This window comes from Malus domestica, chromosome 04, assembly GCF_042453785.1.
Source record: "Malus domestica chromosome 04, GDT2T_hap1".
In the NCBI taxonomy this organism is placed as follows: Eukaryota; Viridiplantae; Streptophyta; class Magnoliopsida; order Rosales; family Rosaceae; genus Malus; species Malus domestica.
Genome location: NC_091664.1, coordinates 19,130,464 through 19,202,552, shown reverse-complemented (window position 1 = coordinate 19,202,552; position 72,089 = coordinate 19,130,464). Strand labels below are relative to the sequence as shown.

The window sequence follows — 72,089 nt, the reverse complement described above, 5'->3', positions numbered from 1 at the left end:
AGTTGCAAACTGAATGTTAGTTACCTTTTTTCGGAAGCATCTCTCTTTTCTTTTCTGACGGAACTTGGTCAAGGCAGCTTCTCTCTGCTTGAACATGTTTTCATCTACTCTATTTCCACTCTGGTTTCCGCTACCGTCACCACTTCCACTTTTCCCAGCAACTCCATAATCACTTTCTAGCTTTGTACCTCCAACATTATGTCCACCGCTGCCTCCGTTTTGCCCATTGCTCCCATGGTTACTACCTGAACCACTCCCATTGATGCTATAATTTCCAGGGTTACCTTCAACAGGCCCAGTTAGGGCATTCGATGATCCACAATGTGGGGCAGCTGCAGCCAATTTCTTCAAAGATAAATCATTATTGTCACGCAGCTGTGGCTCTTGCATATTGTGGACAACATGGTGATGGACCCGATGCTGATCATAATCATGATGGCGGTTCTGGATTTGGTGTTGCTTCTGGGTGTCTCTTGATTGAACCCGTACTGTTGTTTCCACATTGCTAGAATTATCTTTTATAACATGTTCGGTAGCACTCTTAAGGTCCTTCACAGGATGGAAAGCAGATGATGGATGCAAAAGTTGGACCGTGGATGCTGCTTCTGACTTGTTTGCAACTTGAGATTTCGGAAGGGCATTATTAGTAGTGGATCCCATATCATTGATATTGCTGCCTCCTTTCAAGCATTGATTGGGAGGGTTATCTCTTGAATGAGATCGAATGCCGCGAAAGAATTCCTTTTTCGTAACTTCTCCACTATTATCATGTGGAGAGTTGCTTCCAACATGCCCAGAAGGACCCTTGTTAGCATTTGAGGCTGTGTTATACCTGCACAGGAAGTAATATGCTAAAGGAAAATATAGAAAGTTCACGTGAACGTAGATTCAAACTTCCACAGATAATAATAACTTCTAGGTCCTCCTGGTCCTAATACCTTGAAAAGGCTGAAGAGTCTGACCGTCTCAAGACATTGCGGTCATCTTGTACTGTTGTCTCAGTGCCTTTAACTCCTCTAAGCCTTTTCAAACTGAGCTCCACGGATGAAATTTCATGAACATTACTATGCGCCTTATTGTTAACGTCTAAGGCGTAATAATGTCTGTTAGAAGCTTCAAATTGTGTGTTGTCCATCTGGGAATCAGTGGGATTAGTTACAACACCTGTTATTGTAGCACCATCATACTTCAGCATGCTGGAAGGACTCTCACGTTTCAAGTTCAGCTTTCCCTTATCAATTTTCTCGTCAAGTTTACTGGAACCTGTCTCAAGCAGATTATTCTGTCTTGCTCCTGCTAGTTTTGTTGAAAAATCATTACACTGCCCATGCTGTAATTCTTCAATATTGGTCAGGCCTGTCTCCAGATCTTTTCCCATTGCAAAGTTGTCTGAAAATAGAAAATACAGCCTAATCATGAAGAAAGTAAAACAAGTACATATGCACGTACATACACTTAGGCACGCCGAGTGCATACACATCAATATATAACGAAATTGCATAATAACATTTAAATTTAGCACACACGGAACCACACAGGTTCAAATAATTCCAGGAATACCATTTTGTTCCTTCTGTTGCTGGCACTCCCTTGTCGCAGCTGCAGGAACCAATTTGTTACCAAGTGATTCAGCATTTGAGTGAACTACTTGGGCACAAGTACTATCAGGATGGGGCCATGAATACGCATGTCGCGGACTGTCAACTTCTACAGCTCTTTTTGTCCAAGAACTCTACAAAATGAAACACACTGACACAGTGAGACTGCTGCGTACATATCTATGAGTCCAGGTCATTCTTTGAATTTACTGTTTAATCTTTCTTTAAGGAGATGATCATAAAATTGATACTGAGATTGTGCAACAAAAAAATGTATTAATGTAGCCCCTTTAACTTGTCCACACACACACACCCCCCCCCCCCCCAAAAAAAAAAAAAAGAACTTGTATCCCAAGCGTTATATCCTTAGGCATATCTGCAAATTTGTGGATTGTCCTTAATGTCTGCAACACTCTTTTAATAGGTATGTACCATCAAGATATTTAGTATCCAATAACTAACATACCTGAGTGCCACTCCCATTGTCACTACCATCTCCAACATTCAAATCAGTATCTTCCTCATCCTTGCTTCCGCTATTGTTCTCAGACTTTTCAACACTTTTTGATCTTATAGACCTTTGGGTTTGATTGCCACTTTCACTTCCCGTTCCACTACCACTAGACTGAAAAAACAAAGCTTAGATACTAGTCATACAAAAAAAGTTAGGGACATAATATAAACTGCAATGTGAAACAACCATAACCGTTTGGCAAACATATTAAATATCATCATATAATTATGAAGCTCTTCTCATTAACATTAGTGCTGCTCAATGCCAATCTGAAGAGAAAATATTACTTTCTTTAAATTTCAGGAGAAATTTATATATCAGGTAGGGGAAGTGGAAAAATAAATGCAAAAAAAATCAAGAAATGAACAGAATTATACACACTTGTGGGCAAACATTCAAATACCAAAACAAAAAGTCTTAAGGACTCACACTATGGCATCTCCTCCAAATGTGCTGCCAGAGGTTCTTAAGCTCATTCTTTCGAATAGGCTTCACTAAAAAGTCAACAGCACCCTTTGACAAACACTTAAAGACGAGGCCCATTGAATCATGAGATGACATCACTGCATACACATATCAACAGAAGGCATAATCAAACGTCTGCTTTCTAAGCTGCATCAAACCTCATAACGGAGATCACTGCTCAATACAGTTGTTAATGAGATGGTCAAGGGGAAAAGAACTTACTGATCACAGGAACATTTTTCCGTGTCTTATGGCTCATAATCTTGCTTAAAAGGCTAACGCCTGATACACACGGCATGACTACCTCAGTTAAGACTAGATCAACATGATTAGTCAAATCTTCAAGAATCTTCCATGCTTGCACTCCATTTGCTACTGGAATCACTGAAATTATGAAGATTTAAGTATCACATCCTCAGATTAAAAAAAATAAAATATATAAAGAAGATGTGATTAATGCACAAAGTAGTATTGTCTGCTGACAATGACAGTGTACGAGTTTGTGTTAAATTGGAAGCGATATATCATGTATTTGCAATGACAAATGATTCTACTAACAACACTGATTTCAAATGCACCAATATACACATTTATGCTATTCAGTAACCAAAAACATATAATAGCATATCCGATGATAGCCTCCGCATTATTTGTGAAGAAAAAACAAAGGCTCATACATGCGAACCCTGAGAAGTCAAGTTAACAAGAAAATCAACAACCCCCATAAAGTTGATAATGCATCCGTTCAATCTTTCCATAAACAGCAGTTCCTAGACATTGTCATGCATAATGAAGCATTAGGACTCTCGGAAGTCCAGTTACTAACCTTCATAACTGCAATTGCGAAGCAGTGCGGTGACAACATGGCGAGTAGAATCATCATATTCCACCAGCAAAACTTTAAGAGATCTTACATGTAGAAACCTCTCCCAGCAAACCGTCGACCCTTGAGGCTGTTGAGTAACAGTCTGGGTTTGAACAGCCCCACCTAGCCGGCCTTTTACATCTCCAGCTCTTCCATTACTTTTCGACTCATCTTCCTCGACTAACCTCCTTTCCTCATCCTCCACTCCATTGTTACCCCTCTCCCCCTCGCCCTCCCATGAGCGGTGGTTTAGTTCCGACAGTTGTCTGTCCTCGTCACTATTAACATTCATCAGGACACTCCCTGTCAGTCACACAAAACACTAGCAGTAAACACGGCCCAAGTTCAGAACGAAAAAAATATCTTCTTGAATCCGGAAAAAGAATAGCGGACAGCGCTGATTTCAAAAATAAACATCTGCAATTACAGACCCTTGTAAATCTAACACAAAGTGTGTTGACCGATTACAGAGTGATGCCGACAGCAAATCCATAACCGAATATATACACAATGGATGCGAAACAAACGCCAAACGTTGTTAGCTGCCTAAAAACGGCTTGAAACCCAACAAATTGCTTTCACCCTGTAAGACCAGAACATCATATCAGTCAAAAAACCCACCACAAAACATTACCAACATGATTTGTTCTTAAAGAAAACATACACTTCTTCAGAAACGACAATTACCAGTATGAAATTAAAAAAAATTAAAAAAATCTCAATAAAGAGAAAATTTGCTACTCCAAGAACTTGAAACTGTATAATTATCAGATTAATCAACAAATATTCCAAATATGCATAAAATCAATAGAAAATTCTGATTTTAGATTACTAAACATTTAAATTAACAATTCTTCAATGACTAAAAATAATAAATTAACTTGGAAGAACTTCCAATCAATTAATACAAAGTAGCTAAAAAACAATAAATAAATAAGTAAACAAACGGAGAATTAGAAGATCAAAGAAGCAAAACATGGCAGAAATCACCTGCAAAGCTTCATTAATCGCCATAAGTGACCTAGATCCGAACTCAAATTACCAAGAAAATCATTGTAACTAAAACTTAATAACAACGTCAGAGAATAATCCTGAAAATCTAAGTTTGGATCTCCAAAAATGTCTTAGTTCGGATATTTTTCAGATTTTGTGTTTCCGACAACCTTGACCGGACCAAGAAACGTAAGACTGTGTAAACAGTTACAGAGAGAGAGAGAGAGAGATCCTTTCGTCAGGGAAAGAGAAGAGAGAGAAGACAGAGGAGAGAGAGAGAGAGAGCGGAGAGAGAGAAGAGGAAAACATAGAGCTCCGAGATGAGCTGAAGGACTGCTGACGTGGACAAAACAAGGGCTGGAGATGCAGTAGAAGTAGAACGTTCGAGAACGCCACGCCGGAAGGAAGATATTTCCAGCTTGGCGGAAATTGGGGCCGAGGGGATGCTGCGGTGGACGAAATCTAAAGCAGTGAGCGCAAGGACTCGCTTGTCGGGTATGAAGATATCTGGGATCGGATGTCTGACACGTGTGTGTACTGGATGGCGAGTACAGGGGCGGGGAAACGTCGTTATCGCTGGGACCGCCTACTTTTGGTTTCGGGTCAATTATTTGTAAGTTGACAAAAATATCCCCCCACCCAAACCCAAAGTGCTTTCATGCTGTGTCAATTTTTGGGTCTGAATTTTAGCAGGTCATATGAGTAAATATGTCCTAAAATATCCTAAATTAGGGTCTGCAACTTGAAAGGATTGCATGATGAATAATACATTTTTTCATTTTAGGAATGAATTTATTTTCTCACTTACAAATAACGTTTTTTTATTGTAGAAATTTCATTTTCACAAAGAAAAAAGTCATCTGAATTGTAGATATTTCCACGTGGTATGTTTTTATTAGTGAGTGGCAACATGTTAAAATTAGTGATGAAAATACTAATTTACTCTCAATTCTAACTGCTGTATAAATGAAATTAGATGGTAAGAGGTCAATTGGTTAATTTCAAAAAGTTTAAATTCTTAATTTACTAAAAAAAAGTTCATGGTTGAAATATTATCCTGGTTAATTTTGAAATTTGTAATAATACTGTCTTGTTAACAATGGTGGGTAGGCCCCTCATGAAATATATCATTGTATACTTTTGGATAAATGACAAGCCCTACCCATTGACTAGTGCACCTTGATAGGCAACAGGCTCCATAGTGCTTTACCTTTTAATAGAAATACATTTTTAGCAAACCTCACGTATCTTCTTGTGGTAGATTTTAGGGGCCTGCTACTGCCTCCCAAATCCCAATCTTATCCAACAATGGAGATTTTTATTATATTTTTATAACAACCGGTATTATCTATCATAAGGGGGAGAGTGTGAGCTTAATTTCGCAATAGGCTAACAATAATGTAGTTCAAATTCGTCTTTGGCGAGAATCGAACTAAGAAACAAGTGAAGCAAAACAACACTAAACCGAAGTATTAAGTGGCATCCAACAATGAAACCCTACATAGATAAAAGAAGATGCAAAATTATGTGGACGCAGAAAAAATGTGGTTTCAAAGAGCTTGCTCGTATTCCAGAGGAGATGCTTATTAGCGCCAAAGTAGGTAGTTGCGATTCCATGGATGTACAAAATCCTCCTCCAAAGAGGCCACAAAATTGCAGTGCATAAACTAGGAGGAGGAATATTCATAATCTGCGAAAGAGAATTCAGGATTTTGATACACCGGCGGGCCCTAATGGTCTAAAACGAAAAACGTCGAGCGTCTATACTTTAACCTAGAGTTATACCGTTTTACATGTTTTGATTTCGATCGATACCACCACCCTGGAGTTTCTATATGGTTGAGGCGTTTCACAGTCTTCATCGTCCCTAAACCAACCTCAGCGATTGTCGGCAAGGAGGAGTAGAGGTGGGTAGAGCAAACCAGAACTGAAGTTATTGGGTGGATTTGAGATGATAAGCAACACATAAGATTACTGAAAACATAATCATAGTTAGCCCTGATATTTAAACTGAAACTATCTGATCGGTGATCACCGAGGTAGGCAATGGTTTGGCACCGAAACGGACGTTGTGTGAAGAATTTTTAGCTGTAGCCATATAAAGCAAGACTTCCATGCGGTATACAAATAAATCTCAAGTCCTAATACGAGGGAGGGAGCCTGGAAAACATTTGGAATGAGAGGAACAAAGACAACCTAATATCCTAATCTAGTAAAAAGTTTAAAGATTCGCAATGTTCAACAACAACAAAGTGCATGCAGCGAAACTATCAACGTGTCGGCCGGCCATAACCAAAAAAACCACCAAGAATCGAACATGGATCCTCTCTACAATCTGATTTTCCTCTTCAAAGTTTCAGCTGTGATTGAAAGAGACAAAGTATAACCCACTAAATAGTTCAGAAACACAATCATTCATAATGCATAAGAACCCCATAAAGTCTAAGCACTGGGATTATAACTACCATCTAATTGCAAAGCAAGTGTGAAAAGATTTACTTCAAATGTACGGCACATTCTATCTTGAAACCGCTTAAACTTATGCAGTCAAGAGCTGGTATTGTGCCGAGATTCAATATCTGCAACTGATTACTTGATGATTGGCAGAACTAGTGCCAATCAACTCGGCCAGTGCAAGAAAAATCTGGAAACAAACAAGGTTGAACGAAATATCAAGTCGCAGAGGACAAAATGAGCATGTATCATAACATCGGATATCTTAGCATGACTCGTTCATCTGATACTATAACTACAGTACTGTGTGTGTCACTTTTCAAAGGAAAAAAAAAAAGAAGATAAGAACGAAAAATCATAGGAACAGGTTTCAGTTGAGAATCAAAACCAATTATTGAGCCCCACAGGACGCAATTTGCTATATATTAATCAATTATACGCTACAAGAATACAGTATGCCCAGCCTCCTTTACAGGGGCTTATTGCTGCCAAAATTGTAGGTAAATAAATCATCCGCTCAACTAAACAATAGTAATGGAAAGACTCGCTCCCGATGCAATATAACTGAATTCTCTCCATGAAAAAACAACCTTCCAAAAAATTCAAATTATCCAAAACCCTAGTTCGCACCTTATGCGTCAAGAGAATGGCGTGTTCACCTTTTCAAGGTGCAATATAATAAATTATGCAGCAGCAGACTGCTTCTCCTTGTAATCATCAAGATTAAGAACTTCAAGCAACTTGGGCCAAGACTCCGGGATACCTCCTGGCAAATCAAACTCCAACAGTTTCCCCCGACTACGGTAAAACTCCTCTACAGGCCGACTCTGCGAGAACCATTGAGAATAAAATTGATCAAAGTTGAATAATTGAAGATAACATGGAAATGAACTATTTTCTCTCTTCTGCCCTCATCAACCTTTTGTATTTAAACATGTTATTCAAATATGCCCCTGATCACATGATAGGAAAATAAAGCAATACCTTCTCATTGTACACGTGAATCCGATGTTTAATCACTTCTTCAGTGTCATCTGCTCGAGTAACAAGCTTTGACATACAATGTGCAGGGGGAAGAAGCGGAGCCATGCTAATTGCAGGATGACCATTTGAACCCGTGACATTAATGGATGCCACATTAAAATTTCCACCGCACTGACTACAAGTTCTCCTCCCAAGGCATTTCTCGAGCAGCACATCTTCCCGGAGCTTCAGATTGAGCACCAAGTCAACCTCCGTCACCCCTTCCAATATTTCCTAATACGACATAATTACACTCAATCAATCCTCAAGCACATTTTCACCAATTCAATACAATGTAGCATTCATAATTCCAAGATATCAGCTTTCAATCAGTCAATTACTCATTTAGATCAATCAAATTCGTTTAATCGGATCGCAGAGAACCCACGTACATTTCTAAATCAAAGATCTTTCATACTACTTTGAATCACATTATTCCAGCGAAAACACTTACAGCTTGTCTAATCGTTCGAGGAAAACCATCGAGAATAAAACCCAGTTCCCCTTTAGCTCCCCCAGCCTCCAATCTCTTCGACAACAAGTTTATTATGATCTCATCAGACACCAACTTCCCCCGGTTCACGATCTCTGATAACTACAATACCATAAAACAATCGAAGACAATCAAAACCCAACAAAATGCAGATCTGACAGAAAGAAATAAAAAAAGCAATCAGAAGATTCAAAAACCTCTTGAGAGAGGGGGCCGGATGAAGCGAGCTCTTCGCGGACGAGATCTCCGGTGGCGATGTGAGGAACGCCGAGGAGATTCGAGAGCCGGCTGGCGTATGTGCCTTTTCCGACGCCCGGCGAGCCCAGGAAGACCCACTGCACGCTGCGGTCCTTGGGATCCTTGACGGCGAGATTGGACGTGGGCCCCAAGCGCGGGCTGTAAGGCGAGGCGCCGTGAGAGGTGGTCTCAGGGGCGGCGCCTGAGTACAGGCACCGGCTTATGCGGTAGACGGAGGAGAAGGAGGGTTTTGATAGGCGGGTTAGGGCCGCCATTTAAACCGCGAAGTTTGCAGGCGTGAATGGGAGAGAGTGGAAGTTTGTGGGATGTAGGAGAGTGTTTGGTTTTACGCCCGCGCAACCCTAATGAATAATGTCGTTTTTGGGGGGAATTGGCTCGTGCCTGACACGGTGACCCCAAACTTTTAATGACTAATGTCGTTTTTTAGGCTAAATGGCGCGTGCCTGACACGGTAATACATCCTTAGGTCTCATTGAACTGAACTGGACTGCTATTAATGAGACTAAGTCGGACTCGTTTCAACTAACCGTATCGCTAAAAGTCGTTATCTAATCCGGAGCTGCAAGGCCTAGCCAAATTGAGGAGGTAGAGAAATGTATGGAAGCCCGGGTGACATCTGAGGATAATCTTGCTTTGACGGCATCGGTGACAAATGGTGAAATTAAAGAGGTGCTTTTCAAATCCCCTCTACGAGAGCTCCAGGTCTTGACGGGTTCTTTGGGTGTTTTTACCAGGACCATTAGGAGACTATGGGGGAGGATGTGGTGAATATTGTCAAAGCCTTCTGGCACTCAGGTACGCTATTGTGGAAACTAAACCATACAAACTTGGTGCTCATCCCAAAGGTGAAATGCCTGAAGAACATGACGCAATACAGGCCCATTGCGTTATGCAATGTAATCTATAAGATCATTGCCAAGGTACTGACTAATCGATTAAAGAAAGTGATGCCGAAGGTGATTAGCGACAATCAATCTACCTTTGTCGCTAGGAAGCAAACCAGGAGAATATTCTAGTGGTGCATGAAATTATGCATTCCCTACTTCACCAAAAAAAGGAAGATCGGACAGGTATGGCTATAAAGATGGACATGGCTACGGCTTATGATCGTGTGGAATACGAGTTACTCTTATCTGTGATGGTGAAAATGGGCTTTGCGCCGTTGTTCTACGGGTGGATTAAGGAATGCATCTCTACTTCTTCTTTCAGTATTCTAGTTAATGGATCCACGACGGGGTGCATTATGCCAAAAAGGGGGCTGAGACAGGGAGACCCTTTATCTCCCTACTTGTTTCTTCTCTGTACCGAAGGGTTCTCCATGTTGATTAGGGAAGGTGTGGAGTGAGGTGCTCTCCACAATTTTAAGGTGACGCCAAACGGAGTTCCGATAACACACCTATTTTTTGCAGATGATTCTGTGTTGTTTGGTAATGCTACGGTGGAGGAGGCCCAAGGGGTTGTAGACGTACTAAAGATTTATGCACGATGATCTGGTCAAGAAATTAATATGTCTAAAGCTCGATTTTCTTTAGCTCAAAGGCTATGAAATGAACCAAGAAGAATATTGAAAAAAACTTTAAATATTCAATGTAAGGAGGGATTCGGGAAGTTAGGGCTGCAAGCAGATTTTTAGCACTCCAAAAAAGCTGTCGTTGAGGAGGTCCGAGATAAGATCGAAACTCGTATGGCGGGTTAGGCGGAGCAGTTCTTGTCCCAAACGGAGAAGGAAGTCCTTGTCAAGACGGTGACCATGGCTTTGTTGAACTATGCCATGAGCTGTTTCAAGCTTCCCCTTGGGGTGTGCAGGGACATTGAGAAAGCAATTCGAAACTATCGGTGGAGAGGTAACGAGCAGCGGAAGGGTGTCCATTGGATTTCTTAGGAACGGCTAATGAAACAAAAAAGGTCTAGAGGCTTGGGATTCAAGGATGTTCAATGCTTCAATTTGGCTTTCCTGGCCAAGATTGGGTAGCGCCTAACCCAAAAATCGTTGTCTTTTTTAGCAACGATTTTGAGAGATAAATACTTTCCTGGGAAAACCTTTAGGGAAGCTGGTAGGGGAAGGAATAAGTCATGGGGTTGGAAAGGCATTTTTGAAGCACACAAGGTGCTACTGCAAGGCTTAAAGTGGCGGGTGGGAGACGGAACTTGTATCAATATAAGAAAGTACCCATGGTTGCCTAGACCCACTACGTTCAAAGTTAGACTGCGAGAATGCTTGCAATGGACTATGGTGAGTGACTTAATTGACCTGGACTCAAAATCTTGGAATGCCAATGTGATTTCAGCAGGCTTTAATCGGGATGATGTGGGCCCAATTTTAAGCATCCCTCTAAGCAAAACTGGTTGTTGCGGTAGACTGGTGTGGCACAACACTGTGAATGGGGATTACTCAGTCAGATTCGGGTATGGGGTGGCTGTGAGTCTCATGGAAAACGGTGCACTAGGAAGGAAGGAACGGGGAGCACCTAGTGAGAATAGAAAGCATAACTAGGTGTGGAATAAGATTTGGAGTCTGCAGGTCCCTAACAAAATAAAAAATTTCATCTGGCGGTGTTGTAACAATGCTTTGGCTGTTAGACGTAATCTCTAAAGATGCCACATGAGGGTTAATAATGTTTGCTGGTTGTGCAATACGGTAAATGAGTCTAAAAACCACTTATTTTTCCGCTGCAAGCTCAGTCACTTATTTTGGTTTTGTTCTCCGCTCCAGTTGAACTCCCTTGACTTGGTTTGTGCTGATTTTTTAGTGAGTTGGGAAAATTTCTACAATTGGGTTAAGGATAGGGACAAGGCTGATGAGATCTTACAGGAATTTGCCTTTAGCCTGTGGAGACTCTAGAAAAATAGGAACGAGGTTGTGTTCAAAGGTGTGTACCGGTAGCCGCTGGAAGTCTTGAAGGCTTGGAGGAGGAGCATCTCTGATTTTATAGATGTTATGTCCAGGAAGCTAACGGGTGAGAGCCCAAAGAAAGAGTTATCAACAACAACAGTGCCTCGTACAGTTGCACAATGGCTGAAACCAGAGTATGGCTTTATTAAGATCAATACTGATGCGGCTTGGTGTAAGAACATTTTGCATGCAAGCGTGGGCTAGGTTGGCCGTGACTTTGCTGGACTGCTTCAAGTTGCGGGTGGCTTGGGCAACATATTTTATCACTCTGCAGTAGCTGCTGAAGCGTGTGCGATTCGTGATGCCATGATGACTTGCATTGACAATGGGTTTGTTAATGTGATTATCAAATCTGATGCTAAGGTAATTATCCAAATGCTCAGGAAGGAATTGCCTCAGTCTTCAATGTATTCTTGGGGAAATCGAGCTTTTAGCGTGAAGGCTGATGTCAGTGACATTCGCGTTTGTGTCTAGGGAGAACAACCATGTTGCTCACTCGGTGGCTAAGTTTGTTTTTAAAGAGGGTCAAGCTTTTGTTTGCGGAGTTTTTGTTCAACATTTTAGCTCAGGATGTAAACATTTTTATTTGTCTTTAATATATTTCTATCTTCAGAAAAAAAAAATCAGGAGCTACAACACGGTATTAGCTAGGATTATCTTCCTTCTTCTGTTTGCCGTACTTTCCGTAAACTCTTCCTCCTGAAACAATGTCCTCTCTTTCTCCTTCTCCCTATTGTCCTTCTTGACTGGGTTTGGTCTTTTTCTTTTCGAGTCGTCAATTGATTTCTGGGTTGGTTTTTCGAGTCGTTGTTCAAAGACGGGAATGGCGCAGATGTCATACAAATTGAAGAAATTAAATTGCAATAATGAAAGAAATCATAAATTTAAGAAGAAAATCCAACTTAATTAGGTGTGATCTGGAGAGAGAACAAAAAAATTGTCTAGATTGGCTTTGTGTAGTTGGAGTGGTGGTGAGGAAAGTAGACGTGAGGAGCGTAATTTGTCTAGGTTTTGCAAACAACAATATGTTTTCTCCTTTTCAATTTTTTTTTGGTCTTTCACATTTATAAATTCTGAAAAAAGAAAGGATTTTCCATTACAGTTTTTTTTTATAGAGTGCATCTTAGCCTTTTAGACAAGAAAGTGGAAGTTTTCATAATTTTTTTTGAACAAATCTCAGGTTTTGGACCACTCAACGGAATCCAACAATCTCGGGTTTCGGACCACTCAACGGAACTAAAATACCAAGCTGCTTCTCATAATCTACCCAGACCTACGTCAAGGAGATGTCACACTAGGCAAATCAGACACTCGGATAAGCTGTAAAGCTTGGGTGAGTGACAATAATACAAGTATATAATATCCAGTAAAAACAGGTCATCAATCACAATCTATAAACATCAAATATAGAATCATGCTTTATGAAATCATAATCATGTCACTGAAAACTCCAAATGAGTCACCCAGACATCCAACGATTTTTCTAATTCAAACCATAAGATTCCAAAAAAAAAAATAAAAAATCGTCGTTCATATGTACATTAAAAACTAGGGCTAGAGGGACGCAGTTTGGCTGAAGCCTACATAAGTAACCAAACACAAAGTGGCCCCCCCAAAACAGATTAATCAAGCAGAGCCACTCCTGAGAAAGTAACCAAGTAGACAGTGACCCCTCAATGCGGATTAACCAAGAAAAATCACTCATATAGCTGTTAGGAAGTGATCACCCAATGCGAATTAATCAAGCATGATCGCTCTTAAGCATACATGGCCATAAGTATCGCCCAACGTGGATTAACCAAGCGCAATCCACATTTAGTATGGTCCCCCAATGCAGATTAACCAAGAATGACCACTAGTGACCCCCCAAATGCGGATTAACCAAGCATGGTTAAGATAATCAGGTAGGTAGTGACCCCCCCAACGCCGATTAACCAAGCAGAGTCACACCTACAGAACTGTTAGGCAGTGATCATCCAACGTGGATTAACTAGGCATGATCACCCCTAAGTACAAATGGTCATAAGGATCGCCTAACGCTGATTAACCAAGCACAATCCACATATAGTATGGTCCCCCAATGCGGATTAACCAAGCAAGACCATCTATGTACCATTGCTACATAGTGCAGGAAATTCAACACAACTTACCCACAACTCAACTCCTATGGGTTGCAACGTAACCATTACATCATCAACTTCTCATGGCCACCAACTAATACATCACACAATCATATAAATTCTACAGAATACTTCTAATAGGATTCTATGATCACATAGTCATAGCATTTATCATACTTATCATTCACATTGCTAAAATGAGATAATTAAACACACATATATTACAATCATCAATACACAAGCCAAATCATGTTTAATAAACGTAGGTCTATGGCTAAATATATATAATAAAAAATCACATTTCAAAAGAAATTACATTTATAAAAACAAGTCATATTCACAAATGATTTTAATATAAGAAATTAAGGAAATAACCATATCACATATATTCAAATCACTCTCTAACCAATGTGGGTCCACTAGACTTCACTTAGTCTCCCGTAGTACCAATTTTAGTATCCAGAACATTTTGGGACATGTTGACCAAAAGTCAACTCTTGGTCAACGGTAAGGTTCTCAACTCCACAAAATTCAATCCGAAAGATCCACCCATTGGATTTTGGATCCGTAACTTCTTAAGGTCCTCATTATTCTCATAGAACAACATACTAAAATTCATCCCGATCCAACGGTCGGATCTCCGCCAATTGCTAGAATTAGGTGGCGTTTAACAATTAATTTTACTAACTTAGAAATCTAATTCAGGAAGATCCGTACGTCGGATTCCCGATCTGTCAGTTCCAGCTATCCTCAAATATTACATCCTATAACATATTAAAGTTTGGTGGCGATCCAACGGTCAGATCATCGATTCAAATATTAATCAAGGGGTGTATTATAATGAAAATAGGTTCAAACAATCAAACCACATCATACGGATATCAATTATGAAATTAGGGCATCTAATTTAACTTAGAAAGACATCGTCAGCCCACTGGCCATGCGCCGCCGTACGTGCCGCCGCGGATGGCGGTCAGCCGCTCCAACTCGCCGGAAAATTCAACTATCTTTAAAATTTACCAAAAATTACAGAAATGAAGATCTCAAAGAGTAGAGCAAACTTTATATATGTGGCCAAGTCCAATTTGGCTGGGAAAAACTGTTGGAAATGTGCCCTAAAGCCAATCATGTGATGATACTTTACGGACATTTCACATGTTAAACTAATCTAGTTTAACATATAAAAGGGCATAGATTATTGTTTGAGCCGTCTCATATAAATGTTATATGCTTAAACAATAAAGTCCAAGGAATTTGTGATTGGGAGAATGTAATCTAATGAAGTTAGATTCTTGAGACCATTCTTTCGTAGACACATCCTAAACGTTCCTGATCATAGGATTGCCAATTGGGCATTGACAGTCCGTCAAGATCGGTACGTACTATGTCTTCTCTCAGGGAGAGTGATTAGTCTCTAGTCATTGGTGTATGTGACATCAAGACAAGTACGGTAGGTGCTCAATAGAGAATGAGTTCACTGAACGCGATCAACGAAGAGTTCTCATATTCCATGTCACATGAGAACTCATGGTTGGGATAATGCAAAGTAGTCCTTTGACCTGAGGCATCATAGTTGTCTTGTGGTTAAGACCTTGATCTTTGATTATGTCAAAGTCATCCCACCAGGAGGGTGTCCACGGCATCGTTGGGGTCAAGCCGCTTAGCTATGGAGACAAGTGAATGCGCAACAAGGGATCTCTAACCTTCAAACCGTTTGAGGGAGAATACTCTCTGATATGATTTGAATCTCTGGCCAGAGTATGAATGAGATTTGGGAATGCGTTCCTAATCACATTCAAGGTAATCATATAAGCACAAGACACACATTGGATAGTAGACATGAGAAAATAAACTATCAAACCAAACAATGTGGTCAAGAGTATTAGATTAGAGAAGGACCGTATTGCATTTGTAATCTCGAACTGAATAGGTTCTCTAACCTCTTCTGATTAGCTTGGGTAACCATGATATGCTGCTAGGTGTCACTCATGGTTTGTGGAAGCCCTAGACGTGTATAATCACTAAAGGGAGAATTGAAAATAGTTTCAATTCACAATCGATGTAAAATGGTTTTAATCGCCCACTGCCTCGCTAAAAGGAACCTAATGGATCGCACACCGTGAAAGGTGGAGATTGGAGATTAAACGGAAATGAGTAAGAATGATTAAATGGTTTAATCATTTATTTATGGCAAGGATTAATTAATATGTTAATTAATCAAACGAATAAGTTCGTTAAAGACTTCGGGATAGTTTTGGACCTTAAGGCCCAATGGGCTTCGAACGTCAAGCCCATTAACTTAAGTTGTATGACAATTTAATGAATAAAGATTCATTAAAGCCCAAAAGCCCAAAATCCCTTAAATGGATGGCCATGATGAAATGAATTAGGGTTTTGGTTGTTTAGGTCACTTAAAGAAGTGACTATATAAATGACTTTATAACTAAATATTCATTAAGTGAATTAAGGGTTTATTTTTGGGGGAAATAGGTGAGAATTGTCTCTCCATTTTCTCTCTAAAGAGGCCAACACCTTGGAGGGTACATCTAGCAATCCTACTACTCCAAGGTCACTCATTTCTTCTACAATCGAACCTTGGTGTCGAGAATTAGAGGTTCTCAATTTTGGGAACTTGGAGAACCTATTCTTCCATCCAAATCCATGGATCTAAGAAGCAAGGAATGAAGGCCCTTATCTCTTTGGGTGATTAGCCTTTGCTTATGCAAAGAGGAATCTACAAAGGTATTAATTTCAACTCACTTATGTTTTGAGTTGATTATTGGTTCACCAATCTACTAGGCTTTGAATTTCATGGTCATGTTTTGTTTTTGAGTACATACAAGCATGATTCCGCCTTTAATTGTTAATTGCATGCTATATGATGTTGCTTAAATGAACATGTTTTACAAAATAATTCCTTCAAGTGGTATCAGAGCCTAGGTCTAGTAGTTGGTGAATCCTTTTGTGTTTTGTAGTTCATAAGTTTGTGATCTAAAAGTTGTAATTGTTACAAGCTTTATTCTTGCTTCTTTGAAAGTAAATTTTGTTGGAAAATTTTCTATCTCAAATGTTGTAGATGTTGTTCATATGAGCATGAATATTGGAGCTAAAATTTGGTGCCATGCTTTTGGGAAAATTCGGCCAAAATCAAAGGGTGAATTTTTGGGTTCTTGTTTGACTTGTTAAAAGTGTTTTAATGTGTTCTTTGGAACCCCTAAGTACCCTAGTTTGGTTAGATGTTATTTCCCTTAAGTAAGAATGGTTTTGGAATGTTTTTGGGTGGAAAAAGTTCATGGAAAAATTTGGGTTTTTCATGGATGTTCTTCATTGTTCTTGATGTTCTTGCCAAGAACAAAAAGGTTTGGTGTTTTGATTCAAAGTTTTGAATTATTTCATAAAGTATATGTGATATGTTTTTAAATGATTTATTATGTATTTAAAGTGTTAAATATTTGTATAAATGATGATTGAAATAATTGTGTTTGAATTATTTCAAAAACATATCTTATCTTACATACACTTGCATGTTTTTGACAAAACTCACAAATCAACACACACACCAACCTTATCCCTCCCTAAAACCAGCCACTCCCTCAAAGGGAGTACTTTTGGGGCTTTTATGCAATTACATAAAGTTTTGATACTTTTGTGTATTTGCACTTTGGCCCAAAAGTTTACGTTTTTACGTTTAGGTCCAAAAACGCTAAAGGACAAATTGTTTTGTTCCTTTAATGATGTTTTTGCATTATTAAAAGTTTGGGTTCTAGTTGTATTTACATGAAGTTGTGACTTTTGTGTATTATACAAAGTGACCCCAAATGTTTTTGTATTTGCAATATGGCCCAAAAGTTGAGGTTAATTGCAAGATGGCCCAAATAGGATGAGAACAAAATTGTTTTGTCTCTTTAAATGAGAATTGGATTTTCATTTTGTTTAGCTCCATTTAAATCAATTTTATGGATACAAAAACCAAATGAAAATGTTGCATTCAATTAATTAGTTAAAGTGTTAATTAATTAAAGGGTGATTATGAACCTAAGCCTAATATAATTGAGCTATGTGAAAGGCGTTTCAAATTTGTTTGAACCATGGAATGTGTAGATTAAATTTTGGTTGTAATTTGATTTGATCAAATGTTGTAAAAGGGCTTAAGCTCTTCTTTACTTTAAAGTAATTTGTTATATGCAAATGTTGTAATGAGCATAAGCTCACCTTTACTTTGAAGTACTTCTTTCTTGCTTTATACGATATGCATGAAAATGAAGTAGTTGGGTCCAACGCCCATAAGACAACACGCCTTAATGTGATTAAACGCGTAACTAAAATCAATCACCATTCCTAGACCGAGATTCAACACAAGGCTCGTGTTGAATCTAAACAAAGGTTCATAATCATCCTTAGGCCCTAAGGCAACTATGTAGTCCATCAAATGAATGCAAAGTTTATGTTAGTAGTATCATATACTCTTGCTTTAAAAATCGTTTTAAAAGCATAGTGGGAGTATTATGTACAACTAAAACAAAGGGATGGACCAATAGTTGTAATAGGACCAAAATAGTTTTAATAGAGATTAAAATGTATGTTTATATGTGATGAGACACAAAACCCTCAACCAAACCAATATTAAGTTGATAAGCGAGAGATGTTTAGAATATCTCTTCGTGGCCTTCCACCGTGGTGGGATCCAATCGTTTATGACTTGTACACCGGCTTCACCCTATCATGGGGGAGTACACAGTGCATGCTTATACTCAGGAGGAATCCATATACATATGATGAGGTGAGTGTAGGCAACGAGGATAGCTATATATCGTATCATCGTGAGGCTATTCTTGAACCCCTTCACACACTAAGCATGGTGGGAAGAACTTAACTAAGTGCAATGGAACCAATATCATATCATTGTGAGGTTACATTCTCTAGAGGCCAAATAAGATGGGTACTTGCATGAGTTGCAAATGAGTAAGCGTACTCTCTCATTATTATTGTTGCTAGCCATATATCGTATCATCGTGAGGTGGGCTTGGTAATAGTGAGCCTCCCATAACCTACTAGGAGTTTCATCCAAAACTCTCGAATTCCTATGAGGGATATGGAATTTGCCAAAAATAGTGGGTGGTGCTATTTGATTTAAAGACCCAAATCAAATGGCTTAAAATCAATCAATTTATATTCGTTATGTATTTGATTACCAATATATTTGCAAACGCTATCCAACACTTGACAAAACCGAACGTTTAGTTTACGGACTTGGTACTACAATCCCAAAGAATGTCTTAAATGGATTGTATATGTATCTAAGTAGTCTCTTCCTCACAATCTTCCTATTGATAATGTATCATTAGAAGAATATGTTAGAAAAGGTCTATCATAAAGAGGACAACACTTTTAATGTCATAATTCTTCAATTACAAAATGTTGTATGAAGAAATAGGAGTTGCTTTGAACAACTCTTAGTCAATGCAAACACTTAGTGCTTGTTTCTTTGTTAAATGAACAAAGAACTTGAGAAGAAAGCACAAAGGCATGAACACTTAATGTGCCATGATTCTTCATTTACAATTGTTATATGAAGAAATGAGAGTTGCCTTGTACAACTCTTGAAGGTTTGTAATTATGTTTCGAACATAATGGTTGGTTGACAAAAATAGTCCATTAACATGGACTTATGATGATTTTGAATCATTGAATGTTGAAGTGATAAACCACTTAACGAGACGGAAACTAGGCAAGGACTTCACCTTTGTTTCTCTATCCTAATCGTTCACTAAGTTTATTGTAAACTATGTAGTGAACAATAAACCACATGCTCTCCAAAATTGTTTGATGTGTATAACACAATTGAAAAAGGTTTCAAGAGAGATAGTGGGAGTTTAGGGACCATGACTAATGTAGTCAAAGGTGAAAGTCAAAGAAAGAAGATAAATAACTCCAAGGGAACAAACTTTCTTTATGAAAGGATGGACATTGGAAGGGGTATTTGCAAGAAATGTCTTGCAAGTGTCAAGAACACATCTTTCGAAGGTGTTGTAAATTGTTCTTGAAAAGTTCAAAACAGTTGGTTCTTCTACTTGAATGCATGATTCCGTATTAGTGACTATGTTTTTACAATCGTTGTAAAAGTGTGGCTAATAAGAAGTAGAAGATTAATGAGAGAAGAGAAAGTACTTCACATTCGAAGCGTGAATCAAATGTAGATCTCTGCGAAAGCAGATGGTACTTATTTCCTCATATGAACTACCAAAGAAATTGGAAAAACATAGATTGTCTTTGTATTCCAATTTTAAGGAACTAAATTCCGTCACTATGTGAAATGGATAAATGTTTTGTTTGACAAAACAATGTTCTTTATTAATCAATGATTGGATTATGGTAATCTAATTAATTATCTCTATAGTAGAGATAATATGGTGGTGTTAACTGTTTAGAAAATAATGATGCTTAAAACCCAAAAGGTTGCAAGATAGTGACTAATCCCAACTAAAGTTGTGATACCTCTAAAACATAAATTACGAGTTGGTCATAGATGGATGCTTTGGATCGTTAGATCCGGATCCAATACCTTCTTGTTAAAATTGTACAAAGGCGAAATGTTCTAATCTTTATTCTTTTGGAAAGAAGAAAGAATCACAAAGTTGTTGAGGTTAATTCACTTAAATGTTAGTGGCACTTGTCCACAAACATAATATTACTCATGTTGAATAACATTCACCGAAGATCACTCTCGGTTGGACTATAGTTTATTTTGAATAAACACAAGTCCGAATACTTTGCAAAATGTTTCAAAGAATTCAAGTAATGTATGTTGATGAGTAAGACGTCTAAAGTAATTACCTACTTAGATTTGATCCAAGATAAGGTAACACTTTAGATGAGTTTCCTTGAAAGATATCAAGGAAAATAGCATCATAAGATAATGTATTTCTCCATTAGGAGAAGAACGAACTTGAATAAGATTTAGTTCGTTAGATGTTATCTATTACCCATATATAGGATATATACTTCTAAAACAATATGATTGTCAATGAGAAGATCTTCCAATATTTTCATGACTCCATAAGATGTAGTTGGAAAAGAAAGACAAATCTTAAGCATGTTAAAGATTTGGGGTTGTGTGCTAACAAGCAATATTTGTTTGATAACAATCTTGTAGGATATCCTTAAAAATAACTTTTGGATATCGCTTCTATAAACCAACTAACAAATGTTGTTTTGTTGGGTAGTTCATTGTAATTCTACAATGTGATTTGCCTAAAAGCAAATGAACGAGAGATAGAACTCAAAGAATGGGTTCTTTGAGAGACAAGAAAGTAATCAACAAATATAACAACCTAGTTCCTATACCACAAGCTCCAAGGTAGTCGATAAGGATTTATAAACCGTCTCAGTTGAATGGTTTTGAACTTTATGACTATGTCATAGAGTTGCACCTCTTAATTCGAAAGAAATAAGAATGAAAATCCTTATGACTACATTGAGTGCATATACGATATATACTCAAGGAAATGGTAAAGTACCATTTGACTCGAAATAATGAAACCTTGAAAGCTAATTGGTAGCTTAAGGTGACTACAATCAAATAGAATGGTTGACTTTAAAGGAACCATTTTTGACGTAGTCTTAGTTTCAATAAATTCGAAGATTGCTAGCTACAACTAAATGGTGATTCAATGTTTGGACATAATATGGGTTTTCGAAACCATTATTAAGATAGTCTTGATAATATATGTCTAAAACTATGAATCACAAAACATGAAAGTTGTAGAGATCCATCCATCATGGATCTTAGCAAGTTAGTGGGAGCTATTTGCATTTTATGAGAAAATGATCAAATCGTTTGATTTCTCATAAAGATGTAAATGAAACTTTTGTTTACTAGTTTTACAAAAGATTAGTGGGAGTTAATCATGTTCCTAAAAATTTAAATATATATGATATATTAATTTTGGAAATGAAAAGAATACTTCTTCGTTAAAGTTATGACTTTAATACATTATATGAAGATAGAATGTATATGGGAGATATAGTCTATATAAATGGGATGGAAATCTATAATGATATATTTCATGATATAATTGGATTATATCATTCCCTAATAATAGACAATGGATGCTAGGAAGTTTCTCATATGATGATAAACTTCAATAAGAAGGACGATTCTAGTGAGACTAGCAAGTTGCCCTTCTCAAAGGGAAAGTGCCCCTTTGACTCCCAAAGAAATAATGCGTAAATAGAATCCTTTATGCATACGCACAAAGGTGATTTATGTATTTCATATTGTATGAAAAACATTGATATGAGTTGTACCTAGAACGGTACAAGACGATATCAGTGCAAGCCCAGGATCAGAACCATGGCAACTGTCAAGTGAGTCCTTAAGTATTTAAGAAATACTAAAGGATAAATTCCTCAAAGATCGAGGAAGAATCAAAGTAACGTAATGGAAGCGTAAATGTATTAGATTATGAATCTAATCCATCATTGGATGTTTCTTCATTATGAATGAAGAGATAAACGAATATCTCTTTATTATGACTAAAGAGATATTTGGATGGAAACATTAAAGTAATGACTTTAGTGTGTTCCATTATGAATGCAAGATATATTGCCATATAGAAGTTTACAACAATGTTGTTTGGATGGGAAAGTTCATTTATGAACTCTCTATTCGGTTCCAACCAGAAAGTGTATGACACTAATGGGGCGATAGCTCAAGCCTGGGAATCAAGGTCTCATCAAGATCCGAACACAAATGAGAGACTGAACCACATGATTGAGAATCATGTATAATGGTGACGTCGTTATTCTCAAGGTTGCTTCTGTGGATAACACATATAGATATCCACTGCCTAGGCCTACTATTCAGCCATTTATGAAATGACTACAGAAGAGGTATCATCAAGATGACCAAGCTGATTGACTCTAGTGCAAGTGGGAGATTGTTGGAAATGTGCCCTAAAGCCAATCATGTGATGATACTTTACGGACATTTCACATGTTAAACTAATCTAGTTTAACATATAAAAGGGCATAGATTATTGTTTGAGCCGTCTCATATAAATGTTATATGCTTAAACAATAAAGTCCAAGGAATTTGTGATTGGGAGAATGTAATCTAATGAAGTTAGATTCTTGAGACCATTCTTTCGTAGACACATCCTAAACGTTCCTGATCATAGGATTGCCAATTGGGCATTGACAGTCCGTCAAGATCGGTACGTACTATGTCTTCTCTCAGGGAGAGTGATTAGTCTCTAGTCATTGGTGTATGTGACATCAAGACAAGTACGGTAGGTGCTCAATAGAGAATGAGTTCACTGAACGCGATCAACGAAGAGTTCTCATATTCCATGTCACATGAGAACTCATGGTTGGGATAATGCAAAGTAGTCCTTTGACCTGAGGCATCATAGTTGTCTTGTGGTTAAGACCTTGATCTTTGATTATGTCAAAGTCATCCCACCAGGAGGGTGTCCACGGCATCGTTGGGGTCAAGCCGCTTAGCTATGGAGACAAGTGAATGCGCAACAAGGGATCTCTAACCTTCAAACCGTTTGAGGGAGAATACTCTCTGATATGATTTGAATCTCTGGCCAGAGTATGAATGAGATTTGGGAATGCGTTCCTAATCACATTCAAGGTAATCATATAAGCACAAGACACACATTGGATAGTAGACATGAGAAAATAAACTATCAAACCAAACAATGTGGTCAAGAGTATTAGATTAGAGAAGGACCGTATTGCATTTGTAATCTCGAACTGAATAGGTTCTCTAACCTCTTCTGATTAGCTTGGGTAACCATGATATGCTGCTAGGTGTCACTCATGGTTTGTGGAAGCCCTAGACGTGTATAATCACTAAAGGGAGAATTGAAAATAGTTTCAATTCACAATCGATGTAAAATGGTTTTAATCGCCCACTGCCTCGCTAAAAGGAACCTAATGGATCGCACACCGTGAAAGGTGGAGATTGGAGATTAAACGGAAATGAGTAAGAATGATTAAATGGTTTAATCATTTATTTATGGCAAGGATTAATTAATATGTTAATTAATCAAACGAATAAGTTCGTTAAAGACTTCGGGATAGTTTTGGACCTTAAGGCCCAATGGGCTTCGAACGTCAAGCCCATTAACTTAAGTTGTATGACAATTTAATGAATAAAGATTCATTAAAGCCCAAAAGCCCAAAATCCCTTAAATGGATGGCCATGATGAAATGAATTAGGGTTTTGGTTGTTTAGGTCACTTAAAGAAGTGACTATATAAATGACTTTATAACTAAATATTCATTAAGTGAATTAAGGGTTTATTTTTGGGGGAAATAGGTGAGAATTGTCTCTCCATTTTCTCTCTAAAGAGGCCAACACCTTGGAGGGTACATCTAGCAATCCTACTACTCCAAGGTCACTCATTTCTTCTACAATCGAACCTTGGTGTCGAGAATTAGAGGTTCTCAATTTTGGGAACTTGGAGAACCTATTCTTCCATCCAAATCCATGGATCTAAGAAGCAAGGAATGAAGGCCCTTATCTCTTTGGGTGATTAGCCTTTGCTTATGCAAAGAGGAATCTACAAAGGTATTAATTTCAACTCACTTATGTTTTGAGTTGATTATTGGTTCACCAATCTACTAGGCTTTGAATTTCATGGTCATGTTTTGTTTTTGAGTACATACAAGCATGATTCCGCCTTTAATTGTTAATTGCATGCTATATGATGTTGCTTAAATGAACATGTTTTACAAAATAATTCCTTCAAAAACTTCAATTCTATCCAAACCCCCTAGAACCCTAGAAATTGGGTGACTTTGATTCGGCTTCTCCGGTGCTCTGCCGCCCCTATAGTTGTTTGGGCTTTGTTCCACACCTCAAGAGGATGCTATAGGTAGTGGTAATCAAAGGAATTTGTTTCAAATTTGGGGAATTGACCTCTATGAACCCGCACACCCACCGGTGCGATTTCCCTAATTTCAAGGCTATTTTGTATGGAATTTGGGGTAGAATAGGTAGAGGGGATGATGAGAAATGATTTCCAAGTGGTAAGGGCTTCAACTCGCCGAAAATTGGCTGGGTGACCACCGGATTTCCATGGCACCGCCGGTTGGGTCGCACGGGTTAAGAGACCTGTCCCCCCCCTTTTTTTTTCTCTCCTTTCCCTCCTTTCTTTATTTCCTCATTAGGCAGCCCTCTCTCCTTTCCTTCCCATCATGTCCGTCCATCCCTTCCTTTCTCTTATTTTCTTTTTATCTCAGCCACACACGTGGCATAATCTCAGTGCTCCAGAAAATCTGGAGCCTTCTTGATTAAGGTAAAATTACCAAATTATCCTTAATTTTAAATATTAATAACTTCTTCGTTATTGCTCCATTTCATGAACGGTTTACGCCTACGTGCTCGTGAGATCGAGCTCTATTCGAAAATATAAATTGTGACATCGAACGATCTACAGATTTTAAATAATTAGTTTCCAAACTTCACTCTTCATAACTAGTTTAATTAAAATATAAATCCAAATAAATTAATATAAATTCCCAAAAAATAAAAATCTCCATAATACAAATACGTAGATTATAATAGTGAAATCCGAGAACGGGATTTCACGGGCTTAGTCTCTTAAGCTAATCTAGTTCGAGATAATCTGGTACAAAAAACATACCCTTAATGACTAATGTCATTTCTAACACTAATCTTGTTTCCATCTTGGTCTAAAGTTCAAGTATTGTATGGTATTTTGGTTCACTAGTCAAACTATTCTCATAAATTATTGTCTTTGAGTACACCTATAATCGTTCATATGCTAGATGCAAAATGAGGCCCCTTAAGAAGTTATGGAGCCTAAAGTTTTACACTGAGTGCAATTGGCATTTAATAGCTCCACTAAATCAAACATCTCTTTCATTGTTAATCTTTTGACAAAAAACCATAATGCGCCTACACGCCACCCCAAATTGGTGATAAAATTACATTTTTTTAATACTATGGATTTGAGCTTATTCTATCCCGACATATCTTAGAATATGGTCCTCGAAATATGTTTGCCTTGTTAGTTTGCTCACACTGTTTTCTAATCTGACCCATGCAACACACATTCTCAAATCAGTTATGTCTTTATCGTTAGGAACACCGCAATGTTTTGGAGGTCCACCAAATAGACTTTAGTTGCAACATCTTCAAATTTGGCCATATTCGAAGCACTTGTGGTTTTTTGTCCACGAGTTCCAACGATGATTCATAAAGACAACTTTGCATGTATCAACTAGATCAAGCAATGATACATCCATAGAGTCAACGCTAAGTTTATTGTGTCTACACCACATCAACAAAGCATCAGAAGATTGAAGTCAAGCAAATTCGAACCCAACACAACCTTGCCGACCTCTTTACGAAGTCACAATTGAAGTCAATCTTTTAAAAGCTTGTCCGAGGAATTAGCATTCGTAAATATCTCATTTGCAATGCTCGTAGTTCTCATGAGGATTTTATCGTACTCAAGGGGAGTATTATGCAGTATACTCACTTGACCTTAATACACTATTTTTCCTTTTGATCATGAGCATTTTTCCATTGAGGTTTTGCTAACATGACTAGGTTTTAACAAGGCACCCATATTAGATGGTCATACCCCCCTTGTGTGCGTTCTTACTACGTATGTTCTCAAGATGTTAAGTATCGACATGTTACATTAACTCACATTTTCTCGTTAGACTACAGGGATTTTGACTCGTTGGCTTTTACTATAGGCACTTACTTTATGAGATAAAGTAAGTTTCTTAAATCCACCTAGTACTTTGCCTAGACACCTTCTAGGCGCATAGGCGTCCTAACCCGTCGCCGAACTAGTGCCTAACGTCCCTTGATTAAGACCACTCAAAGTTAAAATCCTGGATCCTCCATTGTATACAATATCTATTTGAGACCCACGTTTGCTAATTGTGCCAACTCAACAAAACGACTTCATCAACTACTTCTACTTTGCTTGAAGATCTAATGCGCCGACTACTTGAGTATTTGCACACTCAAGGGAGAGTGTTGTTGTTAGAATTATAGAACATGTGTGTTTGTGTAAATCCTAGTAGATTGTATTTAGTATTCCTATGTGATCTAAAAGATCATGTACCTATAGGCTTCTTATTACTTGTAGGGCAAGTAAGCCAATTATGTTTACTACCGATAAAAGCACCAGGTGAGGGGAAAAGACACATAGAATTTCTCAAACCACTCTTTTCTCTCTCTATCTCTATGCCGCTGCACCCCTCTCTCTCCTTCAATTAAATTTAGGCCTACAACACCGTAAGATTTTTTTTCTTTGTTATCACTAAAATTTTCGTTTATTTTCTTGTCCCAAATTTGAAATTTTAATTGTCAAGGATACATGTAATTGTGGCAGTTTAAGGGACTCTGATGGAGTCGGTACCTTCAATATATTTGGGTGCTCCAATAATTTTTAGGTAAAATTTTGGTCCTGTTATATCAATTATATTGCTGATAAAATTATGATTAAGCTATCAAGCTGAAGATAGACGCACCTGCATATACATGTCAAGGCAAACTGCATGCACATTGAAAATGTTTTTACCACTATGTTTAGTTCCGGATTTAGAAATGGCCAGTGACCTGAAGACACTTTTCGACAGACGGGCCTTTGAGACGTTGAGCAGTGAGGGTCAAATCCCCTCGAAAGAAGACGTTCAAAAACTCCACAAGAACTTCTTCAACTACAACACCTTCTATCTCCATTTTGCCGGCCGAGGAAAAGAGGCTATGCGAGAAGGGGAACATGAGGCTTTCCTCTTCTATTGGTACAACAAATCCTAGATTTCATTAGCCACGGAGTTGTGTCGTGTTGCTCTCTAGAAAGGTAATTGGTGAATGACTTCATTAGTTTTGAAACCTATCTTCATTCACCTTGTGAGTTATGACTGCTAAAACTCTTTAACATGGGAGTGGGTGGGTTCGGTTCCCTTTTTTGTCGAAACCAAAATTACTGTGCGGTTCGATTTTTATTTCAATTTTTTTTTGTTTGATTTCGATTACGGTTCGGTTTTTATTTTTTTGTTTTTTTCTTTCTGAATCTCTTTTGCACACTATATAGGATAGGTTGTGCGCGCCCGGCCCCTTGGGTAGATCAAGTTAAGTAGGTACTAATTGTTGCATAGTTCACTATATCACTAACATACGCATTGTTGATACTTCAAAGGGAGGGCGGATGCATATAAATACCATTACCAAAAATGATAAAACAATTTAAAGGAAAAAAAATGATACTAATAATTGTATAAGCTAAGGTTACATGGAAACCAAACAAAACAACTGGGCAAAAGCCTTACTCAAATGTAAGGCATTGACCTCAAATAATTATAATGCAAAAACTAAATTCTAATAATTGTATGCAATGGAAAATTAACATAAAATTTAGTTCATACCATGTATTAAATACGCAATTGGCTCTGCCAAAATCCATTTCATCTTAAGCAATTGGCAATTAAAAACAATAACAAATCCTTAAGCTAATTGCACATGTACACAGTCAAATGTATTAGTTAGTTAGGGTTAGTTAAGTCTCATAAAACTCATTTAAGTTTGTTTAGAATTCAGTTCGGTTCGTTTTTCGAACTCCTAAAATTGAAACCAAACCAATATCATTCGGTTCTGTTTATTTCGGTTTCGGTTCGGTTTGTCTTCGATTTTCGGTTTTTTGAACTCACCCACTGTGTGTTGAGGGAGAACAAGGTTGATGTTGCACTTTCTAAGCAAAAAGGAGAAAATAGAGGTTGTAGATTTATGAAAAAAAATAGGAAAATTGCCAAAAACGACCTATTTTCTTAATCTTAGGACTGAAATAAGACAAATCGAATATGCATATGCACACGCCATGCACAACAATAGGACATAAATAGGATTTTCTTAAAACTTATAATTACCAAATTGCCCTCCCATGTAAGTGAGTTACCTAGAAATTTCAACCCTAATTTCTCATTTTGTAGAGAGAGAAACATCATAAATGGGTTCTTAAGCGTAAAGTGCAGTAGCGATGGCTGAAATGGGTTCTGATGTGTCTCTCTCTTGTCCTTCCATATAAATGGGTTACCTAGAAATTTGAACTCTCATTTCTCATTTTGTAGAGAGAAACAGAGAGGAGAGAGAGAGAGAGAGAGAGAGAGAGAGAGAGAGAAAGAGAGATTAGAAGAGTTCTTAAGTGTAAAGTGCAGCAATGATGGCTAAAATGGGTTTTGATGGCGCTCTCTCTCTCTCTCTCAATAGCAGTGATGGCTACACTTAGAGGATTTTCAAGTCACAAACTTGACGCTTCAATAGGTTTCCAAAATTTATTGTATACACTGCAAGAAATTTTCAATGTGGGCGCAAACTACAAGCAGCTTATAGGAGAAGCGAATGGGAAAGAAATTTGATTTCTTCGTTTCAACATCATGGTTAGTTTTTTTAACCTGAATTCGCAGACAAAGTTGAAGAACAGCTTTTCAAACACTTTGAGGATCGATGATGATGTGATTTCTTGACGATCTTGTTTCAAATGAACGGGGTGGCGATGGCGAACCCTGGAAATGCCTTAAAAATTTGTAGTTACAAATTTTGACCTGATCCTAGATTCTGAAAATCCCATTAAAAATCATCTCTTTTCAGTGACATGCACACAACATGCATACAACATACACAGGACATGCACATGATATACTTATAAATCCGAGTCAACTCAAAAACCCAAAGCTTACAACTCTCTCTTCAAAATTAGAAAAATGACACAATGAGCTGTGAGTTTCTCCTATTTTACATGCGGGTATTTTCGTCATGTCGCTTTTGTGTATGGTGTGCATGGCTGGTCTGTCCTATTTGAGTCCAAAGATTAAGAAAATAGATCATTTTTTGGCAATTTCCCAAAAAAAAAATATTGTCAAAAGAAAGTAGAATGATAATATTATGATTCAAAATGGTGAGCACTAATGTTTTTAAAACTGTAAATTCATTAGGTAAACACTTTCCGTAAATAAAACACTGAATGATGCAGCAATGTTTCTGCAGTATGTTGTTTCAAAAGAAAGCTCCCGGTCTAATCGATAACCCTCTATGTCCAACTACCTATATCAACCCAAAGACAGAGCTACATGTTAAAAAAATTCGCTTGGAATACCAATGTCTTGAAGATTTGACTCAACATTGGCCTAGTCCCATCAAATCGGAGCTTGTTTGTATAGTGTCGTATCAACCAAAAGACATCGCCGACTGTTTTTCGAAACAATCTAGCTGCATAAGTACAAGAGCTAGTCTAAATTTTAGTACTATCTTAACAAAGAGAACAAGACGGAAAAAGAAAAGGTTTATGAAATCTGAGATTCAGTGGCCATTCATAAATCTAAAAGTTATAAAGTAACATACTGGTGAAAACATATTCAATGAACTGCAGTTTGCTGCCATACATATATAGGTGCATCATTTTTCAGCCTGATAGCTTAATACTCCTAAATTTATCTGCAATTTAAATGATATAACACAATGGCTATTTACCTAAAAATAAATTGGAAAGTGCTAAGCTCATCGAAGTCCCATAAATCGCCACAATTTGATGTCTCATTCCTTTCTTCACATCCGGCCCAATGCCTTAAGAGCAAGTCCACCCCTAAAAAAATGCACCAGCACTTAGCCTATTTAATCCACTTAGTGAACAGTGATAGACCATACTGAACAGTAATAGACCAAATGCATCTCCATCCCTAACAAAAAATAGCATAGTCAATTTTATTAAAATATTATTATTTTTTATTATAAAATAATAAAAATAATAATTTTATTATAAAAAAAAGAAGGTAAGTCTGGAATCTCCCTCTCTCTATCTCCCCATTCGGATTTACGGAACTATTCTGGTCTTTCCCATCGAAAAATGAAACACCGCAGCAACAGTAAGGTTCCTTGGCCCACCTTTTCCATCCTCAGCTGGGTTTTCCTGCCAACAGATCTCACAAAAACTAGAGCTACTTATACAACACCAGGTCTTCCTCACGGGTTCTATTGGAAGGTGGCCTTTTTCTATCCAAATTTTCAGAAAATTAATTTCTTGAGCTCGGTATTGCAAATTGTGGTATGGGTTTTTCTTGGTTTGCTGGGTTGCTTTCTGGGTTTGTTTATATCGTTGTTCAGTTATGTTGCAACTCGGAATCAGAGGTTGTCAAGGTTGATGGCCTGGCTGACGTTAGATTACTCGGCATCTGGGTCTGTCGATTTTGGGCCGCTCTCTTGCCTGGCTTGGGCTCGGTGCCAGCCTATCTGCTGGGTTGGAGGGGAAAGCCTGGGTGCTGGGCCATTTTTTTGGCTGGGTGCCGGCCTATCAGTGCTTTGGTGGAACTGCTATAAAGTATCTAAGTAACAGAAGTTCCTTTTTTTTTCCATTCCCAAAGTTTATGCAGATCCAAGTAATCCTAATCCCATTTATTTAAAATATTTACCTAATTACTCTAAAATATTTATTTACACAAATATCTTAGAATATTCTCATCCAAAATACCATCTAGGGCCAGCCTATTTCCTCATTTTCTCTTATAAATACCCACTTTATCTCCAAAATTCAGTAAGCTTTAGCTACCCCTAAAAAGGCTTTTTGCTTCCCACAAACACTGAAAACACATTTTCTTTTCATAATTCTAACTTTGGCATCAGACTTTTAGCCTTAATCTTATGTGTTATTATTTTGTTAGTGCATTTTTGTCGTCAAAGAAAGAGACGACGAAAATTTGCATCCACAATCTTCAATATCTATAAGTAATATTTTAGGTTTAACTTTTATGTTATGTTAAAATAACAAATTCCAATTTACATCATCCATAAATTGAGGTTTTGAGTTGACTGCTTGCCGGCTGGACGCAATATGCTTCTTATACCAAACTCACAATTTGATTGGACCAAGAGAAACACAACTTCACAATTAGAATCTGAAAACTTCAGGGCACTGTCTTCGGTGTTGAATCTGAAAACTTCAGGGTACTGTCCCCGGTGCTGAATCTGAAAACTTCAAGGCATCGTCATCGATGTTTTTTAATAGGCTAAATAGCCAAAATGATGCCTGAGATTTGCATAACTCATCATTTTGGTCTCTAACATTTCAAATTGATAAAAGTGGTCCCTAAGATTTTCAACCATCCATCATGTTGGTCATTCCGTTAAAAACTCCGTTAAGTGTCTCGGAGCTCTTAGTCGGAAGTTTGGGCAATTTTCATAGATTCGTAACTCAATCATTTCTGAACCAAATTCGACCCATAATATATCAAAATGAAGATAGGAAAGTACAGAATAAGATTATACCTATTTGGAAGCCCAACGGCTGCCGAAAAATAGCCTCAAAGTTGACTGGTCCGAGGAAAAACTGGAAAAATCGCCGGAAACTGGGTAAACTTTAAACGTTCATAACTTCTTCAATACTCAACAAAATCAAGTGATTCAAAAACAAAAGTCATACTTCTTGACTAGACAAAGAGAATGGTACCTTTGTAGAAGGCTAAATCATGGTGGTTTGGCCGGAAAACAGCTCGAAAATGGCTAACTCGAGACCAAGACAGCCACTTTCGAGCCATTTTTCGGCCAAACCATGGCATGTTAGCCATTGAAGAAGGTATCATTCTCTTCTTATTTTCGAGAAGTATGATTTTTGTTTTTGAATCACTTGTTTTCGTTGAGTATTGAAGAAGTTATGAACGTTTAAAGTTTACCTAGTTTCCGGCGAGTTTTCCAGTTTTCCTTTGGACCAATCAACTTTGAGGCTATTTTTCGGCAGCCGTTGGGCTTCCAAATAGGTATAATCTTATTCTACACTTTCCTATCTTCAGTTTGATATATTATGGGTCGAATTTGGTTAAGAAACGATTGAGTTACGAAGCTTTGAAAATTGTCCAAACTTCCGGCCAAGAGCTCCGGGACACTTAACAGAGTTTTTAACGAAATGACCAAAATGATGGATGGTGGACAATCTCAGGGACCACTTTTATCGATTTGAAATGTTACGGACTAAAGTGATGAGTTATGCAAATCTTAGGGACTATTTTGGCTATTTAGCATTTTTAATATAATTTCAGAAGGTTTGGTGAACTTTGAAAAAGAATTATATAAACAACCAGCACATTCGTAACACCATTTTTATATAATTTTTAAAATTCATTTTTGTGAGCCTCACTAGGTCATGTATTTTTTTATTTTTGTACTATGTTATGTATTTTAACATTTTAAATTGTTTGTTGCAGTCCTATTAGATTATGAATGTGATTGTGTAAATCCTAGTGTATCTAGGGATATCTTTGAATATTCCCTTTAGTAGTTAATATCCTATTAGAGTTTTAATCCTAAAAGGGTAAGGAATTAACCTTCTCTACTAATATAAATAAAGGCGCAATGGGGTGTAATAGAACACACCTCACAATTACACATCTCTCCCGTTCTGTCTATATCGCACCCTCTCTTTCTATATGGCCTCCATAATTGTTCAGTAAATTATGCCTACAACACGTTATCAACAGGCTCTTGAAGCTACACTAAGCCACGGCCCCAACTTCGCTAGGCCTCGCGTGAGCTGACCTACAAGCCAGCTTCAGCTGGGCTTGCTTCCCGCTTTGGTCTAGGCCCAAGAACACCAACAGCTTGCTGCTAGGCTTCTTCTTCCCTCAGCCCGTGGTCTATTGACACTTTTGGGCTGCTTTTACAGCCAACCCAAGCCCAAACCCCTTTAGACTATGGTTTTCAAATCCAATGCTATTTTTTGGTATTTTAAATAATTTTAACCCAAATGTTATTATTATTTTTTGCTTCTACAATTGACCCTGTATGGTCCGATTTATTGAATTAATTAAAGTGACCAGCAGTCCATTAATCTGACAATTAATCCAAAATTATTGGCCTAAAGTCCATTTTTTGGCAATTAATGATTCAATAAATTATTTCTTTTCTTTGAACCGTTGAGTGACTTTCGTAATCTCGAAGCATTCACACTTGAGTTCCTGAAGCAACCTAAATCCACTACACTTAGTTGTATATTGTATTATGTGTTCTTACAGGTACCTCCTTTTATGAACCGGAAGTTCATAACTAAAATTGAACTTGTAGTTTTGAATTTAGTGCCTTTGAAAATTGAAGTTTTCATAAAACATTACACCCATGAAAACCCAACATTTTTTATGTAAACCATGTCTGAGAACCCAAATGTTCTAACTTTGATGCTTATGGATATCTTATTTCTATAGCACTAATCACAATCTTGTTCCTTCCAATTCAGTGGATTGTCGAACCGTCACAAGTTTGATTTTCCTGATTTGGACGTTTCTAATACAAACTACTTTATGTGGGGTACGAGACGTGAATCTCCACTTGACTATCAAAGAGTTGAGAAACCATTGAAGCTAACAATGGCATGGAGAGCTGAATAAACTTCTGCCATGATCTTTATTCGAAGACTTATGCCCAAAACATTACCACGGAAGTACCTCCTGAACGAGGATTCCATGGCTTTTTGGCTCGCTCATACGAACCGTCTAATCATACAAGACATTGCCTGAAGCACACCATGATTACGTCCATGAATGAGTACGATTCTGAAGTTTATAAAACCGATAGAAGTTTGACTCGACAATACTTTTTCTCGGCCTTTCATGTTTCTAACTCGCTTTTGAGGCAGCAATGTAGAGAATGGAAGTTTACCAAATTCTCAGATCTGATTACTACCACAAACGTGAGAGAAAGGTATAGACCTAGTTCGATTGGAGTCTACCGAATGGCCCAACCCAATTCGGTTAAAGCCTACCAAATGGTGGTGCCCTGCTTCAGAAGACATGCACCGAAAGACATGCTTTGCTTCGGCAGAGGTGCACATAATGGTACTTCTCTGCTTTGGCAGAGTCCTACCAAACATACCTTTCCAGCTTCAGTTGGAGCCTACCGAATCCAATTTGGCTATGTCTCTCTCACAATCCAATTTTAAGTTTGTTTTTACAACATATGGTAGAATCAGGGCTTGCCAAGGTGTGGCATCATGCCCAAAGCATGATCATTGGCACCTAAGACCTAAAACTTCAACAATAAAGGATAGTATTCCCAAACCTTAACGTTGCTGAATCTACTTTCGTCTTGATGGAATATATCATTGGTTATGCACCTGTTTATTCCCCTACCAATGTTGTTAAGGAGTACCATTCTAGTAGTCAATATGTGAGATTGATTTTGCTCCACTGAACGTCGTTAGAAGAGCAGAATTTTGACATGGATGGCCTTGTTGGTAGAATTCCCTTAGTAAACCATTTACTTTGTGAACATTTTTCCATGTTCTTGGATTCACATTTGGTGTTTGTTTTACTGATGGATAATCTTATTGATATTGTCGTCGATTATGAGTTAATTGAATCATGTTTCTTGTATACATGTGACCGAATTCAATTAACCACGTGATTAGGTATGAATGTGGGAAAGTTAGTTATCTAGATGAATGTGATAATACACACACTAACTTTACACCTAAATCACATCTCTAGCAACGACTTCAGGTTTATCCAACCTGATTAAGAGCATTGGCATGCTCCTCATTGTATGAATGGTACTGAATTACCATGTCAAAGACCTTATATTCTCCCCGTTCTGAAAGAACGTCGTTGAATTTTAAAAGGATATTCGAGATGACAATGATCATGAATTAAACTACTGATGGAAAATAGAGTGGAATATCTTTGCACCACCTCCAAAAATGAGCCTAAAGCTTTGATTCGGGGCCAATGGGCTGCCTCCCAACTGGGAACACACCACATGTGGGCGGCTTTGAGTTGGGTGATTGAGCAGTTTACTTGCTTTGGCACGACCTTTTGGGATACTTAGGTCGAACAATAATGCTACGGTGTATCTCCTTACCTAAAGTAGGGATATTGTGCCTACAAGCACACTTTGCCAAGCTTGCTCGTTGGGAAATTTGATTTCTATATCATTCCTTGCAAAGATACGACATGACTTTCTTTTTGCAGTGGATTCAAGGGAATATATGTGGACTAATCCAACCAAAATGCGGACCATATAAATACTTATGGTTTTGGTTGATAAATCGACAAACTAGTCACATGTTTGTCCACACACATTGCTGCTAAACCTCCTGGCCAATTAAGGGTTCACCACCCTACTTATCCTATAAAGTCTAGGAGACTGGATAATGGTGGAGAGTTTATATCTAGGGTTTTTTTTGATAAAGTATTGCATGTTTTTTGGGTTTATAATTGAACATTGAATTCTCGTGTTCACCCCAAATAGCCTCGCCTAGCGATCATAAAGTGCAATTTAAATGATCGCTCGAACCTTGGTGAATGTACCAAGTTTTCGGTTTTTGCCTAACACTATGCAATCTTGTACGTAACTATGTTGGTCTACCTTGAGGCTCATTGCCACCCAACCTATACAATGTTACAGTTGGTTACTGGGTACGAACCTGACGTTTTTCGTATTTATACATTTGGGTGTGCATTCCATGTGCCAAGTTGCGCCGTCGCAACGTACCAACATGGGTCCTCAAAAAAGGATGTGAATCTTATGTCAATCATGATTCTCCTTCACATTAGCTCTCTTAGAGCTTTTGCATGTGATCTCTTTACCGCTCATTTACAAGTTGTCACTTCAATGAGACAATCTTCCTGCCGTTAAAGGGATATAAGAACATTAACGTTCATGTAGAACGACGTGAATTTGCATGGACGTTGCCCACTATGTCTCATTTCGATCCTCGTATGGCACAACTATGATAAGAAAATGCGATGAATTCTAACTTTTAGAATGCTGCTTCAGACACATTCATCTAATCTAGCTAAAGTGACGAGATCATATACCAGTTGCAAACATGTCTGCAAGGATAGATGTATTTAACGGACGTCGAGTCAACATTCTCGAAGGGTATGCCACCTCTGTTGGATGGTTTAGACGCCCCTGTTTAACGATCAAGTACACCAGCGGATAGCCAATTAATTTGTTTTGGCCTAGAGCATGACAGATCACTCGGTTAATAGGATTCACTTCCTTAGAAGAGAAAGACATGACACAACAATGAATCCATACTAATCGCTGTCTTAAATCATTTCCATCTCATGAGATTAATCCGAATTACTCATGAGACTTGAAGTTCTTGGTCCAGTATACTAGTTTGGATAAGTTAATAGAATTGAAATAAGATTACCATCGATGATGTTTTCACTTATATGGTAGCTAGAAACATAAATGAAAAGTGACGATATCGAATCGTGTTCCGTTTATTAACTGATAACTTAGAACTGATTGGACAACCGAAATTACAATCCAGGTCCAATTCCTTACCAAAGTGTGTTTTGGACCTATCTTTCCTACATTGCCCAAGGTAGCCCTATTGTGTTACAAGTGGGAAATGAAGCGTAATAAGATGAATGAAATAGTGCGACATGATGCACGCCTTACGACGCAAGGTTTCTCTTAAACGTTCTGTGATTGATAGCAGCATTATGAAATGTAGTTAGTTTTTTCTCCATGGGGATATAGATACAAAGATTTATATGTAAGTTCTCGATGAATTACATGGACTGGTTCAAATAGTTCCGAACCACGAAACACCCTCTTAACTTGTTTGAGGCGTTCACTTACGGATTGAAACAATTCGACGAATTTGGTATACCCGTCTAAGTGATTATTTGATTAGTTAGGGATATGAATGGATGCCCTTGCGTGTTAAACTATAAAGTCTTATTCCAAATTGCTAAAGTTACAGTTTATGTCGTTAATACGAATCTCACTAAGACTCCGGAAAAGCTTGAGAAAACTGCCTCGCACCTGAAGATGGAATTTGAGATGAAAGATCTTGGGAAAACTCGTTTATGCCTTGACCTAAAGTTGAAGCATTGTTCTGAAGGTACTTTGGTCTACCAGTTGAACTCCACCCTGAAGGTGTTACCTTTGAGTATACCTGTGATCATTCATACATTATATGCAAATGAGACCCTTGAAGAGGTTATGGAATCCGAAATTCCATATATGAGTTCAACTTTGTGCTTCGTTGTACTTAACTCATTGTATTAGACAAGACATCTCATTCGTTGTTGATTTATTGGTAAAGATGCTGCATCGCCTACACATAACCACTGAATTGGTATTAAAGACGTACCCTGAAGGTACTATGAATTTGGGCAAATCCCAACGCACCTCAAGCGAATCCAACCCCTTTGATCCTTGGAATGATGCTTGCCTTGTTTATTATGCTGATGCTAGTTACTTATCAAATCCGCATATGGCAAAATCCCCAAATGGTTATGTCTTTACTGTTAAGAGATATTGCAATATCTTGGAGGTCTACGATATGACCTTAGTTGCGAAATCTTCGAAACGTTCCAAGACTCACCTTACTTCACTACGCCACAAGTGAGACATGGTTATGAGTTCTTGTTGAGCATATTCGAAGTACTTGCTGTTTTCATCCATCGTTAAGTCCCAACGAAGATCCATGAAGACTATGCCGTATGTATCAACACGACCAAGACATGATACAACGAAGTCAACGTCAAGACATATTACGTCAAGACATATTACGTCTACATTACATTAGCAAAACATCAGGAGATTAAAGTCATGTAAGCCAATCCCAAACAACCTTGTCGGCTTCTACACAACGTCACTACCAAAGTCGACCTTCTAGAAGCTTGTTCGATGAATTGGTATGCCTAACTATTCATATGCAATGCTTGTAGTTCTCATTTGGAAGTTCTGTCGAACTCAAGGGAGCATCCAGAAGTATACTCACTTGATCTTAATGTACTATTTTTCCCTACGATTAGGAGTATTTTTCCTACTAGGTTTTGCTACCTAACTAGGTTTTGATGAGGCACCCATCCTGGGGTGATCATACCCTTGTGAGCTTTTTTACTAGCGTCTAGAAGACGTATAGTTTTGACTTAATGCAACTTCTTACTTTTCTCTTTAGTTTATGAGTTTTTCTCATACCTTGGGTTTTACCATAACGAGGTTTTGTGAGTTTTATTTTTTATGAATTCTTCTATTGATTTGAGACTCGCATTCATTCATTGTGCCGATGACTTCATCAATTGTACTTACTTCATTGCTGAAAACCTGATGCACCATTTACTTTAGTATTTACACACTTAAGGGGGAGTTGTTGCAGTCCTATTAGATTAGGAATGTGATTGTGTAAATCCTAGTGTATTTAGGGATATCTTTGAAAATTCCCTTTAGTAGTTAATATCCTATTAGAGTTATAATCCTAAAAGGGTAAGAAATCAACCTTCCATACTACTATAAATAAAGACAAAATTAGATGAAATAAAACACACCTCACAATTACACGTCTTTTTTTTTCTCTTTATGCTGCACCCTCTCTTTATATAATCTATATAATTGTTCAGTAAATTATGCCTACAATATTGTTTATATTTTAGAATAGTATTTGTAGATTACTCTTGTCTAAACTTAGATAAATTTAAAATTATTAATATATTCAATAGTAGTGAAGATTTCAATAATTTTAATAAAAGCAAACGGAAGACTTAAGAATCGGCTCGGACCGGAACAGTTGATATGAAATAGACCTCGTAAGACGTGCGCAAAAAATAATTTAAAAAAAGTGATCCAGCTGTTCGTCTATATAAACAAATATTGCTTCTTGGCGATGTGCTTCCCTAAACTAATAAATTAATAATACATGAATGCAATGACAAATACAAACAGCTGGTTGCGACTTTTGAGGGAAGCCACGGAAGAGAATTATCTATAGTTGTATCAGGACTCATCAGGTCAAGAGCAATACGTTGTGCCTTAAATCTTCTTGTTGGTTTCTCAACGGATTACTCATCGTGTTCTTTGCCTTGAGTAATACAGAGGGAAAGATGGACGGACTTCTTACTTTTGGTGCCAAGGAAATACTGAAGAAAGTGGCTTCACTTGCCGCTCAAGAATTCAGTCTTCTCTCGGGATTCGAAGAGGAAGTCACAAGGCTGCGTGATTCATTGTACATCACTGAAGCTATGTTACGAGATGCCGAACAATCACAAGTTCGGAGCGAAGCGGTGGAACTTTGGGTGAAGAAGCTTGAAGACATAGCTCATGATGCAGATGATGTGTTGGATGACTACGAATATGAAGTTCTCCGGCGCAAGGTGGAACTGCGAAACCAAATGAAGAAAAAGGTACTGAACTTCCCTTCACACCACAATCCCATTGTATTTCGTCACCAAATGACACATAAGATTAAGAAGATGAACGCATCTTTGGAGGATTTGAATAAGATGGCAGCTAGTATTGACTAGTTGCTAGGTCCGCAGATCCAGCGTCCTTTCGTGATATTGGATTACTTGACAGTAGGGAGACCGTTTCTTGCTTTGTTGAAGATGAAATGTTCATAGTGGGAAGGGACGAAGTTGCATCAGAGATAGTTACAACCTTGATCAACTCAAGCAATACACAAGAGATCAGTTCTCTTCGGTTATGGCCATTGTGGGCATGGGAGGCTTGGGAAAAACAACATTGGCTAAAAAGGTTTATCATGATTCCGAGATAGGCAGACACTTCAATAAAAAAATATGGATATGTGTACTACCAATTTTGAAGTCAAGGCGGTTTTAAGTATGATTTTGGAACATCTTAAACCAAAAAAGACCGGGATGCAAGGTAAGGATGCAATACTAAAAAATCTTCAGGAAGATTTGAAAGGGAAAAGATATTTGCTTGTACTGGATGATGTCTGGAATGAAGATTCCCATCAATGGACGGATTTTATGAGTTGTTTGTTAAGTGTTAAAGATACTCAAGGAAGCAAAATCCTTATCACTACCCGAAGTATTACTGTTGCTTCTGTTTGTACCATACTTGACCAATCCCGAAACTACCGAGCACCGGCCAACGCTATACTGTCAAGGAAGAGTTTCCTTCCGACCAGGAGGCCAATCACTACTCGACACGTGTCAAGATTAGAAGCCAATCAGAGCGCAGCACGTGTCGACATCAAGAACCAATCACAACATGACACATGTCAATGTGACAAAGCTACAAGTTTTTCTATAAATAGGGGTCATTCCCCCACAATATTGCCTAATGCCATTTTGTGTTAAATCATTCACAAGAACTCACTAAATTGAGAGCTTGATCCTTTGTACTTGTGTAAGCCCTTCACTACTAATAAGAACTCCTCTACTCCGTGGACGTAGCCAATCTGGGTGAACCACGTACATCCTGTGTTTGCTTCTCTGTCTCTATTCATTTACGTACTTATCCTCACTAGTGACCGAAGCAACCAAGCGAAGGTCACAAAACCTGACACTTTCTGTTGTACCAAAGTCTTCGCTGATTTTGTGCATCAACATTTGGCGCCGTCTGTGGGAAACGACACTTATTCCTACTCTCTTCAGCTGTGTCAAGCTGGTTTCTATCATTCGTACACTTTCTTTTGACCAGGCATCCCTCTCCAACATGGGAAGCGAAGGAAGCCACAGCACACAGAATGACACCCCCCTTGCACATAGTGCGAAACAACGAAAGAAGGAAGGAAAACGAGTTCTTCTTCAAGCTAAAGTCGATGAGTTGGAAGCTCAGAACAACAAGATAGCAATAAGGAATGAGGTCCTCCAGGAGCAATATGAGAAGCTCTTCGAGACACTCCACGAAGCTAGGCAAGCTCAGACACGCGAGCTTGTTGCCCCCGTGGAAGTCAACCATCAACTGGGTGCCCTCCAACATGGAGGGTCACATGCATTCGACATAGATATCCCTGATAGGGAACAGATTACCCCTCGACTTGATAATCAACATGAGGCTTCTCTTAACCCAGTTGCTTCGACCCGAACCATGAGAAGTGGAGGGAGACACCTCTTTACTGAAGGGGCAGAAGGATCGAAAGCCGTCTTTCGCGATTGTCGGGATTTCCTGAAGCAACGTCGAGAGAATTCCATCCATATAAGCTCAAAGATTAATGACCCAAGGATTTCTGAGAGACTCGGTCCCCTGCCACGGCCCAAGCCGGCCACCAATTTGGGGAAGGGGCAACAAGTCCCAGAGAGACATGAGGGTACAGGGGACTCAGAGGTGTTCCGACAGACATACCCTGGAAGCCAGTACAGCGAGTCCAGGGAAAAATCACATGCCCTTGATCAAACCTTCCTAATTCCAAGAGGAGATGGAGATTTACGAAAGAAAGCTCCAGTGACACATAACTCCGCTCAGGACCCCCTTGTCCTACAACTTCTTGAGGAAGTAAACAAGTTGAAGGCTGAACGTCAGGCTGAAATACCTGACTGGAACCAACCCAGGCCTGGCCCTCTTACAAGGAGGATCCTCAACACCCCCCTTCAAGCAAAGACAAAGCAAAAGCTTGGCTTGCAACTTTATACTGGAAAAGAGGACCCGATTGAGCACCTTAACCTCTTTGAGTCCACCATGGCATACCAGATGCACACCGACGAAGAGCGATGTCTTCTCTTCCCCTCCACCCTCTCTGGTGGAGCTCTAAATTGGTATTGTCGTCTTACACCTGAGACGGTAGACTCATTTGAGGAATTGAGGAAACTATTTGTTTCCCAACACATTTTCTAAACCGATCGCTTGCACTCTGCAGATGACTTGTACACTATCCGCCAGAAGCCAGACGAGTCATTACGTATGTATGCTGGCCGCTTCAGCCATGAATACTCCCGGTGTGCTGAGGCAGATGACAAGACTGCCCTCAAAGCCTTCACGGCAGGCCTACGTGATTGTTTCTTTAAATACATGATCAATGCCAATACTTGGAAGACTTACTCTGAGGTGATGGCGCAGGCTTATAACCATGCCTCCGCCGAGGCAAAGACATATCAGGGGAAACCCCCTACAACCATCCTTTATCAACAAGTGGGAGGTGGAAGCCAGACTCACCTAAATGAGAAGACCTCGACTTCCCAAACAGCAGTGGCACCTCCCCATGCCTTGCATAATGCTTCACCGAATCAACAGACATATCAATTTCAAGGCAAGAGGAAGGATTTCCATCCTCACCACTCTCCTTTCAGTAAAAAGAGTAAGGGACACTATCCCGATAACCAAGGGTATCGCCACAATAACGCTCGCCCCCAGGCAGTCAATGCAGTGGGTCAAACCCGCGTCAAGATACCCCCTACCCCAAGGTATGAGACATACACGCCCTTGAATGCCACATGCGCGGCCATTTACCCCAGCATAGCTCACCTGATACCAAAACCAAAGCCGAGGCACCCAGATTACACGCCCCCGAATAACGCGGGCACGTTTTGTTGTTACCATGAGCATAACGGCCATGATAGCGAGAAATGTATCATCCTCCGTGATCGTATTGAAGCTTTGGCACGAGAAGGAAAAATTGATCAATTCCTTCTTCACCCTCAAAGGGATAACCGTAACCAACGCCAGGTGAATGTCATATATTCCATAAGCGGCGGCACACCCATATCTGAATCTTCCAATAGGGCCATGAAAAACAGTGAACGAAGTCTGAGGCCTGGTCACCAAGTGTTTCACGTGGAAGACATCAGGGGAGGGAAGTATCAAAAACCTAACTGGGATCCGATATGTTTCTACCCTGAGGAAGAAAGAGGCATCATCTACCCTCATAACGACCCATTGATCGTGGAGGCTCACATAGCCAACTTTGATGTTCGACGAATCCTCGTAGACACAAGGGCTTCGGTCAATATCATGTTTGCCGAAGCTTTCAGGGCGCTCAGTGTAGCTGAACACTTGCTCGATCGCTCGATTTCTCCTCTGATAAGCTTCTCCGGTGATATCGTGCAACCCTTAGGGAGCATACATTTACCCTTTACTATTAGTACAGGCCCTTACACGGCTACCATTACCACTAACTTCCTAGTGGTTGACTGCCCAACGGCATACAATGTTATCTTTGGGCGCACAGGCATCAATGATCTCAAGGCTATGGTATCCACGCATATGTTGTTGATGAAATTTCCAACCCCCCATGGCAACGGCTACATCAGAGGAGATCAGCTTAGTGCACGATCATGTTACAACACTTCAGTTAAGCAACAACACTTGCCCGGACCCAAGGAAACCCTGTCTGTACATGACCAAGTCACAAAGACCAGCCTAGATGAAGCGAACTTGGATCTTCCTGATAGCAACAATCAACCCGATGATCCTCGAGATGACTCTTTCACCCAGCAAGCCCAACCTGCTGAAGAGTTGGAGAAGGTACCTATCTCAAGAGATTATCCAGATCGCATGGTGAAGATTGGCACCACATTGTCACCACCCCTTCGGTTAGCATTGATATCTTTTTTGAAAGAGAACACTGAAGTCTTCGCCTGGTCATACGAGGACATGCCAGGCATCTCTCCCGATGTCATCTGTCATCGTTTGAGTATTGACCCCAAGATCAAGCCGGTGAGACAGAAGCGAAGATCTTATGACGCTGAACGATACGAGGCAATGAAAGCAGAAGTTGAAAAACTCAAAGGCATAGGCTTTGTCCGCGAAGTCAATTACCCGACATGGGTAGCAAATGTGGTCCTTGTTAAGAAAAATCCGACCAAAGAAAGTCTTTTGCTTCAAAAGGTCTTGTGGAGAATGTGTGTTGACTACACCGACCTAAACAAAGGGTGTCCGAAAGATAGCTTCCCTCTTCCTCTTATTGACAGACTTATAGACTCTACGGCCGGGTGTGAACTCCTGAGCTTCATGGATGCTTACTCAGGATACAACCAAATCTTCATGAACCCTTCGGATCAAGAACACACAGCCTTCACTACCGACAGAGGACTATACTGCTATAAAGTCATGCCTTTCGGCCTAAAGAATGCAGGAGCGACTTATCAGAGACTAGTCAACTCAATGTTCGCCGAGCAGATTGGGAAGAGCATGGAAGTTTACGTTGATGATATGTTAGTCAAGAGCAAACATGCTGACCAACACATCACCAACCTATCTGAAACTTTCACTATTTTGAAGAGGTATCGAATGAGGTTAAACCCCAACAAATGTGCCTTCGGCGTAGGCTCTGGCAAATTCTTAGGTTTCATGATTAGCCAACGAGGCATTGAAGCTAATCCCAAGAAGATCAAAGCAATCCTCGACATGAAGGAACCGGTAACTTCAAAGGACATCCAGAGCCTTACTGGCAAGGTGGCAGCCTTAACCAGGTTCATTTCTAAGGCCACAGACAAATGTGCTCCCTTTTTTAAAGCACTTAAGGGAAGTAGGAAGTACATTACATGGACTGATGAATGTGCCGAGGCATTCAAAAACCTCAAGGAGTACATGAGTAAAGCCCCTCTACTCTCCAAGCCCGAGGTAGGAGACATTCTCATTATCTACCTATCGGTATCAGCTTCAGCCGTAAGTTCCGTTCTCATTCGAAAGGATGGGAATATTGAGCGACCTGTCTACTACGCTAGCAAAGCCCTACAAGATGCGGAGACACGATACTCCAACATTGAGAAATTAGCTCTAGCATTGGTCATGTCTGCTCGGAAACTTCGCCCTTATTTCCAAGCACACGCCATCATCGTGCTTACCAATCACCCTCTTCGACAGATACTCCAGAGTCCTGACACGTCTGGGCGAATGATCAAATGGGCGATAGCATTGGGTGAGTTTGACATCTCCTACCAACCAAAACCAGCCGAAAAAGGTCAAGCAGTAGCAGATTTCATTGCCGACTTCACATATCCGGTTGACATTGCTTCTACACCTGAAGCAGTGGCTTCATTACCCCCGGAAGCTCAGAAGGTAGAATCAACGACCTCAGCTTGGAGTCTGTATGTTGATGGCTCATCCAACCAACAGGGCTGTGGAGCGGGACTAGTCTTGACTACGCCCGACAAAGTAGCAATGGAGTATGCTCTTCGTTTCAAATTCAAGGCATCAAACAATGAGGCCGAGTATGAAGCCCTTCTGGCAGGATTACGTTTGGCCAAACACCTCGGGGTTAAACAAATTGATATTTTCAGTGACTCCCAATTAGTGGTCAACCAGGTTACCAACAACTTTGATGCTAAGGACAGCTCCATGGCAGCATATCTTGCGCAAACACAACTTTTGCTCAAGCACTTCCACTACCAGATCACCCAAGTTCCTCGAGCGGCAAACAGTCATACAGACGCCCTGGCTCGCCTCGCCTCAGCTGTGGAAGACAAGATTGGAAGAAAAATTCATGTCGAACTGTTGGCAACACCAAGCACCATGGCCGCAGAAGTATGCAACTTACAACAGGGGGATAGTTGGATCACCCCGATCTATAATTTCCTTGCTCATGGCACCCTCCCAAATGATAAAGTCCAGGCTAAGCAAATTCGATACAAGTCTACCCGCTACCTGATCATCAATGATCAACTCTATAAGCGAGGTTTTAGCCTGCCATACTTAAGGTGTCTTACGCCTGCCGAGGCGGAAATCGTCCTTCGGGAAATACATGAGGGAGTCTGTGGAGATCATGCTGGATCTCGGTCCCTAGCACACAAGACTTTTCGCCAAGGATATTACTGGCCAACACTCCACCAGGATGCCATCAAAGTATCCCGCTCATGTGACAAATGTCAACGATATGCAACTATTCCTCATTCCCCTCCAGAGCCTCTTACTCCTATGATCAGCCCTTGGCCCTTCGCCCAGTGGGGACTTGATTTGATCGGCCCAATGCCGGCAGGGAAGGGCAAAGTCTGTTACGCAGTCGTTGCAGTGGACTACTTCACAAAGTGGGCCGAAGTAGAACCCTTGGCAACCATTACTGAGGCAAAGATAGAAGACTTTGTGTGGAAGAACATCCTTTGTAGATTCGGCATTCCCAATGCGATAGTCACTGACAATGGGCGACAGTTTGACAACAAGAAGTTCAGGTTGTTCTGCTCTAAGTTCAACATCAACTTATGCTTTGCTTCTCCAGCTCATCCCCAGTCTAATGGACAAGTTGAAGCCATCAACAAAATAATCAAGCGCACTTTGAAAACCAGCTTGGACAAAGCTAAAGGCTGTTGGCCAGAATTTGTACCCCAAGTTCTTTGGTCATATCGCACTTCATATCGGACTTCAACAGGAGAAACTCCATTCTCACTTGCCTTTGGCACAGAGGCGGTTGTCCCTGTTGAGCTCGAGCAAGCAACATTCCGAGTCCAGAACTACATTCAAAGTGAAAATGACAAACAACTCACCCTCAACTTGGATTTAGTCGAGGAACACAGAAACCAAGCTCACTTGAGGAATGTCGCCTACAAGCAGCGCATCTCCAACTATTATGACTCTAGGGTCAAGCTTCGTTCTTTCAAAATAGGAGACTGGGTCTTAAAGAAAAGATTACTCTGCGACAGAGTCCCGAGTGAAGGCACACTTAGTCCAAACTGGGATGGACCGTATGAAGTCATTGGCATCAGTCACCCTGGCTCTTACACACTTAGAAGCTCCGATGGCAAGACCCTTGGCCATCCATGGAACGCTGATCACTTGAAGTACTACTACAAATAGACTCACGATGTACAAGTGTTGAGCTATAGCCGTTCGGCATCCTATGTAATGAAGGCCATTTGGCAATGAATTCAATAAAGAGGTAATTTAGCCAACTCAGCCCTCACTCTTTTACATTCCTAGCAAGGGAACACTCAAGTGTTGAAACCTCAAAGCAGATATATCCAACACGAAACAAAATCTAAGTATGTGTCGACAAGACTATACAAAGAAAGGAACAACCAAACAATGGCTTATATCCAAACAATAGATCTATTCATACATAGCCAAACATGCATTAATAATAGTGCAAACACTCATAAACACCTAAAATCCAAAACTCTCAAGCTTATAACATGGGCACATGTTATACACACATCAGACTACTACATCCAGAATACATGCAGATAGTAAAGACACTGTTATTCATTCTCATCTGAAGCCGAACCCCTGGCAGTATCATTCCGCGTCCTACCATCATCCTCTGCATCCCCAAGATCCTCTTCACCATGCTGAGTCTGTGCATCAGCACTACCTTCATTATCAGACTCATCTTCGCTGCTAGGATCAACAGCAAGGACAAATGTCTCGCCCTTTCGATGATGCTCATCTATATCTTCGTGGTATTTTCGAAGAATGCTCCCATCATCATAACGATCAAGGACGGCCATCCATTTCCTTTTTTCAAAGCGAGCTTCTTGAGCACAGTAGGGTTTAATAGCAAGATGAAAGGTCGAAGAACTTAAGTATTCTTGCACAGCAGCCTCCCTTTCAGTTGGAATGCTCTTCTCCAGTTCAGAAATCTCAACTAAGGCACCATCCAATTCTCCCCTAACCTTGGATACTTCCAAGGTAGCCACCTCCAACTGTTTTTTAGTTGCCTCAAACAATTTCTTAAGCCTTAGGTTCTCACCATTTCGCCTTTTCAAGCTCTCCATGGTTTCATCCTTCAGTTGGAGAGCCTGAGTCAAAAGTCCCTTATTCCTTCGGGCCTCGTCCACAAGCTGCTTATTCTCCTTCAGTTTTGCCTTGTACCGCTCAACCTCTTGCAGTCTGTCTTGATACTCGGCCATGACCTGCATGGCAAGACGATCATCACTACCTAAATAATGATAATAAAGAGGAAAAAGTAAGGAAATGACAAAGTAACACTCACATATGAAGACAGCTTCAACATCCGGTCGCAATCCGATTCATCCTTAGCTAAGGGCTCTCCGAGCTCATCGAAGGCGAATCGACGCCCTGCCAAGCAATTGTTGATATCCCCAAAATCCTTTGGCCGCGTGGCAACCCTCAAGTCCTTCCACGGGACACTGCCAGCTCTTTCCTTGCCTTTCCCCTCATGGCGGGAACCAGGATCACTTTCCTGGACAGTGTGCTCCATAGTAAGAGGATGAGGCAACAGTCGGCTCCCTTCTCCTGCAACTACGGCAGCAGCATTATCAACGGTCTCGACTCCAGTCTTCCTAAAGGCAGGCCCCTTAAGGACCCCATCTTGGGACTTAGGTCTAACGGATGGTTCCCCTCGGAACTTATGAATTTTCTTATGCGGTAGGATGTCTTCCGAAGGAACTAACACTGGTGCTTTCCTTTTATGGGTGCTAGTCCCTGTTTTCTTGCTTACCTTCTCCACTGCATAAGGAAAATCAAAATAAGAAATACAACTTTCCAAATAAAGTAAGGAATTGAGCTAAGTTTACATGAAGGATACAACTTACTCGATCGTCCCTGGCTCTCGGAAACTAAGGGTTGGAAACCGTACCGACGAAATAAGGGTCGTAGCTTGCTTAAGTGTCTATCCTCTTTGGGCACCCTCAACACCTTCTCTATGTCAGATAGCTCCTGCCCAAACAGTTGGATGGTGCCCCGCGTCACTACATGAAGCAAAGTGTTAGAAGCAAGAAAAGACCACAACAAATAGCAAATAGTACGAACGGTTGATACGTTACAACCTACAGTCTGGAAGTGAGTAAGCACACGTCGCTCAGGCGTGACACCCTTATCATACTCCCAATCATTATACAGAAAGCACCAACGGTTTTTCCATGTGTAGTATGCCTTTTTCTTACCATACACAATACGCTCTCTCTCACTCCGACATGCACACTCGGCATAACCAGTGCATGATTTTGCTGGGCGCATCTTGTAACAGTAACGCCACTGATGGAAGGAAGGCTCACACAACCCACACTCCATCCAAATGATATAAAATCCAATCAAAGTATCCCAGAAACCAGGATTGAGTTGCCCAGGTGCATATCCGATCAAAGATAACATCTTTTGCAACCACGGATGTAAAGGTAGTCTCACCCCTAAAGTCAGTAATATCTGGGTGTAGAACATAACATGACCCTGGGGAGGCTCAGAAGGCCATTCTTCATCATGTACCAAACGTATCCCTACACTACGAGGGATATTACATGATTGCCTTAGCGCCTCAACCTGCTTCTCATTATCTAACAAGTTATTCTTTAGATGGTCTGCTGTGAACTCAGAGCGAACTATGGGTATGGCATCATAAACAACCCCCTCACCCAACGCCATGGAGGAAGAACTAGCAATAGCTAAAGTTTGACGGTTGGGAAGATCATCCAATGTTTCTCTAGTACCGGACTCTAACAAAGACCCTGAAGACTCCGACATTGCAGACTCAGACTTAGAGCTAAAGCTAGAAGAGCCCTCATCACTAGAACTTCCAGGCTCTGACATCTACAATAAGAAGAAACAAATTCTATCACTACATGCATGATCAAAACATAAGGAAGTTCCTATATTACCCACATGAAGATGGTGCAAAGCGATGCCGGAACCCTTCTCAATCAGAAAGCAATCCGTCTTCCACAGTCACTACAAAACAAGCAAATGAAGACCGTGTCAAGCGCCAAAAAAAAAAAAAAAAAAAAAACAGCTTCATCCAAAAAAGCTTCACCCGAAAAGCTTCACCTCCAAAGCTTCACCCACAAAGCTTCACCTCAAAAGCTTCACCCACAAAGCTTCACCCAAAAAAGCTTCACCCACAAAGCTTCACCCAAAAAAAGCTTCACCCGAAAAGCTTCACCTCCAAAGCTTCACCCACAAAGCTTCACCTCAAAAGCTTCACCCACAAAGCTTCACCCAAAAAAGCTTCACCCGAAAAGCTTCACCTCCAAAGCTTCACAAGGGCCCAAAGCTTCACTTAAAAAAGCTTCACCTCCAAAGCTTCACCCACAAAGCTTCACCTAAAAAGCTTCACCCACAAAGCTTCACCCAAAAAAGCTTCACCCGAAAAGCTTCACCTCCAAAGCTTCACCCACAAAGCTTCACCTCAAAAGCTTCACCCACAAAGCTTCACCCAAAAAAGCTTCACCTCCAAAGCTTCACAAGGGCCCAAAGCTTCACTTAAAAAAGCTTCACCTACAAAGCTTCACCTAAAAAAGCTTCACCTAGAAAGCTTCATCTACATACTTTCACCATCAAAGCTTCACCATCAAAGCTTCACCTAGAAAGCTTCATCTACAAAGCTTCATCTACAAAGCTTCACCTAGAAAGCTTCAACACCAAAGCTTCACCTACAAAGCTTCAACACAAAACCTTGCTCCAAATAAACAAATTTTGTTCACACAACCTAAACATTTTTTTGTTTTACACCCACAAGGGCCCAAAATCTTCCTTCTTATTTATTCACTTATATATGTTCCCAAACATATTATGATAGATCAAATAATAATTCAAAGTCCAAAATTTAGTTATGGACAAAAATACAAGCAATTCACCAGTACTGAAGTTGCTACAAAAACTGGAATCTTCCCCAGCCTAGAAATCCAACAAAGCTTCGCCTCCTTTTCTCTATCAAATTTTTGCAGCTGCTGCTTCTCTCCAATGGAGCTGAATTTTGGACACCCTCTAGTTCTTGAGCAGATGAACAACTTTCAAGAAGGAACCATTTCTGTTTGAGCCACGGAAATTAAAGTGTTGAAGCTCCAAGCATGACAGTCGGATTCTTGCAGATTTCGAAGCTGCTGTGATGTTTCGAAGATCTGGAAATATTTAACCATTAGTTCATTCTGAATTTTTGATATGTTATGAAAGAGACGATGAGGAACAACTTCAATGAAGAAAGCATGCTGATCTGAACAATAGAAAATAGAGTTTCAAAGCTCACAACAAATCTGACGGGTTGACAGAAAAATAATAACCAGTCATTCATCATACCTGGATTTCTGGAGTTATACTTCTCCGAGGGATCTCAAATTTGGATATGTTGAAGTTCACAAGCTGAGGAACAACTTCAATGAAGAAAGCATGCTGATCTGAGGAAGAGAAAATAGAGTTTCAAAGCTCACAACAAATCTGACGGGTTGACAGAAAAATAATAACCAGTCATTCATCATACCTGAATTTCTTGAGTTATACAGCTCCGAGGGATCTCAAATTTGGATATGTTGTAGTTCACAAGCTGAGGAACAACTTCAATGAAGAAAGCATGCTTATTTGAGCAAGAGAAAATAGAGTTTCAAAGCTCACAACAAATCTGACGGGTTGACAGACAAATGATAAACAGTCACTCATCATACCTGGATTTCTGGAGTTATACTGCTCCGAGGGACCTCAAATTTGGATATGTTGTAGTTCACAAGTTAAGGAACAACTTCGATGAAGAAAGTATGTTGATCTGAGCAAGAGAAAATGGAGTTTTTGAAGCTCACAACAAGTCTGACGCGTTGATATACAAATGACGAACAATCACTCATCATACCTGAATTTCTGGAGTTGTACTGCTCCGATGGATCTCCAATTCGGATATGTTGTAGTTCACGAGCTAAGGAACAACTTTCATGAAGATGGTTTTGCGATCTGAGCCACAGAAAATGGTGTTATATTGAAGAAAAGCTAAAGGAAGACTAAAGCAAAGCAAAAGAGAAGCTAAAGGAAGACAAAATCATGGCACATGATAATGAGTCATACCCTACCCCTCATTCAGCTCCATTCGAATACACCCATGTAAATGACACAAGAAAAAGGGAGGGAGTAAAAAAAAAAAAAAAAAAAAAAAGTTCCTAGGCCTCCACTTCTTTGGGCCTAACACATCTTCATAACAAAAAACAATATATGAAGAAAGAGCCCTGGGTTACCACTTCGAAAAGAAACAAGTGAAGTTTTCCTACTCATGACATTGACTACTAGCTAGACACCTCATTCGGCAACTCTCTTCACCTGAAGACTTGGGGGACTCCCACCATATGCTACTGCACCTTGATACTCGGCAGTCTCACAACCACTCAGTGACTTGGATTTTTCAAGTCTCCAACCGAGAAGTTTTCCTCACTCGGGAAATTAAGGGAACACTACCTCAAACTACATGCTCCACTCACAAAGCTTCAACAATACAGGTTTCAACAAAAGCAAAAAATTCAAAGAACTTTATGAAGAAGGCTTTGGTGTATTTAACACAATATGTTGAAATGAAGCAAAGCTTATTTATTAATATTTTCGATAAGCCACAAATATGTACATATACATGAGTCAAAATAAACAAACAAAAGGGAGCCTTCACAAAGGTTGCTTAGGGGAAGTCTCAGCAGTCGGTAGAACCCCAGAAGGAGGAGGCATTGGAGGTTCATCATTTGAAGCTTCATTACCAGGTACAGCCCCAGAGGACGAAGGCAATAAATGCCTTTGGAACAAACCCACAAACCGCTGATGATCAAGTAAAACCTTACCATCAGATTCCTTCATCTGGTCAAGCTTCCTCTTCATGTTTGTAGCATAGTCATGGGCGAGCCGGTGCAACTGCTTATTCTCATGCTTGAGCCCTCTAATCTCCTGTTTGAGACTCATCACTTCAGCAGCCAATGATTCAACTTGGCGGGTTCTAGCAAATAGGCGTTGGGCCATATTAGACACAGAACCTGCACACTGAACACTAAGAGCCAGAGAGTCCTTAACAGCCAACTCATCAGACCGTTTGGAAAGTAGTCTGTTATCTTTGGGAGTGAGAAGGTTCCTGGCCACCACTGCAGCGGTCATATCATTCTTCATCACAGAATCCCCAACGGTAAGAGGACCAGTAGGGGATATGAAGGATGGGCGCCATATGTTGTCTGGAGAAGGCGTGGCTGTCTCTTCTCCAAGGTTCAAGTCAAAACGACGGTCGGAGGGTCCAGACATTTTCAAATGTGTTGAAGAAGGAAGAGGTCAGACAAATCAAGATCTTAGAAGTGCAAGAAATGAGCTTCTACTGGTAGAGATTCAAGTGTGCTGTGGAACTTAATGCTAGCCTCTATAAAAATCTGCACTCGACGGAGCTTCAGAAATCGAAGAGGCGTTTGCTTTCTCAAAAGCTGGGCTGCTCAGAGACCACGAGGGCCGATCTCAGAAATCGAAGAGGCGTTTGCTTTCTCAAAAGCTGGGCTGCTCAGAGACCACGAGGGCCGATCTCAGAAATCGAAGAGGCGTTTGCTTTCTCAAAAGCTGGGCTGCTCAGAGACCACGAGGGCCGATCTCAGAAATCGAAGAAGCACCTGCTTTTTCAGCCTCGTCAGCACCTGTCACATGCACAATCAGCTTTGCGGAAATTACGGGCAATCTGTCGAAGATTTCTGGTGAAGTAGAAGGCACATGAATCTTACTGTTCAATCACCGCTCTCCATATGCACCATCAACTCCTCGGGTACCACATATAACTTAGTCAAAGATCTCTGACAAAGTTTAGGCACGAGAATTTCGAAGTTCCAGCTACCCTACTATTACCCATAAGGGTAAAGGAACAGCACCACTGCTTGATAACTGGAAAGTCCCTATGTGTGTCGACCTCCGTGTTTTGCGGCAAGACAGGTTGGCAAGAACGTCCAACCTTTACTCACATTCGAGAAAAGACTCCCAACATAATTACTTTCTCAAAAACCGGAGTAGCACCGCTTTCCGAATCTCGAGAGTCAGATCCTCGACGGGATTGCTTCTTCGAAAGCCGAAGAGGCACAACTCTCAGAACTTCGAGAGCCAGATTTCCTTAGATAAAGCTTGTCTGTAATCTTCACACGTAATATCAGCTTTCCAGATACCACATACCACTTTTTCAAAGTGCTCTGACAAAATTAAAACACGTGAAGCTGGCAGCTCCCACTACATTGCTGTGACCAAGAAGGGTAAAGGAATAGCATTACTACTTGTTATTGGGAAATCCCTATATACATTGACCTCCCTCCTCAACGGACAGGCAAACCTGCAAAAATGCTCAACCCTTTCTCGCATTCGAAAAGGCACCCTCAACATAACCTCTCGAAATACTCAGCTTTATTTCCCCCCGATAATACCTCAGCAAATAAGCCACACCAAGAACAAGAGTATCTCATATCATCAGGGTCGAAAGCAAGAGTATCCCATATCATGCTTTCTCCCTGTCTTTGTCTTTGTCCTTGTCCACACCTGCAGGACAAGGAGAAAGAGAGCAGTCAGTCGGAACCTGAAATCAAACCTCCAATTTGGAACTGACTGCCTGGAGCCTTTGCCTGGTTGCTTACTTAGCATTGCTCTCGAGTACTCATCCTCAACTGCTGTCAAGGTCACGAATTCCACCGGCAAATACCTCATGACAGTTGATCAGATATTGGCTCTTTACACTGAAGCTGCCAAGCGGGGATGAGTCACTATGAAGGAATGTTCTGAAGGACCATTTAAATGCAAAGGTTGCACACCACTTCTGCCATGCAAAAGATTGAAGCAGAAGGTTCAACGGTGGGCTGAAACAGATCACTACAGCACGACACCTTTCCAGATCACATTCATTATTCCGTCAACAGCAAAAGTATCCCATATCATCAAGGTCGAACGTACTCTAGATTTGATGGACTTGTTTTGACCCTCAAATTTTTGAGTCGGCCTTATACTCTGAAGGGCACCAGAAAACCCTCCAGCACAGTTCAAGAATAAGCCTGTGGAAAGTTACTTCTTCCAAAGCAAAAGTATCTCATATCATCTCTTATCCATTTGCTTCTCCTTATCCTGACAGTTGAATGAGAGACAAGGAGAAGAAGAACAATCAACCGGAAGCCGAAGTCAAATCTCTGATCCTGGGTTGCTTACTTGGAAGTTTGACTGCTTACCTTGTCTGTCACCTCTTTCGGCAGATCTCCTAGCTCGGCGACTTGGGGGACTCCTACTATAGGGTTTGTATCACACTTGACTAAGCCCGAAACTACAACTAAGCTTCAAGTGAAATTGATACATTACCTTGTGCGTCAACATCAGCTAAATACACCATTCCCGGATGGAGGAAAGGTACTTCCAGAGAAGGGCAGATGAAGATCAGACCACACTTCGGTACTTAGAAGTTTCGTGATTACTCAAGGGATCGGATCTTGCAAGTCCCCAACCGAGGAGTTTCCCTCACTCGGGAACTTAGGGGAGCACTGTTTGTACCATACTTGACCAATCCCGAAACTACCGAGCACCGGCCAACGCTATACTGTCAAGGAAGAGTTCCCCTCCGACCAGGAGGCCAATCACTACTCGACACGTGTCAAGATTAGAAGCCAATCAGAGCACAGCACGTGTCGACATTAAGAACCAATCACAACATGACACATGTCAATGTGACAAAGCTACAAGTTTTTCTATAAATAGGGGTCATTCCCCCACAATATTGCCTAATGCCATTTTGTGTTAAATCATTCACAAGAACTCACTAAATTGAGAGCTTGATCCTTTGTACTTGTGTAAGCCCTTCACTACTAATAAGAACTCCTCTACTCCGTGGACGTAGCCAATCTAGGTGAACCACGTACATCCTGTGTTTGCTTCTCTGTCTCTATTCATTTACGTACTTATCCTCACTAGTGACCGAAGCAACCAAGCGAAGGTCACAAAACCTGACACTTTCTGTTGTACCAAAGTCTTCGCTGATTTTGTGCATCAACAGCTTCAATTGTGCAAACATTTCCTCGGTGCGATTTGGAAAAACTATCAGATGATGAATGTTGGCTCATATTAAGGAATAAAGCATTTCTAGATGATAGTGCTCCTTTAACTGAAGATCAAGAGAGAATGGCAAGGGAGATCGCCAAAAAATGTGCAGGTGTTCCATTAGTGGCAAAGGTAAGCTATATTATCAATTTGCTCAAGTTTTCAAATGCTTTTTTTTTATGGTTATTATATATTGTTCCAACCCGCGAGTTTCTTAGCCTAGGTTATTTTAAAATGGTACTATTCATTATCATTTTTTTGAACAAAGGATATTATCTACATTAAATGGGAGGGGATTGGCTTAACCTCACAATGAACTAGCAATAACGTGGTTTAAATCCGCCTTTGGCGAGAATCGAATCTAAGACCTCTCACTTACATGTGAAGAAAAATACCACTGGACCGTAGTACTAAGTGATTCTTTGGTTAATGATTCTATATGAAAGAAATTATGATTGCGCTATGATACATCAATTACTTAATACATTCACTATCTACGGTCATATATGGTTAGAATTTTGCGGCTATTCTTACTTAATTGAAACAATTGTACCTGTTAAAGATTGTCCCTCTAAAGCTATCTCCAATAGAGGGTGGAAACAAAAAAAAACTCAAATTTTAGGTCCACATTCTTTCCGAGGCATATATTTTGGGGTGGGAAAACTGGGATTTTGGGATTGGGGTGGAATTTGGGTCAGCCCCTTGAATTGGCGATAGCCTAAAAATGGTTAGGGTCAGATATGGCCGAATATAGCAAAATGACTGTACCTCTATAAGTTTTGATATTTCTTACGTTATATTGTTATTACTTCTTCAATTTTATAGCCCATTATTGTTTAATAAAAATTTGAAATCATGATCGTCTATCAATAGGTTTTAGGAAATATGATGCGATGCAAAAAGAGTGATGGATGGCATTCAATTCTAAACAACAGAATGTGGGATTTACAAGAAGGAGATTATAGAATTTTGTCGGTTTTGAAGTTGAGTTTTGATGAATTGAAAATTCCATCTTTAAAACGGTGTTTTGCATATTGCTCAATGTTCACCAAAGATTTCAAAATTGAAAAGGATGATTTGATCCAAGTATGGATGGCTCATGGGTTACTTCAGTGCCCTTCTCCCAACCAAAGTAATCTAGAGATGGAGGATATTGGAAATGAATATTTTAATATTCTCTTGGAGAGCTCTTTTTTTCAAGATGTTACAGTGGATACGTATACTGCTACTACTATTACTCATTGCAAGATGCACGATCTTGTGCATGATCTTGCAGAATATGTATCAAAATCAAAGAGCAAAGAATCCAATGAGTTTCGACATGTGGCGCAAATTTCTACCTCAATGTTACAAGGAATATCAAAAGGAGGTGTACATAAATTGCGCTCAATTTTTTGGAATGGTGAAGTTCATTGTGACATCTTATCAAGATTTAAAGGCTTACGTGTGTTAAAATTATGCGAGGCTTTTATCAAGGAGTTACCAATTTCAATTGGGGAGTTGAAACACTTGAGGTATCTAGATGTTTCGAGAACAAGGATGAGGACGCTCCCCCAATGTATTGGCAAGCTTTATAATCTACAGACATTGAGGATGTTCAGACTCAAAGTTAAGTTCCCAAAGGAGCTGCTTAAATTGATAAATCTGAGACATTTTTATTTTGATCGAGATGATGAGATATATCCAGTTGGGGTTGGGCAATTGACTAATCTCCGATCATTATCTTTTTTCATTGTGGGTAAGGAGAGAGGTCGTGGAATAGAGGAACTGGCTGGCTTAAAGCAATTGAAAGGCCGATTATCCATTCATAATCTCGAGCTTGTGAGAGATGGAGAAGAAGCAAGGAAGGCAAAATTAGTGGACAAGACAGGCATTCGCAGATTAGTCTTTGTATGGGACAGGTCACGGATCAATATTAACGACCTCGATGTACTAGAAGGCCTTCAACCACCGAATACTAAACTGGAATTTTTAGAGATTCGCAACTTCATGGGTGACAAATTTGCATCGTGGATGATGGGAAGTCCCTTTCCTTCATTAAAAATATTAGCTATCATTGGTGCCAACGATCTAATTGAATGGATGGAAGCACCAGAAAACATTGTGCTCTTTCCATGCCTCGAGGAGCTGCGTCTGCACAATTGCAATCAATTGAGAAGTGCTCCTAGTCATTTTCCATCTCTTAAAAGGTTAGTCATATATTCTATGGCTAGCGGCATGCCAATATCCAATATAAGCAGCAACCTGACCACTCTGACCTCTTTGGAAATAAAGAATATAAAGGGACTTGATTATCTGCCAGAAGGGATGTTAAAAAACAACAAGAATCTTGCATGTTTGAAGATTTACAATTGTTGGGACATGAGTTCTGTTACCATGGATGATGTATTTGGGTGCTGCACTTCTCTTAAGTCCGTGATTATTTTTGACTGTCATAAACTTAGGTGTCTGCCGGATGGGTTGCAAACTCTTGTTTCTCTTGAGACGTTGTATGTGCGGGGTTGCAGTAGTCTAGAGCTCATTCCAGATATGCACAGTTTGGCTTCTCTCTGTGAATTATCCATTGATGGCTGTCCTCAGTTATCCAGTCTACCTAATGGACTTGAATACTGCACTTCTCTTCAAATGTTGAAAATAAGAGACTGCTCCAAAATAACATCCATTCCAATCACACAGGGCCTCGCTTCTCTCTGTATATTAGATATTCACAATTGCCCTGAATTATCAAGCTTGCCGAGTGGGTTAGAACATTGTACCTCTCTTCAGGACTTGACTATATCTTCTTGCAAAAAGCTAACATCTACTGGGATTCACAGCCTCCCACCCTCCCTCCACTCTCTGGCGATATATGACTGCACAAGTCTAGAGTTCATTCTAACTTTACAGGGCTGCCGGTCCCTCCGAAAATTAGAAATTGGTGGTTGTGATGGAGGGACAAGCCAACTGGTAACTGAGCTGGAATACTGTACCTCTCTTCATTCACTGTCTATCAGAGGTTGTGAAAGTCTGGCCCATTTTCCAGATGGGCTACAACTGTCTTCTTCTCTTGAGATACTCAGTATAAACAGGTGCCCAAATCTAGAAACTATTCCAAGTTTAGAAAACCTCACCTGCTTGAAGAAATTCGAAATTGGTGGATTTTGGAAGGAGCTCGATTCATTCCCTTCTTTTCAGGTTCTGCCACAACTTGAAAGGTTAAGCTTGTGGGGTTGGCGTAAGCTCAAGTCTCTGCCTGAACAAGTTCAACACTTCACTTCTCTAGCACATTTGGATATATTCGAGTTTGAAGGAATGGAGGCTCTTCCAGAGTGGTTGGGGAACCTTGCATCTCTTGTGTCCCTACATATATGGGAGTGCAGGAATCTGATGTATCTACCTACGGTTGAAGCTATGAAATGCCTCACCAAATTAGAACACATATCATTTTCTGATTGTCCTCTTCTAAAAGAGAAGTGCAAAAAGGAGAGCGGCCCAGAATGGTCCAAAATTTCACATATTCCAGAGATTGAAGGTATTTCTCTCTTTTTTTCTTTCCGGTTCACGTATCAAGTACTCATCATGTGTTCTTTTTTTCTTTCTTACTTCTCATTAAACTTAATTAGTTGCTATGTTGTATGTATGTTTTTGTTTCGTTTTCCCTATACTACAATTTAATGTACATGATATGAATTTTGTTGAATATAAGTCTCGCATCGGGGAATAAAAAAAATAAAATACTATATAAGTGTATGGTTTCACTTGTACTAACACAAGGGTTTTGTGATAAAATTCAACACCTAGCAATAGGTGGGGGTTTTTAAGACAACAACAGATGGTTAAGTTGAAATAATATCCATGTGGTAAGGAGTGGGTAAGTGGTCCTTCTCTCTAAATATCTAACAAATTTCAATCCTACAAATTTGTGACAAGATATGTTTACATCATGATATGCATCTGGTTACCTACCTAGTCCAATCATGTCTTCTCATCTCTTTTAATTGTTCTCTCCTTTCCCCACTTGAGTTATTAGTGAATAGTTGAAATAAGGATATGATTTATGTTATTAGTTGGAAAAAAAAATAAAAAGAAGATTTATCTATGAGTTTTGAAGTGTTCTTCGTATTCATATGAGCATTTCAAGGTACCATTTGTTATAGTCAATTAGTTAAAATTATGCTCAAGTTTTTGACGTATTATGTTTAAATCTGTAGTTGACGGGATCCGACTTCAGAATCTTCCAATATCTCTAAATGAGTACTAATTGTTACATTATTCAACTTAAGTCAGTCACTCTTCTAAAGGTACTGGTCGGGTAAAGATATCTCTGGAGAAGGATTCTCGAACCTTAGCACAGCCCCCTAAGGGATTGGCACTTTGGACGTGTAGTCGGGCTCTTACTTGTTGATGTGCTACAAGAAAAGGATAAAGCTAGTTCTGAAATGTGCCTTTGTGGGGCCTTAGGTGTAGGCCTTGAGGCTCGCAATAAAAAATAACTAAGTGCTAGGTGTGCCACTGCTATCTCAGTACAACAGATGTAGAACAAGTGTGTTTTTAGTCGATTATTTGTGCCCCAAGTTACTCGGACCTCTTGTTATCAAATGATTGTTGTGGATGGGTTAAGTCCACATAAGTTCTTTTTCTTGCCTTGTAAACAAGGACTTTTAGTTCATAGTCTTGTATGTTCGAATGAAGGGAGTCCAGATCCTCTTAAGTCATTTGTTTGGTTCTTAATTAATTTTAATGATAACATATCCATTAAACTAACCAGATCCAGATGCAAATGGAACTCTTAAGATAGGAAAATTGATGGAAATAACTTGAATACATACTAGAGAATGCATTAAGTAATAGATCTACAAATTTAGAAAACAAACAAAGAGCCTCATGCAAGATTTCACCTTGTTTGTCAAGGTTAAACCTCTTGCAATCACTTATCTTTGAATTAACAAGGGTTTATGTGCTAAAAAGGGATGGATAGTAAATAAGTTTACACAAAGGAATCGTAACTATGCCACTGAGGGAGATAACAGAGCTTTAAACTGGACAAGAGATAGCTTGTCGATAAAAAAACTGAATCTGGGTTGATTTCAGCTTTTGAATGCAAATCTGGCTTGAGAGCAGAGTTTGTATGTTTTTTTGTTTGATTGGTTGAGTGTCCTTGTCTCTGGGGCCTCTTCCTCATTTTATAGGCAGATTAGCCCGACTGTTGTAACTTTGTTCTTGCTCGAAAACACTTGGAGGGTAGTGAGTCATCAGCATTTTACTTGGAATGCCACTAGAAAGTATTCTTTGGTTGGTAGTAGATTAGTCTCCATCACTTGTCACTTCAATGGTAAGTATGTGGCTTATATCTTGGCTAAGAAGGCTTTAATCTGCCCTTGGGCTTGATGCTGGGCTTCGGGCAGGTCCCTTTTTAGTTAGTATCATTAGGATTTCCTTCATTCAAATTCAATGTTCTAATATTAACCCAAATAGTGCCCCCTTTAATCATTGTTGAATCTACAACCAAAGACGCTAATAATGATTAAATAGCTGTCACATGCCTTCACTTGGGACTTGTACCATTTAAAGCAGTCATTGATTAACTAAAACTCTTGTACTAACCCACGAATTCCATCGTTAATTAACCACTTACTATATAATCCTCACTTAAAACTCATCGACAAAGTACCTTAGCCATTTTGAGCCTTCAAATTCCCAGAACTTCCCAGAACTCTCAGAACCTTCAGACTTTCCAGAAACTTATCTCGTTCTTAAGTTCTTGCCTACCTAATTCTGATTTTCTTCCCATTTTCTCCTCAAAATCATCCAATGGCACCCAAAGTTGCTCGAACTCAATCTCCCCGCGAGACTGGTGAGGGGATTTCCACCATGCGTCGCTTGCTTAACGGCCTTTATCACCCTCGGGTAGGCCTGCATACTGAACTTTTCTTTGATGAAGGAAGAGTACATTTCTTAGGGCCTGCATAGACTTCTCATGTCCTTATAGCTATAAAAAAACAATATGCCTAAGGAGAATTGGTATACCCCCAACCCATTTCAGGCTAAGTTGGGCATTGCGTCCAACTTCTGTTTCAGGACTTCTATGGCATTAAGAAATAGCCAGGTAGCTTTAATCGCACTGGTTGATTCCACTTTGAATATAAAGCTATCTTCCCTTGCACTGATATCCATAAGCCTAGACTTCCTCATAGCTTCTGCTTTCTTGATCACTTTATCATCATAGGTGTATGCTTCGGGATCAACTACCACGACCTTGTCAGTTTTAGGATCAATGTCAAAGGCCTTGGTAGGACTTGTAGTAGAAGATTCTGCTATGGAAGCAAGGATTACAAATGTGTCTTTTAAACTTGAGAGGTTGGATGAGTAACTGTCTGTTCTTAAGGCTGAACAAGCGACCTTAACCAGTTAGCTTCACCAGGAGATTGAAGAGGTCAAGAAAGTAAATGTTAAAGTTGAAGATGCTGAAGCATAGTTAGCTAATAGTAACATTATTTTGGAGGAGTCGAGTAGAATCTTCTTTATCATGTAGACATACCATTCTAAGATAGCTGCCCTAGCGAAAGATGTAAAACTATTGAGTTGATTCTTATGTAACTTCATCATTCAGTGAAATGAAAATGACTTCTTTAATCTACTTTAGCTTGCATTTCCTCCTTGAAAATCAATTGTGGTGAATATATAAGCTCATAATGTTTGCACTTCTTCAGTGTAGCAATCCCTAACATTCCACAAGGTTGGGTGATATTTCTTAAAAAACTTAGCATTAATTGGATGCCTTTATAAGCTTCCTTCCATATCTGCCAAGTAATATCCTCCTTTATCTAGTACATGGTTGATAATGAAAGGACCCTCCCAAGTCGGACTTCACTTCCCAAAGCCTTTGATTTGAGCTCCCAAAGGTAGCATTGCTTTCCATACTAATTCCTCATCCTTGAAGGTTTTTAACTTTACCTTCTTGTTGTATGCTCGGGCAACAACTCTCTTCCCTTCTTGAATTTTAGTTAAAGCTTCAATTCGGGCTACATCCAAGTTCTCAATTTCTTGACACATAGCCTGAATGTATTCCTCATTGTGTAGCGCGAATTGGTTCTTAATTCTGACAGAACTTACATTAATCTCCATGTGGAGTACAACATCTTGCCTGAAGGTTAGAGCATAAGGAGTAGTTCCAGCTGCTATCCTCTTTGAGGTTCTGTAAGCCCATAAAGTATCTCCTATCTTCTCATGCCAATTTTCTGTACGTTTAGCTACCATTCTTTTAATAATGTTTACCAAGATTTTGTTGCTGGCTTCTGCTTGATCATTTGACTGGGGTTAGTAAGGACTAGATTGGATCATATTTATCTTGAACTTACTTGCAAATTTTTCTACTTCCTTCGAAGTAAAAGATGGCCCACGGTCTGTAACAATTGTCTCAGGCACCCCAAATCTGTGTAGGATCTTGGTTTCAATAAACTTCTTGACTGTAGTTGAGATGATAGTTTTCACAGTTGAAGCTTCTACCCACTTAGTGAAGTAATTCGGCAGGCCCGTAAAAAAGAATTGGGATACTTCCCCCAAAAAACCAAGGGAGGCGACAACCCCCACCTCCGCAGCCGCAGCATGGAGGAGCGGCTCCTTAATCCGCACCCATAGTGTGACGGGCGGTGTGTACAAGGCCCGGGAACAAATTCACCGCCATATGGCTGACCGGCGATTACTAGCGATTCCGGCTTCATGTAGGCGAGTTGCAGCCTACAATCCGAACTGAGGACGGGTTTTTGGAGTGAGGCTGATCTATATTGGGATTGACCCTTATTAGGCTATCCTTTATCTATGCCAAATGCAGCATCACTGATCGCCCTTTGTTGTGGGATGAATGAAAAACTATAGCGGTCTCATCTAATGATGCTTGGTTTCTATTTTCTGGTTAAATACATTACGAGATGTTTTTCCATACTTTCCGCATTCAATTCTAGCTATTTCTGCGCCTTTTGATCGACCTGAACAACATATACGGATCCCCTCAACCCCTTTTTTCATTACTAATGGAATATCCTTCACTATTTTACTAAAAATGAATTTGATTGGCCCGACCCGCCGCACTAGGATTGGGGAGACTTGGATCTAGGCGAGGCTTCTTTTTTAGGAATATCAATGAACCCGATTATTGAAATTGCTCAGGATACCCTTTTTTAGCTTCTAGAATCTATTTCTTAGTTCAAGATCCCTATTACCAACTGGAATCAAAGAATTTGTAGATCTGTTCTGCCCAAAATAGGAATGGGCTAGGGTTATGAACTTATAATCTATAGTGCATCTACACGCCTTCATCGACGTTGTTTTTCTACCGAAAGACCAAGAGCTAACTATCGAGACTTTGGGTTATCCGGACACATACTTCGTGAAATGGTTCATGCATGTTTGTTGCCGGGGGCAACAAGATCAAGTTGGTAAGGATTAAAATATCCATTTTCTATTAATTTCTCCGATCATAGAAGGGCCTCTTTACCATTCTGTATAAATGGGCTATCTTATTTGTACGGATATGGTAGAGGGGCAAAGTCCGCTTTTGTCCCTTCACTTAGGGCTGTGAATCAGGGCCTAGCTGTTAAGAGAGAGGTGTAACTAGTGCTGCTGTCGTCAGTCCACCTAGTAACAAATCAATGAGAAAAGTGAAGGTAAAGCCCACCTCAATCCCTTCCCTTGGAAGTCGTGCCCAAAGAGAAATAGACTAGAATAGAGCGCGAAGGCCATTACTCTCTGGTTCAAGTCCAAGATGGCCCAGCTGCGCCAAGGAAAAGAATAGAATAAGCATTTAACTCCTTCATGCATGCTCCACTTGGCTCGGGGGGATATAGCTCAATTGGTAGAGCTCCGCTTTTGCAATTAGGTCGTTGCGATTACGGGTTGGATGTCTAATTGTCCCTCGCCCGTGAAGTAAATCATCGCACCTACGGTCCAACCAATTGGGAGATAATCAATAGATTCCTTTTCGGGAGCGATTCATCCTTCCCGAACGCAGCATACAACTCTCTGTTGTACTGCGCTCTCCAAGTGTGATTGTTCCTCCCTTCTTCCTTACCATTTAGATAGGAAAAATCCCATTTAATTCGGGTTTTATATTCTGAAATTCCTTATTCCCACTGAGGGAAGTAGTTAACCTAACTTCATATGGATTAGTAAGGATCAACTGGGAATAAAACTCAACGTTGCGAGCTCCAAAAGTGATCCTGGAAGGGGGACTTGGTAAACTACATTTTGTGTAGTGAAATGATCTATAAACAGAGGATCGACAGAAGCAAAACTCGAATCACACTATCAGGAATAGGTCCAAGCATTCCTCTTTTCGGTAGGTAAGTGGGGAAGATTAGAGCAAGCAAGGCATGAGATCTTCGCCTTCTCCTACTAACCTGTGTTTTGTGTACACTCAGGAGTTCCCAGTTCTCTCTAATGCAACGGGTGTTGTTTACGAAATTAGGTTCTTTTGGGGTTATAGTTGATGGTTGTTTAGCAATTCCATCCATCTCTACTACAGAACCGGACATGAGAGTTTCTTCTCATCCAGCTCCTCGCGAATTAAACAAAAAAAAATACACAGTTAATAATATATGGAATCGTGGGATTCTTTGAAATTTGATCTAATCGAATAGAAAGTTGGATCTACATTGGATCTCACCTGAATCACCCCATCTATCGTCTTGAGTAGAAGTTTGGTTTCAAACCTCGGTTCGAACAGGAAAAGTACGCCATGCTAATGTGCCTTGGATGATCCACATCTCAGGGTTAGGCGCTGATGAGCACATTGAACTATCCATGTGGCTGAGATGTTGGAAATGTGCCCTAAAACCAATCATATGATGATACTTTACGGACATTTCACATGTTAAACTAATCTAGTTTAATATCAAGGGCAAAGATTATTGTTTGAAGCTGTCTCATATAAATGTTATATGCTTAAATGATAAGTCCAATGAATATGTGATTAGGAGAATGTAATTCAAGCAAGTTAGATTTATGAGACCATTCTCTTTCGTATACATATCCTAAACGTTCATGATCATAGGATTGCCAATTGGGCATTGACAGTCCGTTAAGATCAGTACGTGCTGTGTCTTCTCTCATGGAGAGTGACTGGTCTCGAGTCATTGGTGTGATTGATACCAAGACAAGCATGTAGGTGCTCAATAGCGAATGAGTCCACTGAACACGATCAACGAGGAGTTTTCATACTCATGTCACATGAGAACTCATGGTTGGGATAATGCAAAGTAGTCCTTTGACCTAAGGCATCATAGTTGTCTTGTGGTTAAGTCCTTGATCTTTGACAATGTCAAAGTCACTCCATCAGATGGTGTCCACGCCATAGTTGGGGTTAAGCCACTTAGCCATGGAGGCAAGTGAATGCGCAACAAGGGATCTCTAACCTTCAAACCGTTTGAAGGAGAATACTCTATGATATGATTAAGAATCTCTGGCCAGAGTATGAATGAGATTTAGGAAGTCATTCCAAATCACATTCAAGGTAATCATATAAGTAAATGAATCACATTGGATAGTAGACATGAATAAACTATCAATCCAAACAATGTGGTCAAGAGTATTGTATTAGAGAAAGACCGTATTGCATTGTAATCCTAAACTGAATAGGTTCTCCACCTCTTCTGATTAGCTTGGGTAACCATGACATACTGTTAGGTGTCGCTCATGGTTTGTGGAAGCCCTAAACGTGTATAATCACTAAAGGGAGAATTGAAAGTAAGTTTCAATTCACAATCGATTTGAAAGAGTTCTAATCGCCCACTTCCTCGCTAAAAGGAACCTAATGGATCGTACACCGTGTAAGGTAAAGATTGAAGAAACAACGGAGATGAGTAAGAATAATTAAATGGTTTAATTATTTATGGCAAGGATTAATTAATATGTTAATTAATCAAACGAATAAAGTTCGTTAAAAGACCTAGAGTTAGTTTTGGGCCTTAAGGCCCAATGGGCTTCGAACGTCAAGCCCATTAACTTAAGTTGTATGACAACTTAATGACTAAATATTCACAAAGACCCAAACAACCCAATAACACCTTATGGCCGGCCATATTGATAATAGAGTGGGTTTTGGACTTATTACAAGTTTGCCACTCCAATGAAGGTAGGTATAAATATGACTTTATAGCCTTTTCTTCATTAGGGTTTCTTTTGGGAGAAAAGATGAGAACAAAATCTCTCTTTGCTCTCTAAGAGGCCGGCCACCCTAGAGGAACATAGCTAGCAATCTTACTTCCTCTAGGTCACTCATTTCTTCATCAATCTTTCCTTGGTGTGGAGACTTAGAGGTTCTCAACTTTGAGAACTTGGAGAAACCAATTCTTCCATCCAAATCCATGGAGCTAAGAAGCAAGGAATGAAGGCCCTATCTCTTGGGTGATTATTCTTTGCTTATGCAAAGAGGAATCAACAAAGGTATAAATTTCTCAACTCACTTTGTTTTGAGTTGAGTCTTGGTTCACCTAACTACTAGGCTTTGAATTTCATGGGTAATGTTTTGTTTTGAGTGCATACAAGCATGTTTCCGCCTTTAATTGTCAATTGCATGCTATATAGATGTTGCTCAAATGAACATGTTTTTCACAAAATTTCCTTCATGAGAGCCCTCACAGCCCAGGCACAACGACACAATTATCAGGGGCGCGCTCGTTGCAGGCGAGCGGGACGGTGGTGGTGTTTATGATTGGTGGAAGACTATCAACAAAGCATGCACTTTATGGAATGGAAGCTTAGAGAGAGCCATGGTTGACATGCCTAGTGGAAGGAGCGCCATAGAAATTGTGATTTTTTTTCTTGATATTTTATTTGTCATGTACATAATATTATTTTGCAACTAATTATTTTTATGTATTTTTTGCATAGGGTGAAAAAACAATGGAAATTTACAAGACAAGAGTAACACCAAAAAATCAAGTTTTTAAGTTGCAACATGCTTGAGACGTCCTCAAGGATTTTCCAAGGTGGGCAACCGATGCAGACCAACAATGGGGAAGATTATTTCAACGTGAAGCCGCACCGAGAAATGAAGGTGTTGATGAAGGTGTCGGTGAAATGACCCCATCTCCTTCTTTAGCAAGGCCCCCAGGAAGAGATAAGCAAAAGGAAGTAAAAAGAAAAAGGAAGGCCCAAGATTCGACGAGGGGAGACTTTGCTATCGGAATTACAAAATTGCATGAAACTCATAGCGCTCGCCAAGAAGAAGCGGCCCAAATGCGTTTACAAATGAAGGAAATCTCGGATAGGGAGGAAAATAGGTTTGAAATTGAATTCATGATGAAGGACCTCAGCAAATACACTCCATAAAGGAAGAAGTTCTTACGTGATAAGCAAAAGGAAATTATGCGAAAGTCTGCCTCAAGGAGTATATTTCAAGATGATGAATCCTCTAAACCCTATATCCCAACATTTCAACGAAGTCCATCACCAAGTGAAGATGGTGGATATAATTGTTTAGTGTATGTAGTGTATGAATTATGTGCTTTATTAATTAAGTTTATTAATTGTCGTTTGTATTAAGTTTATGTTGTTTATTATGTGGTTTATGTACTTTATTAAATTTATGTCTTATTAATTATGGTTGGTGAAAGTTAAAAGCTTGCTTTGTGAAAAATTTAATGATTTTTCAATATTTATCGGAATTTAAAAATTTTTAGATTAAAATGCTCATAAAATTAATTTACAATAGTCTACATATTTATGTTTAAAAAAAATTGATTTAAGAAAAAAATTAGCCTAAGTTCATTCTTTAATAATTCGGGCTAAAATTTTAGGCAAGAAGGGTTGGAGTAGAAAAGATGTTTCTGGGCTAAAAGCCAAATTTTTTAGGCTAAAAAATTTGGCTTTTAGCCCAAGGGTTGGAGATGGTCTCATGGCGCGCAGACCGAGTAATTACTAAGCTAACTACATCCTTCGATTATGTGCGGGGCATGCCAACTCGACTGTCGAGCGCGGCCGGTGAGTAAAATTTGTTGATGTTGCATTGGGTGCGCTGCTGAGTTCTTGATCTTGCAACTGCAGTCGAGGAAGGAACAAGTCTCGGCCTTTGGGTTCTAAAGCCTGAAGACAAGGCTGCTAGTTCTGTGAAGTTCAATATCAAATTCGGCTATCAAGGTGCCAAATGTAGTAACTTGGTAACACCTCACTTCGCCGAGAAGGCTGATGAGATGACCTCTGCCAATAAGGATTTGAAAATCCTTCTCGACTGAGACTTGGATAGATAACCAGTCGGCCTCAATGCATTGTTGTTTATCCAAACTGAAGGTGCTTCGCGGTCGGCTGATTCTACGGCAACAGTGTTGTTTATCCAAATTGAAGGTGTTTGCCGGTTGCCTTCACAGTGTTGTTTATCCAAACTAAAGATGTGTTGGCGAAAAAGAAAATAAAAATCTCAAGGTTGTTGAGAGGTTTCGCATAGAGTGAGAGTTTGCACAGGTCAGTTTGTGTGTTGAGTTGGAGGGGCTTTCAATGTTGCATGCGACTCTGTATTTATAGTGGTTGTATTTTGCTTGGCACGGCCTGATAGCTTTGTAAAGTCCAATCACCTTAGCCGTCCAATATCTTCAAGATATGATAAAGGCTATCTCATGATTCTCCTTGAAAAGATAAATATATCTTTCCACATGCGTGACCTGACCACTGAATGCATCCTATTCCAACTGAAACTTCTCTTTCTCCACCATGTTGGTCCAGGTGCAACCATGCATGCATAATAAATTGCATTTTATTTGCAACATAACCTGATCACTTAAGAGAGCATTTTCTATCAAAAACCATCTGACATACCTCATGACAAGATAGGAGCATGTGCCATTTGTCCTTCACAATTTTCCGTGACCTTTCAGAATAAAAAAATAAAAAAAATAAAAAAAAACCTAGGTTTATCACATCATCACCAAAAGCCAAGCCTATCTAGACTTTTTCATGATCTATCCATGCATGCATATGATAGGAGCATATTTATGCGACTGAGTTAGCTTGTTCTCATGCATTTATGTTGTTATTTCTTAGTTAATTATTTATTTTAAACTATTTTCGTGTGTTTGTAGGTCCATAGGCCTTATGAAGCAATAAGATGCATTTTGGTGCATTTTGGAGCAGTTTTGGGCTTGAAATGAATAGCACATGCATGGAGCAAGGTGGATGGACGAAATTGAAGACTAAAGAGGCTAGGAATGTGTTAAAGAGAAAGAAGAATTAATGTAAAAAGGACAAAGAGCTCAGCCACAAAGGGGTGTCACTCCACCATTCACCTTTCGATCATTGTCGTGCACCACCATTGCACTCCTTTTGGATTCCTATGCCGTGCATCATCATCCATGTTCCCTCCATTGACTCATTTGTTGCATCATTCCACCTCTCTTTCCTTTCTCTACCATGTGCACAATCATTCATGTTCCCTAGTTGCAACACCACTCTATTTTACCCCCATGCTTTGCATCATCACTTCACTTTCACCTTTGAATCATTTCAAACACCACTCATTGTACTCAATTGCTACACCATTCCTTGTTCCCTCCATCATTTCAGATTCATGCATCATTACATTGAATCATTGCACTCAATTGCTACACCACTCCATGTTCCCCTCCATTGCCATGCACTTCCTCTATAAAAGGAAGTGTGTAACATAAATTGATGGCAAACTTTGCTTGATCATTCATCCCCATTTCAATACAACCTTCATCCAAACACATCCATTCATCTTCACATCCATTCCTCCATACAAACAAACCTTCAAACACTCACCAACACCTTGTGCCGTAGCAAAGGAAGGGAAGGAAAGTGCTTGGATGTGCTTGCTGTCCAACTTGGATCGTTGGAGCTTTTAGATGTTTTCTTTCTTTTGTTTCCAAAGTTTAAATTCATTTTCTTTCATTTTGTTATGAATATGAGTGGCTAAACCCCTCTTAGCTAGGAGTGATTTCAAAGCCATGCTTATGTGTGTAATATGATTTGATAAATTCCAGTTATGAACTCTTGAATCGTGAATGCAATTGGCTTAACTATTTGATTGATAACTTATTTGTATTTGTTAATTAAGGGTCGACACTTAATTGGCATGCATAAATCCGTTGCTAGAATATAAGGAAGTTTCACATAATCGTTACAAACTTATATTCACATGTAGTGAAGGTCGCTTATAAACAATCGCGTTAAGTTCAATTCCTAGCATGAGTGACATGATGTCATAGTTGCAAGTGCTTTATCAATACTTATGATTTTCATTAAACGTAATGATCTTTGATTGTATCTGTATTATGATGTCATGTAGGGAACTGTTGAAGAATGTTTTGGGTTGTCGAATGATGTCATCCAATCCAATTAAACAAGGAAAATCTGAGAGTTAACTAGTGATGTCACGGTTAATTTGGAGCATTGTCATTCATAATTCAATGAAGTAGTAATTGGAAATCAAGTTATTTGCATACATGTCATGTGTGGAAAAAAAGCCTCTAAATATCTCATCCATCATCTTATTTCTCACATTCATTTTACAATCTGTCTAGATTTCAATACTTGTTTGTTTGTTACAACTTCATCCAAATCAAAACCCCCCTTTTAGTTCTTGTTTCAAAGTGTTTCAAATATATTTTAGTTTGTGTTTTTAAGTGTTTTGATTCAAGTAAAAGTCCATTTTCGTCCAAAGTCATTCCTAGTGTCTAATTTAAGTTTATTTGGTTGTTTTGAGTATTTTAAGTTTGCTTTGAGTCATGTGAATCTTGTTAAGTGTTTTTAAGTTTAGTTTTATGTTTTTGAGTCAGTTTAGAAGTTATTAGCAAGCCCTCTTAATCCCCGGTCCATAACGATCCCTACTTATACTTATACTACAATTGTCAAAAGAGGGTTAAATTTGTGTGTTAAGTTAATTTTCGCATCAGCATAATAACCTTCTACCGCATCACGCAACTATTTTCTTATTTCATATGCAATGCAAAAGCCATCATGACCACATCAGAGCTAGGAGTCCCAATCCAAGCTGCTCTTCACACGGTGCACTGCTAACAAATCCAAATTAATTTAGACTG

The 72,089-nt window shown here is 39.6% G+C and overlaps 3 protein-coding genes and 2 long non-coding RNA genes across 9 annotated transcripts in view; 1 reads left to right on the top strand and 4 right to left on the bottom strand.

The window, feature by feature from the left end:
* LOC114824382 (two-component response regulator-like APRR7) overlaps window positions 1-4,890 on the bottom strand; it is a 5,504-nt gene extending 614 nt beyond the window's left edge. The window contains exons 1-9 of one of the 2 annotated variants that reach the window (XM_029101143.2): window positions 4,433-4,890; window positions 3,404-4,025; window positions 2,800-2,961; window positions 2,542-2,675; window positions 2,065-2,223; window positions 1,561-1,732; window positions 1,165-1,389; window positions 939-1,086; window positions 25-832 (exon numbers count right to left, since the gene is read on the bottom strand). In XM_029101143.2, coding sequence (XP_028956976.1) covers window positions 25-832; window positions 939-1,086; window positions 1,165-1,389; window positions 1,561-1,732; window positions 2,065-2,223; window positions 2,542-2,675; window positions 2,800-2,961; window positions 3,404-3,734 — 2,139 coding nt within the window. In that variant the 5' untranslated portion in view covers window positions 3,735-4,025; window positions 4,433-4,890. Of the gene's footprint in view, window positions 1-24; window positions 833-938; window positions 1,390-1,560; window positions 1,733-2,064; window positions 2,224-2,541; window positions 2,676-2,799; window positions 2,962-3,403; window positions 4,026-4,432 lie in introns of both variants that reach the window. The other variant, XM_029101142.2, reaches the window with a different exon arrangement.
* Window positions 4,891-7,263: 2,373 nt separating this feature from the next.
* On the bottom strand, window positions 7,264-9,003 carry LOC103433341 (adenylate kinase 1, chloroplastic-like). Its single transcript, XM_008371589.4, has 4 exons — window positions 8,603-9,003; window positions 8,367-8,507; window positions 7,874-8,146; window positions 7,264-7,716 (listed from the first exon to the last, which is right to left on the bottom strand). The coding sequence occupies exons 1-4, from the start codon at window positions 8,915-8,917 to the stop codon at window positions 7,573-7,575; spliced, it is 873 nt and encodes a 290-aa protein (XP_008369811.2). The 5' UTR covers window positions 8,918-9,003; the 3' UTR covers window positions 7,264-7,572.
* A 39,657-nt stretch (window positions 9,004-48,660) lies between these two features.
* Window positions 48,661-50,028, bottom strand: LOC139195299 (uncharacterized). The gene is made up of 3 exons (XR_011580085.1): window positions 49,903-50,028; window positions 48,840-48,995; window positions 48,661-48,753 (listed from the first exon to the last, which is right to left on the bottom strand). It is a non-coding gene; the product is annotated as an uncharacterized lncRNA (long non-coding RNA).
* A 727-nt stretch (window positions 50,029-50,755) lies between these two features.
* Window positions 50,756-52,075, bottom strand: LOC139195298 (uncharacterized). 3 transcript variants are annotated; one of them, XR_011580083.1, is made up of 5 exons: window positions 51,857-52,075; window positions 51,675-51,772; window positions 51,494-51,586; window positions 51,313-51,410; window positions 50,756-51,137 (listed from the first exon to the last, which is right to left on the bottom strand). It is a non-coding gene; the product is annotated as an uncharacterized lncRNA (long non-coding RNA). The 3 variants fall into 3 exon arrangements; XR_011580084.1 differs by having other exon boundaries at window positions 51,494-51,556; window positions 51,857-52,073; XR_011580082.1 differs by having other exon boundaries at window positions 51,494-51,567; window positions 51,857-52,068.
* Window positions 52,076-55,997: 3,922 nt separating this feature from the next.
* LOC103419340 (putative disease resistance protein RGA1) lies at window positions 55,998-60,755 on the top strand. Of its 2 annotated transcripts, XM_029101144.2 has the most exons (3): window positions 55,999-56,193; window positions 56,935-59,572; window positions 60,252-60,755. In XM_029101144.2, the coding sequence occupies exons 1-3, from the start codon at window positions 56,143-56,145 to the stop codon at window positions 60,299-60,301; spliced, it is 2,739 nt and encodes a 912-aa protein (XP_028956977.1). In that variant the 5' UTR covers window positions 55,999-56,142; the 3' UTR covers window positions 60,302-60,755. The 2 variants fall into 2 exon arrangements, with proteins under 2 accessions (XP_070676687.1, XP_028956977.1); XM_070820586.1 differs by lacking the exon at window positions 60,252-60,755 and having other exon boundaries at window positions 55,998-56,193; window positions 56,935-59,785.
* Window positions 60,756-72,089: the final 11,334 nt, after the last annotated feature.

Coding starts and splice junctions, on each gene's coding strand:
- LOC103433341 (XM_008371589.4), bottom strand. CDS start 8,917: ATGGCGGCCCTAACCCGCCTATCAAAACCCTCCTTCTCCTCCGTCTAC. Junction 8,508..8,602: donor CCGGCCCCCTCTCTCAAGAG/GTTTTTGAATCT, acceptor ATGGTATTGTAG/TTATCAGAGATCGTGAACCG. Junction 8,147..8,366: donor CTCGAACGATTAGACAAGCT/GTAAGTGTTTTC, acceptor ATGTCGTATTAG/GAAATATTGGAAGGGGTGAC.
- LOC103419340 (XM_070820586.1), top strand. CDS start 56,143: ATGGCAAGGGAGATCGCCAAAAAATGTGCAGGTGTTCCATTAGTGGCA. Junction 56,194..56,934: donor GTGTTCCATTAGTGGCAAAG/GTAAGCTATATT, acceptor GTCTATCAATAG/GTTTTAGGAAATATGATGCG.